This window comes from Embiotoca jacksoni, unplaced genomic scaffold, assembly GCF_022577435.1.
Source record: "Embiotoca jacksoni isolate LCO1_2020_lvr unplaced genomic scaffold, fEmbJac1.0.p SCAF_16, whole genome shotgun sequence".
In the NCBI taxonomy this organism is placed as follows: Eukaryota; Metazoa; Chordata; class Actinopteri; family Embiotocidae; genus Embiotoca; species Embiotoca jacksoni.
The window spans coordinates 14646488-14718576 of record NW_027185296.1 but is presented as its reverse complement, the minus strand read 5'-3'; the positions used below and the strand labels follow the sequence as shown (position 1 = coordinate 14718576).

Here is a 72089-nt window from a genome sequence, read left to right as displayed (position 1 = left end):
TGCGTCACATCTGTCTCTCATCATGTGACGTGATGCTTTGTAGCCAATGCTAACAGCAACTGCTAAACACTGTCGTGCTGTCAGAATGAAACCAAGGAGAACTTCATGGTTGTTGTGACAGACATTTGGTTTTATTTGTTCAGTATTATTTTTGTATTTGCTTCATGTGTGTTGATCAGTGCAGCATTGCTCCAATGGCTAAATCTATACAAAAGTATCGTCAGGGGTCATCAGGGGACATCAGGGCTCATCAGGGGACATGAGGGGACATCAGGGCTCATCAGGGGTCATCAGGGGACATCAGGGCTCATCAGGGGACATGAGGGGACATCAGGGCTCATCAGGGGACATCAGGGGACATCAGGGTGCTCATTTTCACAAAGCAGCCAAAAGTGTGACTTTCCATGCAGCACACACACATTGCAACTATATATTATTCTATTATTCAACCAGTAGTTCATCCTAGAGTTCTGATTGGTCAACTGAACATCTGGAACAAATCATCATGACATCACATCCTGCTCATCACTACAAATATCCCTCCACCTCCTCAATGGAATATATAAAATTAGAATAGAATTTCATATAATATGTAATATAATGTAGTTTCTACTTGTTATAGTTCTATTAAATGACCCATTTGGTGAAGTCGGGTCTCTTTTGGTCCTTTTTGGTCGCTCTGAGCACCCGTACCGTAACACCACGGATAGTCACGCACTTACAATCCTAGAGGAGGCTAGCTGGACCGGTTTGGTTTGAACACATGACACGGAGCTAAAATGTTAAAAACACATGAGAACATGGATATCTTTGTTCATCAGATATCTTTGTTCATCAGATATCTTTGTTCATCAGATGTCTTTGTTCACCAGATGTCTTTGTTCATCACATATCTTTGTTCACCAGATGTCTTTGTTCACCAGATGTCTTTGTTCATCAGATGTCTTTGTTCACCAGATGTCTTTGTTCATCACATATCTTTGTTCACCAGATGTCTTTGTTCACCAGATGTCTTTGTTCATCACATATCTTTGTTCATCAGATATCTTTGTTCACCAGATATCTTTGTTCACCAGATATCTTTGTTCACCAGATATCTTTGTTCATCACATATCTTTGTTCACCAGATGTCTTTGTTCACCAGATGTCTTTGTTCATCACATATCTTTGTTCATCAGATATCTTTGTTCACCAGATGTCTTTGTTCATCACATATCTTTGTTCATCAGATATCTTTGTTCACCAGATATCTTTGTTCACCAGATATCTTTGTTCACCAGATATCTTTGTTCATCACATATCTTTGTTCACCAGATGTCTTTGTTCACCAGATGTCTTTGTTCACCAGATATCTTTGTTCACCAGATATCTTTGTTCATCACATATCTTTGTTCACCAGATGTCTTTGTTCACCAGATGTCTTTGTTCATCACATATCTTTGTTCACCAGATGTCTTTGTTCACCAGATGTCTTTGTTCATCACATATCTTTGTTCATCAGATATCTTTGTTCACCAGATATCTTTGTTCACCAGATATCTTTGTTCACCAGATATCTTTGTTCATCACATATCTTTGTTCACCAGATGTCTTTGTTCACCAGATGTCTTTGTTCATCACATATCTTTGTTCATCAGATATCTTTGTTCACCAGATGTCTTTGTTCATCACATATCTTTGTTCATCAGATATCTTTGTTCACCAGATATCTTTGTTCACCAGATATCTTTGTTCACCAGATATCTTTGTTCATCACATATCTTTGTTCACCAGATGTCTTTGTTCACCAGATGTCTTTGTTCACCAGATATCTTTGTTCACCAGATATCTTTGTTCATCACATATCTTTGTTCACCAGATGTCTTTGTTCACCAGATGTCTTTGTTCATCACATATCTTTGTTCATCAGATATCTTTGTTCACCAGATATCTTTGTTCACCAGATATCTTTGTTCACCAGATATCTTTGTTCATCACATATCTTTGTTCACCAGATGTCTTTGTTCATCAGATATCTTTGTTCACCAGATATCTTTGTTCACCAGATATCTTTGTTCACCAGATATCTTTGTTCATCACATATCTTTGTTCACCAGATGTCTTTGTTCACCAGATGTCTTTGTTCATCACATATCTTTGTTCATCAGATATCTTTGTTCACCAGATATCTTTGTTCACCAGATATCTTTGTTCATCAGATGTCTTTGTTCATCTTATATCATTGTTCATCACATATCTTTGTTCACCAGATATCTTTGTTCATCAGATATCTTTGCTCATCAGATATCTTTGTTCACCAGATATCTTTGTTCATCAGATATCTTAGTTAAAACACACCCTCCAGTGTAATATTGATTAAATCTACACGTTGCAGAACTCAAACAGTACATTTATTTATTTATTTTCTATATACTAAAAGTTAATGATGGAACATGAACTGGCCAGCATCGCTTTAACTATAACTTTGCCAAAAGAAAGCAAAATTAATATTTTATGTAAATATTTAATACTTTAGTTTTCCAAGATCTCTCTTCACCTTCTTAATCATTTTCATTTATGCAGCTGAGTGGCTCCTCTTGTGAGTTTTACATCACACTTTGGGAAAGTACATCAAAAACTGTTTATTATGCGTTCTACTGAGAGCATGAAATCTCCAGATGATTTTTTTTCTCAAGATACAATTCATAAGTGTTAAGATCGATGTACTGTCTTGTGCATAAAATATATGATGTTTAGCATATTGACAACTATGAATGTACTATAGCAAATGCATTATACAGTTAATATCTGCACAGCATTAATATCAATTGTGGAATTCCAACACAGTTTTAGAGTCATTTTGTAGAAAAGCCTGAATGTCAATGTTGTCAAACAACATCGACCAAAACTTTACACTACAACTTTATAGATTTATACCAATTATTTGAGAAAAAGCTCATTTCATATTAAATTAAAAAACTTAATGTAAACAACAACTGAAAGACCAAATAACTATTTTTGTAGTGAAAACAGATTGTTTTTTTCTTCTCGCTTGACCTCTAAAAACATCCAGAGGTCTAAAAACTTTAGGAAATTGTGTTACAGCAATAACATAATGTTGCACTCACTTCCTGTTTATGTTTTACACAACAATAAGCTGTCCCACCGTTTTAATCCATCCAACTGTCTACACTGGCAGCGTAACAGCACATTACTTGTGCCCATAGATAATAATAATCATCATGATCATCATCATCATCATCATGATCATCATCATCATCATCATCATAATAGATTAGAGCCAGAGCATATTTTCAGCATCACATTTAGCTTCCTGAGTTTTTGTGTGTAATTCCAGTGATTGTGTTTGGCTCTGTGAGCTGCAGGTGACAGCAGCTCACACATTCTCAACTTTATCGCTGCAATTTAATTCAGTCAAATGTTTGTTTGTTACTAAGAACTTAGAGACAGACGTGATGGAAGACCAGGGAAACTTTCTTTTTTAATGTTCTCACACATTTGTCAGTAAATTCACTGAGTGATAATCATCAGCTACTACTGAGTGCACAGATCCTCTTTTGTTTATAGGAACTTTGTATTTAGTTACACAGACTTTAGTTTCACAGGTATTCTGTCATAAATCAGAGTACTGGATGAATTAATATACCGAGGAGTCAATGTTTGACAAATTATACACTAGTATCCATTCATGTCTGTTCCAAATGCCAAAACTTTTCATCACATTCACAAAGTTTCATATATTTATATTTATATACATATACTTTCAATCATATACATATACTTATATTCACATATTTAACACTATTTGAATCCAAACTGTCAACCTGCAGGTGATACAACAGGAAAAGTCCAGTGAACCTCCTGTGAACCATGAATGTACAAAATCCAGTTCATCAAGAGATATTTCATTTAATATGATGGATCATCAATAATTAACGTAACGCTTGAAACAAAGTCAGTTTTTTATTTGTGTCTTTTTCCTGACTGTTTTGACCTAAACATGAATAACCAAATAAATAGAAATAGCATCTATAGAAACATAATTACAGAATTAGATCAGTAAATATGGTGGAACATGTTCGGGGGGGTCGATATGGGAGGAATATGGATCCATGATGTCAGTGATTACTGTCTGATTATGGTTTCATGTTCTCAGGTCTGAACTGCTGAGAGTTCTCAGTCTCAGTGACTGATTCAGTAGTTTTCTGGTTCACTGAGTTAAAGCTGCTCATGTTCTGTCTGTCTGCTCACAGGTCAACGTGAGGAAAAGATCCAACATCTCCAGAGAATTATTTCCAACTCCTGCAAATGAGCACAAAGAGTCTCACCGTCACCTAAAAACTGAACCACTGCTGCTTCTAAGAACCACCAGCTGAGAGAAACAGCCAAGAAGAGCTCGTTCTCCTTGAAGAACATCCCTCCCTGCTGGTTCATCCATGATGATGTGTTTGAGGCTTTAAAGGGTGAAAATCCCTCATTCATCGTCTTCCATTACAGAACAGTAGAAATACAGGATGTGTGTATCCTTCAGGGGATTTATATTAAGATATATATCAGCAGTTAAATAACACAAAATTACTGGAAATAAATTCCTATGTGCAAATCATTTGTTTTGGATTCTTGATTTCTGATGTGCTCATAGAACTACATTGTAGTTTTTTTCAGGATCTGCCGGTTTCCCCTTTGTTTCTAATAACCTCCACCTCTCTGGACCAATGACCTCCACCTCTCTGGACCAATGACCTCCACCTCTCTGGACCAATGACCTCCACCTCTCTGGACCAATGACCTCCACCTCTCTGGACCTCCACCTCTCTGGACCAATGACCTCCACCTCTCTGGATCAATGACCTCCACCTCTCTGGACCAATGACCTCCACCTCTCTGGACCAATGACCTCCACCTCTCTGGACCAATGACCTCCACCTCTCTGGATCAATGACCTCCACCTCTCTGGACCAATGACCTCCACCTCTCTGGACCAATGACCTCCACCTCTCTGGATCAATGACCTCCACCTCTCTGGACCAATGACCTCCACCTCTCTGGACCAATGACCTCCACCTCTCTGGATCAATGACCTCCACCTCTCTGGACCAATGACCTCCACCTCTCTGGATCAATGACCTCCACCTCTCTGGACCAATGACCTCCACCTCTCTGGACCAATGACCTCCACCTCTCTGGACCAATGACCTCCACCTCTCTGGATCAATGACCTCCACCTCTCTGGACCAATGACCTCCACCTCTCTGGATCAATGACCTCCACCTCTCTGGATCAATGACCTCCACCTCTCTGGACCAATGACCTCCACCTCTCTGGACCAATGACCTCCACCTCTCTGGACCAATGACCTCCACCTCTCTGGACCAATGACCTCCACCTCTCTGGACCAATAACCTCCACCTCTCTGGACCAATAACCTCCACCTCTCTGGACCAATGACCTCCACCTCTCTGGACCAATGACATCCACCTCTCTGGACCAATGACCTCCACCTCTCTGGATCAATGACCTCCACCTCTCTGGACCAATGACCTCCACCTCTCTGGACCAATGACCTCCACCTCTCTGGACCAATAACCTCCACCTCTCTGGACCAATGACCTCCACCTCTCTGGACCAATAACCTCCACCTCTCTGGACCAATGACCTCCACCTCTCTGGACCAATGACCTCCACCTCTCTGGACCAATAACCTCCACCTCTCTGGACCAATGACATCCACCTCTCTGGACCAATAACCTCCACCTCTCTGGACCAATAACCTCCACCTCTCTGGATCAATAACCTCCACCTCTCTGGATCAATGACCTCCACCTGACCGCAGTGAGCCTGGAACACGCTGCCTGTGTGGCGTGTGCATTACCTGTTGCTGCGCCGCATCCTTCATTTCAGCCTCCATATTAATGGACGTCCATCTCACCTGCATGTCACGCCTCACGTATCTTGTGTTTCATTTAGAAAATAGAACTGACGTCTGAGAACTGGCGGTGTGGGCTCTAATTATATCATGGTGCGTTTCACCAGGTTAGGGGCGGGGCTATCCTCTGCTCTAGCTCTGTCTCCCTCCTCTGTCTCTGTGTCTCTGTGTCTCTGTGTGTCTCGCTATGAACGAGGGTAAACAAAAACCACCTGACTGCTTTTGAGTTACAACTCATCACTTGCTGGACCTCCAAGGTTCAACACTGATGGTGATTATGAAAGAGAAAGTGATTCAGCGGTCGGACCTGCAGCCGCAGCAGCGCGCTGACAGCAGGATGGACACACACACGCAACCTGCAGCTGAGACGCAGGTCAGAGGTAACGCACACGCCAGGCAGAGTGTTTCCGTCCTTACAGTTGACAATCATCCAAGCATAATAAAATGTAAAACCTTCATTTCAAAATAAAAGCCCTCGAGCATTTCATACACAGTCCAGCCATGAGGTTTGTGCGTCTTGTTTTTTTGTTTTTTTTTCATTATTTAGCATAAAGCAAACTCCTGGTGCCTGGTTAGATAGCCACTAGTGTTCAAATTATATATCATTGCATCTTGTAAGACACGTTGTTTGAGGCTCTCTTGTAGTAGATAATTACGAAATGTTGCCTCTTCATGATACGTGCTTGAGGTAGACTGAGCAGAAATACTGTGTACAAATACTTTGTACATGCAGTGTGACTTATTAATGTCAATGAGAAGCGTTATGAGGGCTTTTTTCAAGTGCTGTTGATATATAAAAAGGAAAACAACACTTGCTCAGCCAGATAGCTAGTCATTGTGTTAAATGACTTGTTCTTTTGTGGTGTGCTGTGCTTGAGCTGCATGTGGTTGAGCTGCATGTGGTTGAGCTGCATGTGCCAGACCAGCACTGTTCCTCTCCAGACAGTGAACGGCAGCACAGAAATAGAGTCACACCTCTCACAGCCTCATTCATCAACACAGGGCAGAAACAACAACCGGTTCCAGCTCGGTCTAAATGAGCTGCTACATAAGGAAGTTATAATTCTCACATTATTTGCTCCAAGTCTTCAGAGGTTGTTTCTCCAATGTTTTCTTCCCATAATTCTTTAATGTCTTCTACAGAGGGCAACATCGAGCCCTATCATACAGCATTTAAATACATTCTCTGTCAGGGGGCTGGATTCTTGCTTGTCTGCGCCACATTTCCAAAATGTAGTTAGTGTTGTCGAATAAATCCCTTCTCTGTAAATCTCCAAGTGTGGGAGGCCAGAAGAATACATCTTTCCTGCAGCTGTTGAAGACTAAAAAACAGAAATAGTCCTGAATATGATAATATGATGAGGTCATAATGGTTAGTGGATTTAGTCACAGGCATTGGAGACAGAGGTTATCTTCTAACTCCAGCCCACAATTGGTAACTGATGGTAAAACTCATCAACCCAGTAACACACGGCAACACTGGGTAAAAACGTTGTCTTTAACATCAGACACAGATCTATAATAAACATATATATTCTGCAACTTATTGTGTAACCTGCTCATTGAAATAAACACATGGAGTGGCAGCATACTTGTGCTCCAGTCGTCAGCAGCCTTGTACTGGTCATTGACAGATAGTCAGCAGCATCCACTGTGATTCCCCAACCACACCCTTTTTGTATTCTTCCATAAGTGTTAGAAGTGTCTCAGGCTGGTAAGAAGAGAGAATTTAAATCAATCACACTTCAACCAGTTCATTTGACACAATAAAAGGTGGTAATCACAACATCAGTCGTGTGAAGCAGGAAGTGGTGGTCATGCAGTCTGGGCACCACTCATGTAGAGAGGAAGACACTTTAGTACCAACCAGTCTCAGATGATCCTCAGCTGGCTGAACACTCTGATACACACACACACACACACACACACACACACACACACACACACACACACACACACACACACACACACACACACACACACACACACACACAACAAAACACACACACACACACACACACACACACACACACACACACACACACACACACACACAACAAAACACACACACATACACAAAAGTTTAACATTGATGTCACTCAAACAATGACATTAAATGTGCGTATTGGCAGCAAAGCTCAACTTTAAACTTTCCATGGCTTCAGATTTTTAAATGTCTTTATTGAAAAGTTAAAATGAGTTTTTTTCCAGCATGACTTGATATGAAAGGAATAAAAACTAAGTCAACTTCCATCATATTGGAGTCTCAAATGTGATTGTAACCTAATGAATGAGATATTTTTTTTACTAATTCTCCCTTTGTTTTCACTTCTTCTATTTGCCTATTCAAACCATCTGTCGACTGGTGTCTCTTTCACTGCAGTAGAAAAGTAGTTAAACACCTGATTCACCACAGAGTGGAAGAAGCTTAATAACAAGACGTCACATCTAATTCATATATATATATATAAATATCATATTTTATATATATTAATATAAAATCAAAAAGACAAAAATTATATAAGTTTAATATAAACTAATTAGGACCCAACAGACACCCAGAAGCGACTTCTGGATTCCAGGTAATCAGGAGATAAGAGCTCGTAACTCTCTGCTGAAATACTTCATCTATCTCTTCATTATGTGACCACAATACAGAGACTGTACATGTTATAATTCAATATACACTTAGTATACTTGAAGATTCTTGTTTAATCCCATTAATGTATTCATTGTGTTAGAGAACCATGTGTTCTCTTTTCTGTTGATCATTTGTGTACTAAATGTTTAAATGATGCCTTGTGATGACTTGTTTTGTTTTTATCAGCAGAGGAAATGTTAAACTGAATCAGGAGAACACATGTGCCTTAATATTAGGGACCGTCTGCAATTTTCTATTTCTTTTGTGCATTGCTCCCCATGAAGAGCTTTTGAAGGTCTTGTGTCATCTGACCGGCACCAGTTCCTTCACAGTAATCTGATGATGTAATTTGTGGACTTATAGAGGGTTATTTGTGGTAAAATTACGTAAATTAGAAGAAATTGCGTCAAGTAAAAAAAAAGAAAAGAAAAGGTGATCGCTCACCAGTGAGACTTCCTTAAAACACTGCACTGATTTAGTGTGTGACAGGAGAGTCTTTTAAATCCCATTACCTGTCTATGAGGCACTAAATGGTCTCAGGTCTAAATACTTCTACGAAGCATTCTGACCCCTCAGGTGACCCGACGGCCCGCTCCTGGTAACAGATCAACACTACAGAGAAAACACGCGTGTGCGTGATATTCTAAATATAATAAGAGTGCAGCCTGACATGGAAAATCTACTGCTTTAGTAAATATGGTTTCCATCATTATTCTACTGGCAGCAGTTAAACCAGTGTTTGTTGAAGCATCTCAACATCATCCATCGATGCTGTACAAAGTGTTCTCCTGTTAGGTAGAGGACAGAGAGGCTGTCTGGGGGGTTGATTCCACCACCAGACTACAGCAGCGCTTGTTTCCCACAGACTGAAACCCTCAGTGGACTCCAGACACACATCAAACACTACCGATCCTCCTCTTCATGTGTGTGTGTGTGTGTGTGTGTGTGTGTGTGTGTGTGTGTGTGTGTGTGTTTGCAGCGATCAATGGGAATAATCAGTGGGAGGAGCCTCTGCATGTGGGCATAAGGTGTAACTCAGATAGTAGATTGGCTACTGGACACGGTGTCATCAACACATGCTGCTGTCCTCTGCTCTGGATCTATCTGTCTGTGTTGCTGGATGAACACATGGAACTGATGTGTTACTGACAATCTTGTTCATAGTATGAGTAGGACAATACATAATACAAAATGCAGTTCATTTTTAGTGTCTTGTTACACCAAATTTTTAGCCTGTTTGGCAGAAAGTTATGCAGTACTGCTACATATCACAGGCCAAAAGTATAACTTTTTTTATAATACAAGGGAAAAAATACATATACATTCAGAAGGACTTCATTTGAAACACCTGTGGACCCACTTACTCATGCAGCTGTCCAATCAGACATCATGCTGAAGAAGTGCAAGACAAGGTTTGGTCAAAAAGCTCCGAGTCTCCCTGTGGTGGGCGAACAGAGTGCAGCAGTGATGTGCATGAAGCAGGAGGAAGCAATAACGTTCATCAGCTAATATTCCAACCGTTTTTGTGATCACTGGTACATTTGTGAAACCTGAAACTGGAGCAGAGAGCGCAGAGAACAGTGAGAATGCAATTATTACCAGCTGCTTTGCAAAGCACTGGTTAGAAGTAGTTGTTACCACATTGGCAAACATTTTACTTTTTACTCCACTCTATTTTCAGATGATTATATTTCACCGCTTTACATACTACAACTGAAACATGTCATCATTTTATATTATAAATTCCCATGAAATGTGCAGGATTTCTGCTGATTGTATTTTGTGGATTAAATTGTCACGTACGATGCTGGCTTCACCTCAAACCAAATACAGTTATAAATGCCAAAAGGCTTTGGAGTTAATGTGTAAATAATTATTTAATATCATAATTGCATCTTATTATCAGTTGTCTGCATAATGAATACTTCAACTTCAGGTAATTTAAGTACACTTTGCTGGTGACAGAGTTGACATCAAAAGTAAATGTTCCTCTTGGTTGTTACTTGGATGGAGAGAAATACCAACAATGGAAACAGCTGCAACATTTATCATCTCAACAATACATATTATTTTTGTCCCGAGATATGTGTTACATTCCCTCTAAGTAGAGTGAAGTTTAATGGCATAACTATTCATAGAAATGTCTATAATGTTTTACAGTGGAGACATCAGACAGCGTTGGTCTTATAGGAGCAGCACTGCTCCCTCTGTTGGTTCCTCTCCTCTAATTTATCATTAGAAAGTCAAGAAACGCAAAGCAACCACAAAGAGGCACAAAATGATTTTAAAAGATGCAAAACAACCCAGAGACATGCAAACTACTTCAAAAATTGAAGAACAGCTACAAAGAGATGTTAATGTGAGCAAAGAGACAATAAACAACAAAGAGATGCAAATCTAAGTCTACAAAGAGACTAAACAGCTACGGATACAAAACTACTTCAAAGAGATGCAATAAGACAATCAGCGCAAAAACAAAGGTTAACAGACACAACAAGATGCAAAATGACCCTAAAACACAAAATGGCTGCTATTACTGTCGTCGTTTTGCATGCAGGAGGTGTGGTGTGGTTTTACATGCGTGTGCCCAGGAGCCCTATCCCATAATAATCTCATGTCCACGCTCCTCTACTCCCCCCTCCCTCTCACTGTCAGATGGCAGTGATACACAACGAGGCACTCAGCGATATGAGCATGCATTCATTTCACAGCGGAATAAATTAGAGGCGTTTTATTGAGTGGAGAGACGTAGTGAGGAGACGGTGTTGGGTTTGTTACTGTATTGGCATCTTAAAAAGATTAATTGTACCCAAGGTGATTTCCAATTGGGAAACAATTATTATAATTCTGCAAACTTCATGTATAATAAATGAGCGGATTAAACGGCTGATGCAAGGCCTCCGTTTCCTTCAGGAAGAGCCTGTGCAGGTCGGTGCAGGAGAACCCACTCGCATTTCACGTTTCAAGGTGGAGGAGTTGTAAGAAAGGTTAACACAACATATACAATCCTACACAAAGACAGCAAACAACTGTAAAACAATTCAACCATAAAACACAGCTTTTAACAGCGGGGAGGTCGGTGCTCTGAGCATTAAGAGAGAACACTGTGATGTACTGTAAACCTGTAGGAGAACAACATATATAGATAATATACTTCAACATTTTATATGTCACACCCACCGTGAGGGAACTACACGTGTTTATTGTTGTTGTTGTTGTTGTTGTTGTTGTTGTTGTTTCAACAGGAACAAACCTGACATAGTAAACACAACAACCAACACCAGTAGAGTTGATTAGCATTTAGCATTTCCTTCATGTAATAAGTGTTTTATATCTGTGTAACATCAGAAAGAATGAACACACATGAAAAATCAACAGATTTAGATTATTTAAGATAAAACCAAAAGGATGAAAATAAAGACAGACAATACATCACAAATATTCCAAGTTGTAGTAAAAAAAACCTGAATGGTAACATCATGCTAGTAGAAATAAATATGGGGGGTTAACAGTTGGTAGATGAGTGGGGTGGGGTCAGAGGAGGAGGAAGAGAGGAGGTGGAGGAGGTGGAAGAGGAGGTGGAGATGATGAAGATGATTCACAGACTGATTCTGAGACTTGTGGTGTCGAAAAGACGTGAAGAAGAAAAACGTGTAGTTTTCGGTGTGACGACTCTGCAGTCAGCTCGGTTTCCCCTCCTGGTGAAGTCGTGATTACAATAATAACATAATTAATAATAATAATCATATAATGATTTGATTACCTGCAGTGCAGCAACCTGAGTGACATATGAACCACGATTAAATCTCTAGGATATTTATTTCTTCTTGACGGACAGCTCACTCTCTTTTCAGTTCTCTCTTCTGTTGTTTTGAAGAGAGAACTGAAAAGAATCTTTTGACAAATTTTCATCCTGATTTTATATTGTTTTTTTTTCCTTTTTCTTGTGAGATTTAAGATAAAAAAAAAAAAAAAACATCATTAAAAATATTCCTTTGTGTGCAGCAGTCAAAGATGTGTCATTATGTCGACATGTTAACAGAACTGTTGTAAAATGCAGAAAGTCGTATCAGGGCGGCCGACATTGTTCACACTCTGACGGGAGGCTGTGGCTCAGACGGTAGAGTGGGTTGCACACTAATCTCCGTAATGTCCAACGGATATGTAGCTATGACGTGTTGGGTCTGTAAATATGACCCTTTATTCTTTATTCACAAATCCATCCATCTGTCTACGTGCATGGTCAGCTGCTGCTGCGACGCCACTGAAGCAGAGCGGAGGAGATGGACGGACACAACATGTCATCGTAGTGACCCACAGACAGAAACAGAGATGGGAGCCGTTAGATCTGCTGTTTCTCTGCGTCTGTGTGATTATTGTGATTTCTCTGGTTATTTAATGTCATGATTGAACAATGAATAATGTTTGGTTTGGTTTTAACAGTCAGCTGGAGGACGCGTCGGCCTCTCTCTCCTCCTGACCTGCAGAACAGCGCCCTCTGTGTTCAGGGTCTCCTGATTTATAAATGAAGCAGGAGGTGACATCAACTAGTGGTGGAGATATGAGAGGAACTGAGAAGTCTCTCTTTCTTTGCATCAGTCCATCAGTAGTGTTGCAGTTGGTATGAGAGATGAGAGCCTGGTGAGCCTGCCGCTGTCCACCTGATCCAACTCTCCGGACCTTTGTAGACCGCCTCTGTCCTTAATGTTCATCTGTAATCACAGCCACTCACTTATTTACTCTGAAACTTTAAATCCCTTTTTATTCCAAGTAACATTCATTCGCTGTGGGTCAAAGGTCACAGTTTTCATAAAGTTGCTGGATTCTTCACTCAGATTATTTTATAGACATTAAACTTGAAAGAGCTTCTTTGACAAAAACCCAGCTCCAGATTTCTATTCATCTGCTCTTCTTAAAATTAACCGATCGACCTGACGGCATTAAACAGAAGTCACAGACACACACACACATTTATCTGACTGAGCTCTGCAGACATTAATTGGTGCTGCTGGGAGAGTCGGCCTTGATTATTCCTCTTTCTGAAAGTAAGCACTTCTCCACTGTAGCACATCCCTCCTCACTCCTCTCCTCCCTGTATCTCCCTCCTCTCCCTCCCTCTCTCCCTCCTATCACCTCCTGTCCTCCGGCCTCGGGCAGCACCTCCTTATCACCTCCTCCTGAATGAATGTGCTGCCAACTCATTTGTGAACAATGAGTGTTGTCGGAACACAAAGGAGCGCACAAAGCTCCTCCACTCCTCTCCACAGTGTTTCAGGATGAGGCAATTACTGGAGAGAAGATTGGAGCCGGGCCAAGATGTAGCACTACAGCGTGGAGGGGGGGGGGCAGGTGAAGTGAAGTTTCATGAATATCGTTCCTGAACAATAGAGGGAATCAAATATTCATGTTGATACCCCCCCCCCCCACACACACACATGTCATTTCTTATTATTTTGGAGGCCTGTTCCAGAGATAGTCACGGCCCTGCAGACCTCTTCTGTGGTGTCACGTGTTTGTTGCTGATGAGTTCCTCTGTGATCACAAGCTTTTAAAGTTTTCTAAGGTGTAAATCATTTTCTCTCTTGATTATGGTGCATCGTTCTCTAAAGGACGTCTCAATACAACAACAGTCCATAACAGTCTCATATCTGCTGTTTCCCAATTTCATACTCTGTTATACATCAGAATCAAACCTTTCTCAAAGTTATCAACATACCTGTTCATTAATCGGTGATATGAGCTGCAGAAGATGAAATAAATGTACATTCAACCTTTTCTTAACAGATGAAACTCACTTCTGTGTGTAATGTTTCAACATTTACAAATGCATTTACAATTAATGCAAAGAAACTCTTTTCAGAATATAAACATGATAGATTTGAGTTCCTGCAGCCTTTTCTGGGTCATACGTGATGGTGGGGCCTCCTTCAGGTTCTGTATCTTCACAGGAACATGAACAAGTGTTCTGGTTGGGGTAGATCAATAAATCATCTCAGATCCTGCCTGAGAAAACAAACACTCTGCAATGTGACAAATAAATGACACAACGCGTGTGATGGCAGCAAATAAAGCATCGTGCTAAATACCAGCAGCCATCAGAGCTGAACTGAAAACATGCTGGAATATCTGTAAGGTCATATGATGGTACCGAGCAGGAGACGTGGTCTCAGTGTGTCCTTTCACCCAGACTCATTAACACTTCAAGGTCTCTCACTTTCTGTCTGTCTTTGTTCGTCCCCTTGTGGTGGTGAGACGTGCAATCTTCAATAGGCCCCTGTAGGATTACATCATCAATAAGGTATTAGCATCCTTATGTTTCATCTCTCACACACACACACACACACACACACACACACACACACACACACACACACACACACACACACACACACACACACACACGCGCGCACAGACACACGCACACGCACATACACACACACACGCACACACACAGATACACACACACAAAGATTGCTGCTTGAAAAGCTTTTGATGAAGACATGATGAGTAAATGAGAGGAAACCATTAGAGTTAATACTTTCCGTATTCCCACATCACCTGACATTTAAAACTGAAGGAGAAACGCAGCTCGGTTTCTCTCCTCCAGCTGCATAAACCAGGAAACACCTCTAATGATGCATCTCTTCCCTGATTGGCTCAGGGCTTCACGGACACACGTTGTCCCTTCAGATCTGCTATGTCTTGTGGTTACCTCTCGTGGAGGGAATGTCCTTTATTTGGTCTCCTCCTTCTGGCTGTAAAAACAGACATTATACAATCTATTTATACATATAGATCACATTCTTTATGCTTTAGATGTTGTACTGTGCATATAACCCAACATTTTGCATGACACTACACTCCTCCAGCCCAGCAGTCAGCGGCTGCTCTCACTAACACTGAGGTCAGCGATCATTGGTCGGCTTCATTTCCAGGATGTTATGTCATCAAATCCTGCCATGGATTTTTCCAATGTCTGGGATTCTTTGAGATTGTACCAAAGACTGAGTCTGTTGTTCTAAGAATTTTGCAGGATGTGTCAGGTGTATCCTCTGGGTCCTTAAATTACCCACAATCCTATGAAAATGCATGACCTTTTTAACCACTTTCATTGACGATGATGTTGTGTGGTTGCAATTCACCATTAAAACAAAACAAGATAAAAAAGAAGGATGTAAACCTGCAGTCTCACGGTTTCCTTCCTTTATATATCCTCCGAATGCCAGGAAGGAGTCCTGCCTGGCCGCTGAAGGATGAAACGTGCTTAATTAAAATGGAGAAAAGTCCCTGTGCTTGCCAAGGAGGATTGTCTGTCTGTACTGAAGGGAAAATGTGAAACAATAATGATTTTGTGTGTTTATAGTCAGGTAGAACATGAAAATAAAACTGAGTGAAGAGGCTGAACCAGGAGATGTGTGTGTGTGTGTGTGTGTGTGTGTGTGTGTGTGTGTGTGTGTGTGTGTGTGTGTGTGTGTGTGTGTGTGTCACCTTGCACTGAATGACTCATCACAGAAGCAAACACAGACAAAGACCAGAGATCACAGAACTCCTGGGTTGATGGCACAAAGTGCCTCACACGTACACACACACATACACACGTACACACACACACACACACACACACACACACACACACACACACACACACACACACACACACGTACACACACACACACACACACACGTACACACACACACACACACACACACACACACACACGTACACACACACACACACACACACACACACACACACACACACACACACACACACACACACACACACACGTACACACACACACACACACACACACACACACACACACACACACACACACACACACACACACACACACACACACATACAAAAAGACACGCAGCGATCTGTCAGTCGAGTCCTTCCTGAACCTCGTCTCCAGTCTTCGTGGACTCGATCAGGTTGACGCTCATTTTTAGAGGCTGCAGTCTGACTTTGCATCATCTCAGTGCTTCTAACAAGACAATATGTAACCTTGAATGTTTGGGAACGGAAGACATCCATGCGATCTTTCATATCACTGTTTATCACAAACTGAAAGGAGGGCAGTCAGATTCATCGTGTGGGACTCTCACATATTGAAAGTGTCTGCTTGTAAAGTTTGCATTTCTTAAGTATGGAGCGCTGCCTCTTGATTATAAGACAGAATTATATTGCAGTAGATGACAGTCACCAAATAATCAGTCAAATAACAGAAGCCGTCGCTTATTATTTAAATTGACCTTCTACTTCAAAGGAATATACAGGACAAATTCTGCTAATCTGCTGACAGGATAAATACACTAAATCATGGATGTATTGATTGCGGTAAAATACTGAGAGGAAACATGCAAATAGAACAATTTATCACCTGCAACGATATTTACTGAACCAGGAAGTAGAAACAGGAGAAGTGATTGTTGTGTATTTTAGTACGACTGAAAGGAACATATTAATCAGGTGCACAAATCTGGAGAGACGGCTGCTCTTATTGTGAAGGAGATGCAGGAAACCAAAGAATACGTAGAGAACGAGGTTTTACACCCGTGGAACCATTTTGGGGGAAAATGACTCAGACATATCGTTTGTCCAGCAATGATACTTCTGAGTTATTGAATGAACTGAATGATGATTGACAGCCAATAACAAGGAGGAGCCACGAAATACCAGCAATTAAAAACTCAGCATTTTGCTGCCTCTGGGTGGTTCCAGCGTATCTCTGCTTGGATCTCCCTCCAGTCCTGTTGTTCAGGTGAGCTGTCACATCCTGAATGAGTCCTGCAGAATTCACAGGTAGCTTCATCAGACACTGAATGAAAAGTCAGCTGCTCATCACAGAAAGATCTGGACCTGCTGATCGGTGTCTGTTAGAGGATCTCATCACCGTCCTCCTCTTTTATTTGACCATGTTTTATTATTAAGCATTTTTCCGCCTTTTTGTTTTTCCTACAGTATTGACTTTCTTGCTGATAATCTCCTATAAAGCGTTTTGTTCTTGTTATATTTATATTTCTTAACTTGGGATGATCAGATTTCCTTTTGCGGTCGCTCTGTTTTCCATTGTTGGAATCACTTTAACATGCAAACCTTCATTTAAATACAGAGATTTGCACCTGATTCCAATGACGCAATTAGTTTTAGTAAATCACCCGCAAAATGAGTGCAAATAAATTAGCAAATTTTTGGAAGGAACACGCAATTTAGTACCTTTACTGAGATCTTAGTAAATCAGGCTCTAAGACTCCTAACATGTACAGTAAGAGTACTATTTGTTACTGTACTGAGAGAAGTATGTCATCTGGAACACATCATTGGTCTGTATTCAAAAATGGGGTGCACTCAGTTTGATCTGGTCCTCTGCTGAAATAAAAGTCATTGAAACTTATAGTAAATAATATTTTGGTCCTGACTTGGAAAACCCTGTGTTTACCATTGTATCAATAAATGACGAATACATAATACAACAAACAGTCCTTAAGTAGCTACTTACAGTGCAAACTGTGAGAGTCCAGACAGCTGTCAATAATAACTGCAACTACAATCAGGTTTCCTGCTGCAGAAGGAGTGAGCAGTTTTCTGCATCGATGAGTTGATGACATACATCTTTTCTTTTACCGTGCTGCTCCTTCCTATTCGATTACTGCCAGATTTTAAATTGATCCACAAAAGAGTCAAAATGTGGCGGTTGTTCTGTAGAGATATTTATGATGAGTAGTCACAGTTCGAACAAACCTCCGACAAAAACATCGTGTTTCTTTCAATGTGATGCAGCAGTAGGAATCATGTGGGGTTAGCACGAGCTGCAACCGATTACAGTTCTGATTATATATTGTTTTTGAAAAGCGAATAAAGACCTCCACATGTTGCCCTGATCAACATCACTCTTGCTGGAGTCCATGTTTGTCAAATCTCCACACTGAAGAGGTATATATATGATATAGATATATATATATATATATCTATATCATATATATGTGTGTGTGTATGTACTGTATATGTTTTTAAATGGCGTTCCAAGCACAGCTCTCTGGTGGATTTAAGTCATTTTTCACGACTTTTATTGAAATCACACAGTGAGCAGCTCCAGGTCCTTGAACCTGCAGTAAATAGCCAGCAGCCTCTAAGCCTGCACAGCATGAGCTGTACTCACTGAGTACCGGCAGCTTATGTAAACAGAGATCTGGTTTGCTCTGCATTGACAATGTCACCTCAAGGGGAAACGTCCTTTTCTGCATTCTTCATGCCCTCCTTCCTACTTATTGTTCTCAACCAACGTCTTTGTTCCGAAATGTTCACATACATGAAGCTCAGGCTCCATAAACAGCACCCCTTCAAACAGAGCTATATGCATATTGCAGAGCAAGAAAAAAATAAAAAGTGAATCACCATTTTGTTGGTAATTAATTTTGGTCCATTTGCATTGAAGTTGAAAGAAGGATCTGTTGATGAATGGAAAGGGATATGTGGTGTTTTGCAATTCCCCCTGAGCAACAAGCTTATCATGAAGAACATGCCAGAACAACAAAGTTTATATATGCACACACAGTTGCAGTTGTTGGCCGTCATTACTATGGTAAAACATGTAAATAAAATTACCTTCCCTTCGCCTTTGATGTCCTCTGCAGTGAGTAAACAGCTTAGTGAGACAGAGTGCTTCTCACCTGTTCTAGTAGCTGGAGGCCACCAGGGCCATGCAGACATGTTTCTTTATGAGACACTGATCAGCACCCATTCGTTAGCATGTCTCTCCTCTCTGTCTCTGTCCTCCTGTGACAGTCCAGTAGCTGGTCCACTGTCATCTCGGTCAGTTCATCACTTCATCCAGAGGATCCATTCAAAGCAGTCATTAATAAGTAAAAGAACAAAAATCCACACATGGAGAATAAGAAAAAAATGAAGCGCTGTGAGTGTCAGAGGCCGAGATTAATAGAAGTTAGTTATTAATTAAGTTCCAAATTAAGGATCCAAAAAGACAAAACCCGCCTCAGTCCTGCGTGGAAGTTGGGACATCATCAAATCCATGGATTGATTCAGGAGCTCTGTTTTTAAGGGATTCTTCAATTGAGGAGAATTTGCAGTGCAACGGATGGACACTGTTGGAGGAATAGTGGATTCCCCGAATTAAACCAAACACAAGAATCAACACAGCCTGTAAATGGAAGCTGTTCCAGTATGAGAAGGTGTGTAGGGCTGAAAATAACATCCACTCAGGTACAATACAAATGAACAGTAACCAAGTGGATCCAATGTTTTTCACCATGTGTCAGGTTAAGTCAGAGAAATATCAGTCAATCGACATGAACAATCTGACATGAAGAACATTTCTTATCGGGTCAAAGTTTGTGTCCAACACAACGATTTTTGACCAAATACCTACAAACGTCCCACTGATCCCGTATCCAGCCTTCTTCACAACCATTTTGCAACAAATAACACAATAAAACAAACAAACACACGCACGCAAATCATCATGGCCCAAAAAGCATATCCCCTAGTCAGGGTCATTATAAGAGAGGTCCGTGACTCCTCCAACTTCAGACAAGGTTGTTCCTTCATTTATTTGAATAATAACAGAATTATGAATGTTTGAGTCGGTGGAGGTTTCTTATATGGAAAACGTTCCGAGAGTCCTGAAAAGTGAGTTTTGTTTGCACGACACATCACAAGTTAAAGAGTCTGGGCTGAGTGGGGGTGAGAAGGTAGCAGTAAGAACAATATGCTGTAGGTTGTGTAACGCAAAAGCAACCTGAAGGCTTAGAAACATCTCGTTCTCCTCAATACATCCATGATTTAGTGCTGAAGAGAGAACACACCGTGTTCCAGATCACATTCTGTTTACTTTTAGTACCTCCTGCTGCTGCCTTCACAAAGTCTGTACTGTTGAATGTAGTATGTATACAAATGGGACGTACTCGCTGCATTCCAGTATCCATACTATCATCCTATTTAGTGTGCCAGAAAAATATTTAGAATCTGATTTACTAAAGGTTTGCATGTGTAAAATCACATGCAAACGCCACACCACCCACAAAGACATGTCCAGCTGATCTAGTAACGACGTGCAGTGAGGATTACATCTTTTAAATGTGTAATTTAACACACGTTGTTCATTCTGTGTTTGTCACTGAACAGATCTGTAATATTGGGCGTTTCTACCTGAACCTGTAAAATACTGGGAGGGGAAATGCATATCCCAGTCCTGTTCTTCAGGGGAGCTGTCCCACAAGCTGAATGTGTCCCACTCTGGTCACGAAGGAGGGAACGTGCAGGAAACATTCAGCTATCAGCATCTGAATCAGCAACGTCACGGTTCACTGAGGTCAGCAGGGGAGACGGATAATCAGGCCTCATTTCCTGTTGTCACAGAAGCATCAACCAACCAAATATTTTTGTGTGTTTTGCTGATTCATATTTGGAACAGATCAGAATTCAAAAGGTTTTTGTTACGTCTCACTTCAGATCACCTGCCGTCTTTATTCAGTGTCTGCACCTCACAGCACGGTGAAATTAAACATGGAGGAGAGTGGCAATGTTCAGTGGAGAGATCATTAACCATTACCTCATCTGGGAAAGTAGAAGTAGCTTCTGCACCACACTAATTTATTATTTACCACACGAGGCAGTCGTACGGAGAAGTTACCAAGAAATACCGTTTGCATTTCCTTTGAAGCGCAGAGAAAGGCTGAGCTGGATTACAGAGCAGTAGACTGTTGCTGCTTGTGACTGCAATGGGAGTCCAGAAACCTTCAGCTGTGGCTGTCAGGCACAAATCTGTACCATTTACTTTAGAAATTAAACTAGAACTCTCCAGCCAGGCGCAACTACTGTACTCACGACATGTGGCTGTATAAAGAGAGTGGGTTTTATATATTTGTATATATTCAACTAGAATATATACAAATATTTCAAAGTGTGGCGCATCACTGGGAATAATCACTTTGGATCACAAAGCCTCAGCAGAGAATAAATTGAGCCACACTGGAGTAAACTGTGCCACTCATTATGTAAAACTGAACATTTTCACCTCAAATAATTCCGTGTGAAAGCCAAATAGATTCAGTGGAGGTGGCTTCATTTGTACAAACTGAAATATCTGTAAGGCACAGGTGAGAAAGGAGCTGATGGTTTCGCCATGTCTGTCCTTCAATAGAAGTCCAAATGTAAAAATGAAATGTAAAATGAATACTTTAATAATACTTTGATTTGAATAATAATAGGGGGAACTGGCTCAATTTCCTTGGTTACTGGCTGAAATGACCCCACTGCTGCCATTTTAACAGACATGTATCATCCAGTAGTTTAGAGTTAACACCATGATACATGACTAACATGAGGGAGATTGTATGTAAACTTGTCTGTTATTGGTTTTTTTTTGTGATTAAACCTTTTTTTGTATTATTATTTTTCAATTTATACAGTTGATTTACCAATAAAATACCAACATAAACCAAAGACAGCATAAAAAACAAAAATACACAAAAAAACCATCAAAAAGAAAAAGTAAATCAATAAATAATAATGAAAAATAATAATAATAATAACAGCACATTCCACATTTTTATCTTTGGGTATCCCGCAGCAACATTACAGTTCATGTTCAGTCACTTGGAAGTACGATAATAGAATATAATGTACAGGAAGTATGGATGAAACACAGGAATAGTAAAATGATCACTTACTTCTACCATTGTTTCTGAATATGGACTTTTCTAAAAGTATTTACATTATTATTAACTTTGTGAATGAGCTGCTCAAAAGAAGTTATCGCCGACAGCTTGTCTGTTATTGTTCAGAAAAGAGAATCATGAACATTCAAAACTTCACTTTGAACAGCAAAAAACAGTTTTTTGAACATCAATGTCGTTGCCACTGATTCCACGTGTCCATCACACGGTGAGAAAAATAGATGACTCTTTAAAGATGAGGTCACATGACCAGTTTTGTCAATAGCTGCTCAGAAACAAGGAGTGGCTCGACATGGCCCGTTCTCCCCTGATGTCAGTTGGCCTTTTAATAATGACCACTACATGCATTATTTCTCCTGGACTGGACCAACACACCAACTGTTGATAGGAATCAGACACCATGATACATTTATTGTGACACAAAATTAAAAAAACAGACTTTAAAATGATAACAACTTGATGAACAATGAACTGATGTCCTCCGCTGGTGTGCTGGAGGAACTCACAGCTCTGAAGTGTTTCACTCCACCTGCCTGGACGACTCCCAGATGTTCTTCAAGTTAGGCAAAGTTTTGGGTCATGGTTAAATAAGAGAAACTTTCAGTGGAAATGAAAACTTTTCTCACAGTATAGAAGTCCTTTATGTGAGATGGGTCCAATCTCAACACCGTCTCTTCCCACGGAGGGATTTCAATGTCAAACGACGGTCTCTTTCTAGTCCTGTCTCCTCTGTGTAATCCATTTGTGGAGGGAAATGTATTTCTTTCATATCCATGCACGGCACTGAATATTTGCATAAAGACATCTTTCTCTATTACATCATTTAGACAGCTTGTTCTGTACAGCCATTGTCTTTCCTTGGGTTGAATGTTTGGTGATTGATGATGGTAGCTTGGAGTCAGCGGACCCCAACAACCACAGCGTCGGTCCTCCGTCCTCCTTCCAGCCTCCCTTTTTGTTTCATCCTTAAACAGCCAGTCAGAAGCACTTTGAAGTGAAGGCAAAGGCAGATACAAAGAGAGAGAGTCCTCTGTGAAGAGGTGCCTTTTGGTTGTGGCTATTCCCCCGTGTCACCTCGCCTCAGGCCTGCATGGCTCTCCACCTCCAGCTGCATCGTATTATAGGAGACCCAGATTATCTTCTAATGCTTTGAAGAGCTTCATGTGAAGAGGACAAAACAGAAGCAGCTCTCTTCTCAGGCCGCCGCCATGACATGAAATACTAATGTGGCTCAAATGAAAGGCTCACCATTCAAAACACACCTTGACTCAGAGTGGGGAGCTGGCTGAGTCTGGGCAGCTAATGTGATTAGAGTGAAGCTGGGGGCGAGAGGACATGCAGCCGAGTCTGTCTGTAGACTCACTGCAGAAAATCTAGCAGCTGTTTAATATAACTTTTACTGGTGTCGAAGTTCACAAAGACAAGACTGTTACACTTTTATAAACATTAACAACTAACAAGACAGCAGTGATTACAGTCAAACTTTAACACATTTATATCAGAAACATGAGGCCCGGAGAAAAATAATGAAGCAATAGATTTACAGTATAAAGAAAAGCAACCCGAGGCGTTTAGTTTACCAAAGTATTTCAACCAATCAGCAACCATCAGTGACGTCACCTGTCGGTTTGTGAACGTTATGAATCCTCCAGTTCAGATTCTGTCCGTCACCATCTTGCAAGTTCGGAGCGGTTTGGAGCAGGAAGTGACCATATTTGGATGAGCTGGGGGCGGAGCCAGCCATGGATCTGATTGGAAACCTGACCATACTACGTCCCGCCCACCGATAGCTGTAACTTGACCGCACCACAGGCCTGTCAATCAAACGGACATGTCCCCAAAATACGTGTTTTTGAATGAATCTTCTTTTCTAATGAATGAGGGATTATTTTCAGATGAACCTTCATAAAACTAATAAGAAGGAGTGACTTTAGCTAACAACACCGAGATAACTGTTGGACACATTTTAGTGATTTTGCATTTGATGAGAGAAATTGAATGGAAGTCTATGGAGCTGACCTCTAGTGGCACTTGGTGGTAATGTAGCTTAAGGCACTTGGTGAAAGTCAAATCAGTCTCTTTTAAAAACAGTTCAGGTCTGTAAATGATTGTGACCTCTGAAGGAGGAGAGATACATTTGTGACTGCAGTGATCAATAAGAGGTCACAGCATTAAAGTGACGTCTCCCCTGTGTAGCTGTCTGTCTCCAGTGATTCAACATTAGACTTTATAGCTCTTTCATCTGAACACATCAGAATCTCACCTTCAGTAAAATACCTGCCAGTTAGCGGGTTTCACCCAATTATCAGTTTTTCTGACTGGATTTGCTTTCTTGAAAGAATCATCTGATTCTGTTGGTTCAGAAGTGAATTTAAAATAGCTTCAAGTCTGGGGGGATTGTGGAAGTTATAAACCAAGTCAACATGAAATGAGTAGGATGTACAGAAAAGAACTAAGGACTACTCATGAACTCCTTTCAAAGAGGAATGTAGATCAAAAACAGGCTTCAAACTCCGCCACCAAGACCTTCCAAGACCTTCCAAGACGCTCCAAGACGTTCCAAGACGCTCCAAGACGTTCCAAGACGCTCCAAGACGCTCCAAGACGCTCCCCAGGGCCTGCAAGACGCTCCAAGAGCCTCCAAGACGCTCCCAGAGTGTCCAAGACACTTCAATTGAATTGAATTGAATTGAATTGTATTTGATTTATATAGCACCAAATCACAACACCGGTTATTTCATGGCACTTAACACATTAAAGTCCTTACAGCAAGACTTTACAATATTATACAGAGAAACCAACAATTCAACAATTCCCACATAAGCTAGGAGGGAAAAACTCCTCTTTAAGGGAGAAAAACCTCCAACAGAGGGAAGAAAAACTCCTTTTAACAGGAAGAAACCTCCGACAGAACCAGGATCAGAGGTGGAGAACATCTGTTAACAGAACCAGACTCAGGGGTGGGCGGAGCATCTGTTAATAGAACCAGGATCAGAGGTGGGCGGAGCATCTGTTAACAGAACCAGGATCAGAGGTGGGCGGAGCATCTGTTAATAGAACCAGGATCAGAGGTGGGCGGAGCATCTGTTAATAGAACCAGGAGCAGAGGTGGGCGGAGCATCTGTTAACAGAACCAGGATCAGAGGTGGGCGGAGCATCTGTTAACAGAACCAGGATCAGAGGTGGGCGGCCATCTGCCTCGACCAGTTGGGGTGAGAGGAGAGCAGAGAGAGAAAAGGACAGCATAGAGATACAAGAGAAGAACTGTTGGTGGAGACGACAAGCGCAGAGCAGAGACATGCAGCTCCATGACGGGACATCTGGAAAAGAAAGAACAGAAACTACACGAGTGAAGGAACTGAATGGAGACAACAGATAATAAGAAGAAACTATGGGAGAGAAAAAGATGGTGAGGTATGAGTCAGTTAAAGAGTAGGAGGAAAGAAAAGAAGATCAGCATGTAACGAGGTCCTCCAGCAGCCTCGGCCTATAACAGCATAACTAAGGGTTGTTCAGGTCTACCTGAGCCAGCTCTAACTATAGGCTTTATCAAGAAGGAACGTTTTGAGTCTAATCTTAAAGCTAGAGAGGGTTTCTGCCCCTCGAACACAAACTGGTAGCTGGTTCCACAGGGGAGGAGCCTGAACACTGAAGCTCCGCCTCCCATTCTACTTCTGGAAACTCTAGGAACCACAAGTAGACCAGCGTACTGAGAGAGAAGTGCTCTGCTAGGATTATATGGTTCTATAAGATCTCTAAGATATGATGGAGCCTGGTCATGTAGAGCTTTGTAAGTCATCAAGAGAATTTTAAATTATATTCTTGATTTAACAGGAAGCCAGTGAAGAGAAGCTAAAACTGGAGAAATATGATCTCTCTTGCTAAATCCCATCAGTACTCTTGCTGCAGCATTTTGGATCAGCTGCAGGTTTTTAATGAGTAATTTGGACATCCTAACAACAAGGAATTACAATAATCTAGTCGAGAAGTAACAAACACATGAATGAGTTTTTCTGCGTCACACTGAGGAAGGATTTTCCTGATTTTATTAATATTACGTAGATGAAAGAAGGCAGTTCTGGAGATTTGCTTTATACGGTGTCTAAAGGACAAATCCTCATCAAAGATGACTCCAAGGTTCCTCCCAGTTTTGCTGGAGGCCAAGACAACGTCATCTAGAGTAACTAAGTGATTACAGAAAGAGTTTCTGAGGTGTTTAGGACCAAGTACAAGAACTTCTGTTTTGTCTGAATTTAGAAGCAGGAAGTTTTTGGTCATCCAGGCCTTTATGTCTTTTAGACAGGCTTCAAGTTTTACTAACTGATTAGTTTCATCTGGTTTTATAGAAAGATATAGCTGAGTGTCATCTTCATAACAATGGAAGTTGATGCAGTGCTTCCTGATGACATCTAATGGAAGCATGTACAAAGTAAAAAGTATTGGACCTAACACTGAGCCTTGTGGAACTCCATAACTAACTCTTGTTTGTCTGGAAGACTCATTGTTGACATGGACAAACTGGAATCTATCTGATAAGTAGGATTTGAACCAGTCTAATGCAGTTCCTTTAATCCTCGTAACATCTCCTAATCTCTGTAATAAGATCGTATGATCAATCGTATCAAAAGCAGCACTGAGGTCCAGAAGAACAAGTACAGAGACCAGTCCATTATCTGAGGCTAATAAAAGGTCGTTAGTAACTTTCACCAGAGCTGTTTCTGTGCTATGATGAACTCTAAAGACTGAACATCTTCAAATAGATCATTCCTTTCGAAATGATCACAAAGTTGATTTGAAACAACTTTTTCAAGGATTTTAGAAATAAACATCAGGTTGCAAATTGGTCTGTAGTTTCCTAAAACAGCTGATTAAGAGTCGGCTTTTGAAGTAAAGGTTTAATTACAGCCACTTTAAAAGCCTGCGGTACATAGCCGGTTACAATAGATAGGTTGATCTGATCTAATATGGAAGTATTAATTAAAGGGAAGACTTCCTTAACAAGTTTAGTTGGGATGAGATCTAACAGACAGCTAGAGGATCCAGATGAAGAAATAATTCTACTTAACTCAGAGAGCTCAACAGGAGAGAAATGTTCCAAGTTTACATCTGGTCCTACAGTTGCTTTCAGGGCTGCTGTTGCTTAGCAACACATCAGTGATGGTATCAGGAAGGGTCGGCCCGATTCTCTCCCTGATAGTAAGAATTTTATTAGTAAAGAAGTTAATGAAGTCATTACTGCTGAGAGCTGAAGGAATAGAGGACTCAACAGAACTGGGACTCTTTGTCAGCCTTCTACAGTGCTGAAAAGAAACCTGGGGTTGTTCTTGTTGTCCTCTATTAATGATGAATAATATAAAGTTCTGGCCTTACCAAGAGCTTTCTTATATAATATTAGACTCTCCTTCCAGGCAGGTGAAATTCTTCTAAATTAGTGGAACTCCATTTCCTTTCCATCTTTCTAGTCGCTGCCTAGCAGAGCGTAGTTCTGAGTTGTACCACGGAGACAACTTCCTCTGGTTCATGACTCTCTTCTTCAGAGGGGCGACATCATCTAGAGTTGTAGCAGAGATACTGCAGTGTTTTCTACCAGATGATCCACTTGTGTGGGACTAAGATCAACGTAGATGTCTTCCACTGCTTTAACACACGGCATCGAAGAGGATAAACATGTAACTGCTTCCTTAAACTTGGCCACGACATCATCTGACAGACATCTACTGTAGTGGGATTTATTCCCACATGCTGTGTAGTCCATTATTGGAACTTCAGATGTTAATAAGAAGTGGTCCGACAAAACAGGGTTTTAAGGAAATACAATAAAATTGTCAGTTTCCATGCCATACGACATAACCAGATGGAGGGTGTGGTTACCACGGCGACGGGGTTTATTTACATCCTGATAAAAGCCTATAGAATCTAATAATGAGCTGAAAGTAGAACTGAGGCTGTCGTTGTCCACGTCAACATGAATATTAAAGTCTCCCACTATCATCACTTTATCTGAACTCAGCACTAAATCTGATAAAAAAAAAGTCAGAATTCAGTTAGAAACTCTGAATAAGGACCAGGTGGGAGATAAACAACAACAATACAATCCGTTTCTCTGCTTTCCAGTTTGGGTGAGAGACAAAGAATCAGACTCTCAAATTAATTATAACTAAGTTTAGGCTTTGGATTAATTGATAAACTTGAGTGGAAGATTGCTGCCACTCCTCCTCCTCCTTCTCCTCCTGAATCTCTAGGAATATGATAATTAATATGACCGGGAGGAGTTGCTTCATTAATACTAACATATTCTTCCTGTTGCAGCCAGGTCTCTGTGAGACAGAGTAAATCAATCTGATGATCAGTTATCAAGTCATTTACTAACAGAGATTTAGACCAGAGAGATCTCATATTTAATAGTCCGCTTTTAATTGTCAGATTTTTTTGATCCATTAATTTGGTAGGATCCATTTTTATTACATTTTTATTGACAGATCTTTTCTTGAGTTGTTTAAATATCGGTGGTCTGGGTACAGACACAACCTCTACAGGAAGTTGAAGGTTTTGGGTGAGTGACAGCTCTAAAGAAGCTGCAGAGGAGCTGTAAGACTGCAGCTCTACGTCCTGACCTCAACCCTGGATGTCAGGTTTTAGGGCTGTTAAGAGACACAGCCATGTTTCTAGAAAGAAGAGCTGCACCATCCAAAGTAGGATGGATGCCGTCTCTCCGGATCAGACCAGGTTTCCCCCAGAAAGTATTCCAGTTGTTAATGAAGCCCACGTTGTTAGCGGGACATCACCTCGACAACCAGCGGTGAAGTGAAGACGTACGGCTGAACATATCATCACTGGTCCAGTTAGGAAGGGGTCCAGAGAAAACTACGCTCCAAGATCCTCCACGACGGTCCCGGAGCATCCAAGAAACTTCAAAACACTCCAAAAGCCTCAAAGACACTTCAAGACACTCCCAGAGGCTCCAGGACACTCCCAGAGGCTCCAAGACACTCCCAGAGGCTCCAGGACACTCCCAGAGGCTCCAAGACACTCCCAGAGGCTCCAAGACCATCCAAGAGCCTGCGAGACGTTCCAAGACACTCCCAGAGGCTCCAGGACACTCCCAGAGGCTCCAAGACACTCCCAGAGGCTCCAGGACACTCCCAGAGGCTCCAAGACCATCCAAGAGCCTGCGAGACGTTCCAAGACACTCCCAGAGCCTCCAATGTGCTTCCAGCGCCTCCAAGAGCCTCCACACATTTTCACACAAATGACCCACAAATAAATGAAGTTACTACGTTTCTATATCTTCTGTTGATAAAGACACATCAGAGTAAATAAAGATCTGAAATAGTCAGGTACATGTTTAAGTGCATTTAATATGGAGATAAAAGAGACAAATGACATAAAAGTGGAAAAAAACATAAATAAAGAAAAAACAAACAGGTATTGACGAAGAATAAATATGTAGAGCTGCAGCATCCCTTCTCAAACACACACACACACACACACACACACACACACACACACACACACACACGCACGCTCAGCATATGGCCTTTAAAACGTGGACGGGGAACAGGAGTTTTTATTCTTCACCAGCAAATCTCTAAGATGCTAAAATAGAAGCTTTATAAAAGCTGGAAACTATCAGAGGTTTTACATTGAGAAGGTCGGTTATTTAAAATAAGTCTTATAATTATATCAAGTCTATCCCACTTCAATAAATCTATATCAAATGTCAGTTAATATCGAGAATGCTCGCAAGTTAATTAAAAGAACCATAACAAGGGAACTTCTACTAGAACTTAAAACACAAAGAGCTGAACAACATTCATCTGGTAAACAGAAAAACCTGAAAATTAAATGTTCATTTACTTCAGAAAAGCACAGAAACCAAACCAGCTTCAAAGACAGGATCCAGTTCCATTCAAACTAGACGTCTACGAACATGTGGTGCACTTCGTTAGAGGCAGTGTCAGTACTTCACTGAATGATGGCAGCCAATCAATGTTTAGGGATGTTACTGGTAAGAACATAAAGGTATGATCAGCTGATTTAAGACAAACATAAACAAAAACAGAGCGTCCTTCATTTTTTCAAAGGTATAAACATTGACAGAACCAGAGGAAGTCACACGGTACCGTACCGATCCAGTCAGCCCGGGTCAGACAGCAGTCAGCCCAGTGCATGTAGTTAAAGACACTGAATGATCTGGAAGATTAACAATGTTCTCAGCAAGTTTCAGCTGAACGTCGGAGTTTTGAAGATGAACAACAGTTGCTTTACTGTTCTCAAGCGTTTCTGTTGGGAAGCAGCTGGACCGATCAGGAACCTGCCACATGTCAGGATGTCCCGGACCCATCCGGAACCTGCCACATGTCAGGATGTCCCGGACCCATCCGGAACCTGCCACATGTCAGGATGTCCCGGACCCATCCGGAACATGCCACATGTCAGGATGTCCTGGTGGAAAGTCTCGAGTAATGACAGATACCAGTTCACCATGCTTCACCCACAGAGAGCCGTCCGGTCCTGGTGTTAGTGTCAGTCAAGGTAAAGGAGGGGAAAAGAGGAGATGCCCTCTCAGAAGAGGTGGGTGGTGGAGCGACTGAACGTGTGGTACTTCCTCTCAAACATGGAGGGCAGGTGGACCATGGAGGGGGAGTTACGAGCCTGTACACAGAAGAACAAATAAGAACATGATAAATATGTACGGACAGTTGGAAATAAAAATCTAATGTCAATACAAATTGTGCTGTTAAAGGATTAATGAGTTTATTAAAAGTATTAATGTATATTGTATATTGCATATTGGTTTTAGTAACATTATTTCCTGAGATATATGAACACTGGCTCATAAGAGCAAAGTTGAATTTGGCATGTTACTTTTTGACTTTGGACTAAAACACCAGTAATGTTTTACGTTAATGTTTTTGTCTGTGCTGCACAAGCTGGAGAACAGACAGGAGCATTTCTTGTTTGAACCAATCATCAACCATCAATGATGTCATCGTTGGTTTTACTGCGCCACAGGCCTGTCAATCAAACAGACACGCCCCCAAAACCAGGTCTTCTTGAATCTTCTTTTCTAATGAATGAGGGATTATTTTCAGATGGACCTCCAGAAAACTAATAAGAAGGAGTGACTTTAGCTAACAACACCGAGATAACTGATGGACACATTTTATTCACTTTGGATTTGATGAGAGAAGTTGAATGGGAGTCTATGGAGCCGGAGGCTTTTTGGAGACGACCTCTAGTGGCACTCGCTGGTATTGCAGCTGAAGACACTTCTGGATCAGAACCATTTTACAGACCCTGAAGTTATGAACACGTTTATTTGCAGTCTGTGGAATAAACGTACTGAAGGACAGAGTACCAAGTGCAAAATGCCGAAGTGTGGTTCATTGTGAAATGGTTTCATAATTTCCAAACAAACAACACTTCCGTCATGTCAGACTTGTTGATCATGAACACCTGTCAGTCAGGTAGAACAGTGGTCATACAGCTGGCAACTGTTTGATGGAGGTCAATATGGGAAATAATGAGTCCAGTAAGCATTACAGGTGTTTAAAATGGAGGACAGGAACAGGTGACAGTCAACCTGACCTATGTTGACATTAATTTTAGCGAGCAGTTTTTGTGTAAACGAGCCAAAACACACAATCAGCACTGCTTCAAAATTAAAGGCATATGCCTTGATATTATGATTTGTATTCTTAATATTTTTTTCTTCTGCATTGAAGTTCTTTCTAAAAAAAAAACCACCTGCTTGATCAAAGCAGATATAGCTAAAAGCTAACTTTACTCACTGAACAGCTGTTCATTTGAATGGTCAGGGATTAAACTATTATCTCAAATGAACCCTTGATAATGTTCAGGATCTACCTGTACTCAACAGTGATGTCATTAACACCTGAAATAAGTCAAATCTACAGTTTGTGGCAGCGTGACTTTAATGGGACTACTTTCAGGATGATGTCACTACCTTCAGTTTTAAACTCGTATCCTGGTCATTAGAGGGGCTAAACATTCACTCTATATACGCTTTTTTCAGGACAGTCGGGACTATCCAGACTTTTCATCATTTGATTTGATAACACTTGGAGATTTTTTTAAATTAGCCTTTATATCAATTATGAAATTGTTGGTTTCACATGTATCACACCAGAAAATATTTATATTTTTTTATAGTTGTGTAGAGATTATATACAATCTGATAATATCAGAACACAACGTTAACTTTCATTATCTTCGGAGCGCTTCGGCGCGCGCGCGCACACACACACACACACACACACACACACACACACACACACACACACACACACACACACACACACACACACACACACACACACACACACACACGAGGCACCAACACCTTTGGAAAGCTGGAGTCGTGTTTCAGAGAATATGAATTTGATGAAGACTCATCACATGAGGAGGGAGTTTAACACCGTCGAAGAGTTCATGTTCTCCCTTTAGGGAATGCAGGCCTCCACCTAAAGGGACTCTTTCATTTCATCTCTGTCCAGCTTCATCACACACACTTCTGTAAACAGAGATCCCCACATTACAGCCCAGTGACCCCCCCTCCCCCACCACCACCACCAGTCAGTAACCATGGTTATTCTGAGGAAGTCCCAATCAAGCCTTCAAATCTCTGCCCATCACACATCTGCCAATCTGGAAGCTTATGTTCCCCCTGTGGACCTGGAGCTGGGGAGCTGGTCCTGGCTCTGGTTCTGATCCATCAGTGTTGTAGGGTCAGAGTTTCTGAGGAGTTGATTGGGGACTAGAAATGCACCGGTGCTATTTGGATGTTAGAAGGCAGATGTAGAGCACACAGCAGGCGGTGAGGATGAATCTGAATTAAAAAGATGATCGGTGCACCCCGAGTGTAAAACGAGACAGTAACGTTTGCTCACATCAGACTCCGGACCGAGCTCAGCGCTGCTCTACAGCAGAGTCTCTCTGCGAGGACTGGTCAGAGCAGCCTTGCGTGGGTCCGAGGCACCTCGGGGGTCCCCGCACGCCCCAGAAAAGGTCGAGCCTTTGGCATTAACGGGCTGAGCAGCTGAAGACTTCGGCTTGAATCCTACCGAGGGCAGAGGTCTGGCCACATGCTGGCCCGCTTTGTGCTGGGGTTTTCTGTAGCTGAGCTGAGTGGAGCGGCCAGCTGGGATGGAGGGGCGGAGGGTTAAAGAGGTGGGCTGCTGGGACACGGGGAGGTTTAAATGAGGCTGTGCTGGGTGGCTCCATAACGGAGCGTGGAGCATGGACTTTGATTCTCGGGTGCCGGAGCAATAGTTGAGGTTTTGTCTGAACTCGGGGGTGGGGGCGGGGCTCTGGCCAGGGGTGTGGGGGGGGAGTGCAGGGGCCACGCGTACAGACGGGGACCCTGGTTCTGACAGGAGGTTGGTCCAGAGAGTTAGAGCGCTGCACCACTGCACTGCTTTTAGCAGAATCAGTGAAACTGAAGGTCGAGGCAGAGCGAGACATCTGGAGCACATGACAGAGGGGAGACACACGGAGCAGCCATTTACATGTGATGAAGATGATGAAGAAAATAAACATGCTGACAACAATACAGGAAGAGAGGAAACCACCAGAAGATAGATAGACCAGTAATAGAGTTCATAGTATAGTGCATATTACAGTAAATATACTTTTACCTCTGTTGAGGCCTGCTGTAGGTCATTTATTCATCAGCAGATGACCCCTCACCCTCTCATGTAAACTCTACTGCATCACTGACTCTGACTTTCCACTCCAACACTAACCAACCCAGATCAACTTCTAAACCTCTTCATCAGGGTTCTCCAACCTTTGACCTCTGTGAAATTCAAAGTGTCCAACAGCTCCTCATGTTTAGAAACACACAGCGCTCCTCCAAACCAGCAGAGAAAGATGAGAGAGTCAAATAAAGTGTTCTAATATAAGATTTATCCATTAAAATCCAGTATTTGTCCTTCGATCTGGACTCCCTGCCCCTCCTGAAAGAATCATTTTAGGTCTAAACCTTGTATATGGCTGAACCATGTGTGAAACTGGAGGGCTTTTAATCTGTGTAATTTTGACCTTTCACGCTCTCTGTGACAGACACTCTTTATAGCGCCGCCCCCTCTGTTACAGTCCAGCTGAAAATATTGTATTTATGTTACTGACCTAATTTCTGAGCACCATTTTTTTAATGGCAACTGTGTGTCTCACTGTGGGCGGAGCTCCACATCTGCTGTGTTTCTGTCCTCTGATCTCTGTGTGTCTCACTGTGGGCGGAGCTCCACCTCTGCTGTGTTTCTGTCCTGATATCTGTGTCTCACTGTGGGCGGAGCTCCACCTCTGCTGTGTTTCTGTCCTCTGATCTCTGTGTGTCTCACTGTGGGCGGAGCTCCACCTCTGCTGTGTTTCTGTCCTCTGATCTCTGTGTGTCTCACTGTGGGCGGAGCTCCACCTCTGCTGCACTGACACAGAGCAGACACAGGTGGAGGGAGGAGGGAGATTGTCTAAACGTTAATCCCTCACATTGATAATGTCGTTCTCTCAAACAGGTTAAATAATAAATGAGTAAAAATGGTGAAATGGAAACATACCTGGCTGCATATACCGATACCTATCAATATATTTAGGCTGCCTGCTAAGGTAAGTCTGTGTGTTGAAAGCACTGCATACAGTGGGGCAAAAAAGTATTTAGTCAGCCACCAATTGTGCAAGTTCTCCCACTTAAAAAGATGAGAGACGCCTGTAATTTTCATCATAGGTACACTTCAACTATGAGAGACAGAATGGGGGGAAAGAATCCAGGAAATCACATTGTAGGATTTTTAATGAATTAATTGGTAAATTCCTCGGTAAAATAAGTATTTGGTCACCTACAAACAAGCAAGATTTCTGGCTCTCAGACCTGTAACTTCTTCTTTAAGAGGCTCCTCTGTCCTCCACTCGTTACCTGTATTAATGGCACCTGTTTGAACTTATCAGTATAAAAGACACCTGTCCACAACCTCAAACAGTCACACTCCAAACTCCACTATGGCCAAGACCAAAGAGCTGTCAAAGGACACCAGAAACAAAATTGTAGACCTGCACCAGGCTGGGAAGACTGAATCTGCAATAGGTAAGCAGCTTGGTGTGAAGAAATCAACTGTGGGAGCAATTATTAGAAAATGGAAGACATACAAGACCACTGATAATCTCCCTCGATCTGGGGCTCCACGCAAGATCTCACCCCGTGGGGCCAAAATGATCACAAGAACGGTGAACAAAAATCCCAGAACCACACGGGGGGACCTAGTGAATAACCTGCAGAGAGCTGGGACCAAAGTAACAAAGGCTACCATCAGTAACACACTACGCCGCCAGGGACTCAAATCCTGCAGTGCCAGACGTGTCCCCCTGCTTAAGCCAGTACATGTCCAGGCCCGCCTGAAGTTTGCTAGAGAGCATTTGGATGATCCAGAAGAGGATTGGGGGAATGTCATATGGTCAGATGAAACCAAAATAGAACTTTTTGGTAAAAACTCAACTCGTCGTGTTTGGAGGAGAAAGAATGCCGAGTTGCATCCAAAGAACACCGTACCTACTGTGAAGCATGGGGGTGGAAACATCATGCTTTGGGGCTGTTTTTCTGCAAGGGGACCAGGACGACTCATCCGTGTAAAGGAAAGAATGAATGGGGCCATGTATCGTGAGATTTTGAGTGAAAACCTCCTTCCATCAGCAAGGGCATTGAAGATGAAACGTGGCTGGGTCTTTCAGCATGACAATGATCCCAAACACACCGCCGGGCAACGAAGGAGTGGCTTCGTAAGAAGCATTTCAAGGTCCTGGAGTGGCCGAGCCAGTCTCCAGATCTCAACCCCATAGAAAATCTGTGGAGGGAGCTGAAAGTCCGTGTTGCCCAGCGACAGCCCCAAAACATCACTGCTCTAGAGGAGGTCTGCATGGAGGAATGGGCCAAAATACCAGCAACAGGGTATGAAAAGCTTGTGAAGACTTACAGAAAACATTTGACCTCTGTCATTGCCAACAAAGGGTATATAACAAAGTATTGAGATGAACTTTTGTTATTGACCAAATACTTATTTTCCACCATAATTTGCAAATATATTCTTTAAAAATCAGACAATGTGATTTTCAGGACATTTTTTTTCTCATTTTGTCTCATAGTTTAGGTATACCTATGATGAAAATTACAGGCGTCTCTCATCTTTTTAAGTGGGAGAACTTGCACAATTGGTGGCTGACTAAATACTTTTTTGCCCCAGTTTGAACCTTCTGTGAGACTCAAACCAGGTGTTGAGCTACAGGTTGGAGACCCCTGGTCTACACAATCATATTTAGCTTCATATGTCTGTATCCATCCAAAGCCTCCATTAGATCCAACTGGTGGGTTCTCACTTTAAAACAAATCAGCATGTAGCTGACTTCATCCGAGTTACCTTTCTGGAAAACAAACAAACTTCAGACAGTCGTCACCATAGCCAGAAAAAGAAAATGAGAAGGCTGCTTGTCTCTGCCCGAATTCAATCTGTACATCGTTTTACAAAACAATCAGAAAGGACAGAAAATCAAGAGAGACAGAAATAAAGAGTCCATCCCTCTTTGTACAGCTCCTTCTGTTGAAATGACTTGTCTGTATTAAAGGAACAAAAGGATCCTCTACAATAAAAAAAAAAAAAAAAATACTTCAAACTGCTTCTACTGTCAAGAAGAAATGGTTCCAAACCTTTAACGTACACATTAAAGGACACTTTAGTTCATTATAAATGATTTCATCTTAGAGACTTTGTTTAATATCAGCATGTGAACTAAACTATTCATGGATTCTGACACCTGATAATGATTAACAGTTAATATATCACTGCCAATTAGGCACATTTAGTGACTTAATCACATTCTAGTTAAATTAAAGGCCACGACGTGATGTGGATGTTCTTGGACAAAAACATTTGATTGTTCTCCGGTGATCAAATGATTACATGCATCTCAAAATGGACCGGTGTATGTGTGCAACTATATTCAACAGCTACTTGTACACACAGTTGTGTCTATGTGGATGCACAGTATGAACTGTTCTTAGCAGTGAGCCAACACTACATTAAATTTGGAATGGACATCAATCTAATGCGTGTCCTCTTTTACAATCATATTTGTATGTGTATGCATGTTTTATAAATATCATAGAATAATAGAATAAAACCAAGAACGTTAAGGTTGTATAATATGAAGATATCTCACGTTTGCTTTTTCATTTTACTAAATCTGTAATTCTTTATCAAATGAGTGAAAATGGTGTGAATAATGTGAGTTTGGTTTTTCATCAATGTTTAATGACAAAACATTGTTATAAAATGAACCATTGAAACACTGGCTAGGACACAAAAAGTGGAGGAAAGTTATTAAGTAAAGAGGCTCTTTTCCTGCTTTTTAATCAAGTCAGAATAAAAGAAACGGACAGACTGAACACTGGATTGTGGATAGAGATGAACTGAGGAAGACAGAGATGGACAGAATAGGAACAGGTGGACAGATGGACGGTCAGAGGGACAGACAGGATCGTAGCTCTGCTTGTACACACATATACACAAACCCAGAGAGAGGATTCATTATTATGACAATAATTCATGCTCAAAGAAAATACCATAAAACACCAACTACTATATTTGTTGGTTCCTGAGAAATATTAAATAAAAGGAATGAATGATACTTAAAGTTAATCTCGGCTGGTTTATCCTCTCAGTAACTGACCAACAGACAGACAGACACGACAACAGAAAGACTCACAGCCAACGTGGAGCTGCTGCCGATGCGCTGCTCAGAGCTCAGCTTCTTCTCCTCTGGAGTCCCGGAGGCCATGAAGGCCCTCTGGATCACACGCTTCGGAGTCTTGGTGAAAGAAAACGCCCTCGTCACCTGGCACGCACGCGCACACACACACACACACACACACACACACACACACACACACACACACACACACAACGGACAACATGCACAACATCCACAACACACAAAATACACACACACACACACCCAGGAAATAGTAGTTATTGATTGACATAGCAAATGGTGTGTTTTACATCGTACATGATGGATTTCCAGCAGCTTCTTTATGACGAGACCTTTCAGTAGAGTTCTGCTTGTCTGTGAACACTTCACAATGTTTTAATCATATATATCATAAATATGACATATAATAAAACTAGGATGCTTGGTCCTGTGTTTATAAAGGAAATGATCCAACATAGCATATCTGTGAATGTGGGATATAAGTAAACCTCTGCTTTCAATATCTGGTATGAATCATGTGCAGCAATATGTGGATCTGCACGTTTCCAGTTACTGTGGATGTTCCTGCACAGAATGAAGAATGAAGAACAGCTGTTCACTGCAGGTCTTCCACAACATTTGTGTTGGATGAAGTCAGAGCCGGGACGAGGCCATCTGAGACCAGAGCGTTTGACTCTTTGAGCCCTTTTTGTTTAGATGACGTGTGATTTAAATGTGGTCGTCTTGCTGTGCCCAACATTCTCTGACATTCACAATTTATTGTTCCATCACTGAACAAGCTGTCCCATATGCAGCAAAGCAGGCCAGAACCATGATACTACCACCTCCATGCTCTGCAGATGAGATGAGGTTTTTATCTCTCGTTACCTTTACGTTTCTCATTAACGTCATGCTTCTCGTTACCTTTACGTTTCTCGTTAACGTCATGTTTCTCGTTAACGTCGCGTTTCTCGTTAACTTTACGCTTCTCGTTACCTTTACGTTTCTCGTTAACGTCATGTTTCTCGTTACCTTTACGCTTCTCGTTAACGTCATGTTTCTCGTTACCTTTACGCTTCTCGTTAACGTCATGTTTCTCGTTACCTTTACGCTTCTCGTTAACGTCATGTTTCTCGTTACCTTTACGTTTCTCGTTAACGTCACGCTTCTCGTTAACGTCATGCTTCACGTTACCTTTACGCTTCTCGTTAACGTCATGTTTCTCGTTACCTTTACGCTTCTCGTTACCTTTACGCTTCTCGTTAACGTCATGTTTCTCGTTACCTTTACGCTTCTCGTTAACGTCATGTTTCTCGTTACCTTTACACTTCTCGTTAACGTCATGTTTCTCGTTACCTTTACGCTTCTCGTTAACGTCATGTTTCTCGTTACCTTTACGCTTCTCGTTAACGTCATGTTTCTCGTTACCTTTACGCTTCTCGTTAACGTCATGTTTCTCGTTACCTTTACGTTTCTCGTTAACGTCACGCTTCTCGTTAACGTCATGTTTCTCGTTACCTTTACGCTTCTCGTTAACGTCATGTTTCTCGTTACCTTTACGCTTCTCGTTAACGTCATGTTTCTCGTTACCTTTACGCTTCTCGTTAACGTCATGTTTCTCGTTACCTTTACGCTTCTCGTTAACGTCATGTTTCTCGTTACCTTTACGCTTCTCGTTAACGTCATGTTTCTCGTTACCTTTACGCTTCTCGTTAACGTCATGCTTCACGCTACCTTTACGCTTCTCGTTAACTTTACGTTTCTCGTTAACTTTACGTTTCTCGTTACATTTACGCTTCTTGTTAACGCCGCACATAAAAAATGTGAGAGAATCTTTAGTAGTTTAGAAGTTACCCGTTGTTCCTTTGTGACTTTTTGAACTGTTACATGCCTTGCTCTTCAAAGATGGTTATTGGTCCACCTCTACTGATGAGGGTCTCTTAAATATCCTTCCAGTTAATGACCATCAACAACCGTTTCCATGAGGACCTCAGAAATCGGCTGTTGGTACAATGATAGACTTCCATAGACGCCTGTTGTAGGAGTCAGTGTTCTTTAAATAAAACAGCTCAGGTTCACATACTCACAGCAGTAATACTTGATCATGTCCCCCAATAAATAAGTATTAGTTTATCGTATTCTTTAGTTCTCTTTGTCTGCCATTATGTCTGATCATGTTTATTCAGAAACATCAAATATTTGAAAGGGTTTACAAACTTTAAGCACTATTGTAGATGTTAGAATATTTTTCTGTTAAATCTAATAAATGCATAAGAAAAAAAACTGTTTTTGTGTAATTTCACTAGTAACAGTCAGACAGACAGTATTATTAACACAGGCCATTTATTTTGCTCAACTTGTCCCAAAGATACCCATCCCACTGGTTAATGACTGTACAACTAAATCAAAAGGAATACGATTTCTTTGTGTATAAATTCATTAATGTTTCGGGTATAATTCACAGAAATGTGAGGGTGCACAACACCTGGACTACAACTTCTAAAATACAGTCAGCCTGAACTGGTCATATAAATAAAACAGGACATCTTCTTCTGCATTTACCTTCTTGGAGGTCTTCTTGATGGCTCTGGAGGCCTTGCTTAGGGTGCTGTCCATGTCCTTAGTGCTGACCTGCAGTGAGTCTGGTTCTGTACACTGAATCAGGTCCTCCTGTTAATAGGTGAAACATATTACAGCTTCAAACCCAGTATAATCAGTGTGAACTTGAAGTGTGCCGCTCTGTAATGAGCACACATCCATACATGATTCTTTATGTTTGTGAGATGGATGTGCAGCAGGATTCACAGACACTCTTTATTTCTCCTCGGCATGCGATGGGGCGTTTTAACAAGCAGCGCTGTGTCTCGTTGGTATTCACACTGCAGCGCTAACCCAGTGAAAGCCATTAGGAATGCAGCTGTGAGGAGGCAGACACACCAGAAGGCAACATCGCCCTCTGCTGCTGACTCTGATAAATACAGGAGTGTCACCTCCACATCTTCCACCGAGATCAATAATCATTAACCTTAATCAGCCCATGACAATTCAGTTTGACATCATTTCCTTAAACAACTAAATGACAAGGTTGCTAATATTCTATTTTACAGTGTCTCAAAGTAATAACCAAACTTGCATGAACTGCTTGTATATGTTAGGGGCACATTTACATCCAGTGACTCTTATTCACAACATGTATGTCGTCCATTCCACTGGCGCAGCCTCACTACACTGACAGTGCAAAGGAGTACGTTGTGCTGTGTATGTCCACTCTACACTGGAGGTCATTAGTTAAACAGTTTGTTCTTCTGCCAACGTGATTCAGCAGATTCAATATGAAACAGAATAATGGAAAGTGTCAGTTTTAATGTCAGTGGGTTGACATGAGTATTAAATGAACTGTGCTGAACACAGGCCTGGTGCTAGCCGTCATATGATATGATTCCGCATACACCCCTCATGTACATACACCCCTTTATCACACAATAATTAATAACACACAACTAACTCTCTGAAACAGAGCAAAACACAACAACTTTGTCACACTAATAACTGTGAATTAACAAACGGACACTGACAGACGGCATGCTGGGTAAATCAATATGTTAATAGCTGTGAGAGGTTCCGATGCGACAGAACATTTAAGGAGAAAGATGGAGAATGAAGATGCACAACAACAACGTGTCCAAGAGATCTGCTCAGTCTTCTGTTTTTAAAAATCTGTCACAGACCAAAATATAGATATATTGTAAAGTTGGTGGAGCTGCTGTTGTTGCTGGTGGTGTAACACCATGACTTTACTCCATCACCACAGCAGGAAACATGTCATACCAACTGAATACTGAGTATGTTGGATCACGGTGATCGATTTGAGGGGGCCAAGTGACCGCATCAGTCAAACCAAAAAAATCACACATTGTATGAAGAAGCATCTTCTGGAGACACTACATATGACATAGAAAACAAGAAGTGGACTAACATTACAAATGCAATAACAATCCCCCTCTGCATGGACTAAGGAAGTCAAGGAAGACGTGTTCAGAGAAATGATGAAAACCCTGGATTTATGGTAAGTCATGTGTACAAAGGCACAGTACATAGTAACTGAAGACATAAGCTGTTTATGCCATGAGGGAAGTCAGCGCTTCAATCAGGTGTGGTGCAACGAGAAAGGCTGGACAGACACGTCTGACATGGTCCGAAATGTCTGCAATTTACAAGCCATTTTGTTGTTCGTGTAAAAAATGGATTTCTAGACATCCACAAGACGCGCTCTCCTCAGTGAACAAGGCTGTTCGATAATGTTTCCCTGGTAAATTAACAGCTGCCCGGGTCAATTGTCGGCCACCAGCACAAGTAAATCCTCAACCTATGGGAAACACTGCGTTAGAATAGAGCGAAACAACTACCTTTTATATCTCCGAGATACATTTGTGAGGCTCATTACTATTGTCTTCGTTTGATGGCCTCGTTTTTACTCCTCATACCGACAGACAACTCCACCTCTATTTATATGGCAGCTCTAAATGAGCTCTGATGTATCAGAACTTCCGTCTGGGCTCCTGAGGCCTCCAAAGCTGCCAGTAGTAGAGATCCTAATGAAGGTCATGGGAGCAACATTGGACCAACTACTGATTGGAGATGAAACAAGTTTTATCTTCTAGTAATAAAAGCTGTTGAGGACAATAAAGCTTTCAGAGCTTCCTTCAAACTAGCCATTTCTTGTCGTGTGTGAGTGTGTCTTCTTACCGCATCAGCCCTGCAGATGGTGTTGGCAACATGGCGGCAAAGTGTTCGCAGCCAGGCGCTTTTAACCGTTTCCTCTCCAGCCAGTTGGAAGCTGAACAACAAGTTCTCCTGTTCAGTCGGAGGGCGAACCACCAAGGCGAATGCATTCACACACTCTGAAAGGAGGAAGTGAAACACAGTGAGGAGAACAGACTGATGGAGGAGAAGGTAGATATCACAAAGAGACAAAAATAAAGGAGGAAATCAGACAGTGAAGAGATTTAAATGAGGAGAATAAGATAGAAAAGGATGATCAAGGAAAGATGGAAGAAACAGCAGAAAGAAGCGATGGCCTCTCTGAGTCCATCAGTACGTATGTTCTTCGAAACCCGTTTAGTCAGCCATGTTGGGTTTGGGATAAGACTTCTACTGTTACCCTGTCCTCCAAAAACAATTGTGAGTCTGCGCTCTAGTCCAATTACTAATATTTAATTCAGTTTAAATACAGGGGTCCCACTTTAATTCAAATGTTAAACTCTCTGACTGTCAGTGACTAAAGAGCTGAATCTCCATGAGATATAATGAACAGAAAAACATGCTGCTGTTGTACTGAACAGACAAGAAACAGGCTGACACATGTTCATCTGTTTGATATTAAAATAAATTAAATCCATGTCTAAATACTGGTTTCAGAGGGAAATAATTTATCTAACAACAATGGTAATTAAGCTCACAGCCTCATAAACTACATTTTAATTTATGTCAGTGAGCACTAATGCTACCAAACACACACTGACAATAACTAGCTAACTAATGTTACAGCTACAGACATGAAAAATATTACATTTTGATAAATGGAAACTAACATTTAAACATGCAAACTAAATTCCCTGATATTCCTGGACTTGGACCAACAAATTCCCTGCCTGGGAAGGAGCTTCTAAAATTCTCTGATATTCCCGTACCTGTGGGAACCGTGTAAATATTACAATCATTTTCAGGTTTTTTTTCCAAAGAAACAACGGAGGAATGAATTTTTTCGGCACTTCCTGCTGCATCCTCCTGAACACATTGGAAAACAACTTTGGCCATTACCTAAGGTTCGTCATGGAGCTGTATTACAGGGTGTTCAACCATTGTGTGGCCTCTTCCACTGAAGTGCAGCAGTAGAGGGGATAATAAAATACCCTAAAATGAGCTGCAGCTGAGGCGGTTAGCTGTAACTGTCCAGTGTGTGCATGTTGTCATGGTTACCCTCCGTGTCCTGCAGGTCCAGCACTCTTCGGATCTGAGACAGCGGCATCAGTGCGATATGTTTGAGCGGAGGCGGCGGCCTTGTCTGTCCCAGCGGACTCTTAAACGTATTGATCACCTTGTGTCGCTTTCTTGCAATCTGGAGACACACACACACAAAGTGAGACGGCAACATCGGCGCTCAGTGACCAAAGTTAACTTCCAAGTTACATCCCTTGAGGTTTGGTGCACTTGGCTGTTTGTCGGTGAAGCTGCTATTGGTTACTTGGCAATAAATCAATAAGGCTTTCATTGAGGTAAAGAATGAAACTCATTAATGTCACATTAATTAGGAGCAGTGAAGAAGAGAGGAGGGAGGGAGATGGCAGAGGATTAAATACAATATTGCATCATCAGTCCATACAGTACTTCAGAGAATCAGAGGTCAAAATGTTGTATTATTTTACGGTGGCTTATCTGAACAAATTAAATGAAATAGGATTGTTTGTGGTAAAACTACAGAAATTAGACAAAATTTAAGTTTGGGAAACCACTTAGTAAAAAACCTTATTACTTAATACAGTAATAATCATGTCCTCTGGACTCCACAGGAGGACGGTGAGACGATTACAAAGCTGTTGTCTATGTTGAACTACACCTTTCCTACCCTACAGACTGGGGGAGGGGGGGAGGCTTTAAGCAGCTCCTTCAGCATCATCAGACGATAACAGATTCTCACCCTGTATAACTCTGATTAAATCTTTTAATTTATGTATTTCTTCTTGTATCTAAATGCACAATTTAATAATTTTACAATAGTGAGACCACTTCATGAGAATAAGGAGTGAACTGCTAACATGCTAACCAAGCAGAAAGTTTCTCTCCGTTCTCTTAGAGCTATGGTTTTTACTTTGTTCCAGTTTGTCTTCAGGATTGAAGCTGCTTCTATCAGTTCAAATGATTTAAAAACCTCCAGCTCTCTGTTCCCTTTCTGTTGGTATGTTGCAGCTCAAAGTCCCTTAAGCTAAAAGCAGATTATACGTTGGCAAATTTAATAAACGTGCCAGTTCTGCTTTAATTAGTTGATGTTGCTGCACATTTTCTCAGATTTGTACCAACATTTAGGAAGAAACCTAGAAAACAAACAGGTTTTTCAAGTGGAGTTTTAAGGAAAGGCTGAAGATGATCTGAGGTGAGGCTGAAATAAACCGTCAGACTAGACTGTGGGGACACGTAGAGGACGTGTACGTGGTTATTAGTGTTCATGCAGGTTCACCTCGAGGCAGTCGTTGAAGAGGAAGAGGGTGACGTGTTCTCCACGGTCACACGGCTGGTCTCCCAGAGAGATCGTTTCTACCCGGTGGACCAGGCTGCGGTGAGAGGACAGCAGGTTGGCCTGCAGAGAGACAAAGACGGTGATAGGACAGCAGGTTAGTCTGCAGAGACGAAGAGAGGACAGCAGGTCGGTCTGCAGAGAGACAGACGGGGAGACGAACAGAGGGCAGGTTAGAAGAGAGAAGAGGAGACAGTTCATGAGATAAACCATCTGGTCCTTTAGACGGTGTGGACCCTGGACAGACAGGCTGACAGACAACCTTTCACATTCACCTAGCTGTCTTTTCTATGTCTTGAGCTATCGTTGTCTTTCCTAAACACCAAAATCATTTCTATTCACCGTCTACTAACTAACTACTAAATAATGAATACAATAGGATCAAACACAGAACCGATTACTTACTGTACAATAGAAATATTGTCTGACAGCTAGCAGGTGTTTTAATGTAACATTGACGTACTTTCTAATAAATAAGAGACAAGAAGAGTTTAAGTTCTCACATCAGTGAAACAGACTGTGGGACAGTTTATCAATGCCTATCTAACATCTGTAGGAAACATCTGCATCACTGTCAGACATGGGTTGGTAAAATAAACATTGTACACATATGAAACTAATGATCTGTGGAACATTAGATTATTTACAGAAACAACCAGAGGAGCCTGAACATGTCAGAACTGGTTTTGTCCTGTGGAAGAACATGGATGTAAAGATCATAACTAATGTATGATCAAACTACAGACATGCAGGCATAGAGAGGCTCCAACTCACAGGACAACCGTCCACTTCATAGACAACATCGAAGATTTGCTTCTGGCCTTCAGTCTTCCTCTTGTCCTCGTTGATGTGACTGGAAGGTCGAGAACGGAAGAAGACCATGAAATTGTGGAACCATTAGTCAATCAATCAATTAGTCAATCAATCAATTAGTCAGCCAACCGAGAATAACCAACAATGATCGGAATAATCCATCAGCTCTATATTTTTCTCCATCTGTCAATCAATCAATCAGATCTGTTTGACCAAACCGTGTCCTCGTTTCATCTGATGGAACCGTTCATCACAAACATTTGTTTTTTGGACAAAAGCAATTTAAGCACATCTGTTTGGATAAAGTTCTAATGAACATTTTACATTATCTTCCAACATTGTATCTAACCGTATGGTACATCCATTACTGATGATGTCACCAAACGGGATTACTGCTATACAGTGGTGTGAAAAAGTGGTTGCCCCCTTCCTGATTTCCAAATTCTTTTTTTTTTTCCAAAAAAAATTGGAAATCAGGAGGGGGGGCAAACACTTTTTCACACCACTGTATCTTCTCCACTGTTATTAAAGGTATGGATTTGACTACACTTACAAGATGCGTTCTAAAGTTCAACAAATTCTGGCTTCAATCCATTGCAAATCTTTATTTGCTAAATATTTTTACTCAACAATGGTCAATTATTACAAGTTGAATATATATAATTGTCAAGACTCGTTAAGAATGATGAATAGAGCTCAGACAAGCTGTTAATTAGTCACACAAAGGATCAAACAGCGAGATATTCCCAATAGAAAGGTGAAGGTGGAGCACACTCACGTCATGACTTCTTTCAATGACTCGATTGCTTTCTCCAGCGTTATCTTATCTGGGTTGTCCTCTGACGTGTGTTTCTTTATGTCTGTCATGGTGAAAGAAAAGAAAAGTTAAGAAGTGGAGAGGCAGGAAAGGCGTAGAGGTGTGTGTGTGTGTGTGTGTGTGTGTGTGTGTGTGTGTGTGTGTGTGTGTGTGTGTGTGTGTGTGTGTGTCACCATTAAGAAGCAGGGCCACACTGGGCAGCCTCTGTACTGGTCTGATGAGCAGCTCCACCAACGTCTGCCTGCCGCACTCCGGCTTGGACTGGTTGATCTGTACAGTAAATGTGTTGGTGAGACATCATGTGACACACTGACTCAGAGATTAATCTTTGTACTGAATACTAACCACCATCTGAATGAAGGTCAATTCAATCTGTTCTACGAGTCATTGTTAACTCTACTTTAAACAGTCTACAGTGAATGGAGACGTCCTGGGTATATAATATAATATATAATGGACACGTCCTGCATATATAATATAATATATATTGGACACGTCATGGATATATAATATAATGGAAATGCAAATTAGTGGAGATTCGTGTCTTTGCATGCAATCGCTTCACCTTTGGGCTGAATACACCATAATACTTCTGAACATAAACACAAAGTAGATGAAATACCTTGAGAAAAGCATGGAAGCGAGGTTTCTGTTTCTCACAGCGAACAATCGTCTCTTTGCTCATTTCAAAAAAATTGACGAAAGGGGGGTAGGCCTTGACCAGCTCTCTAGACTGTAGACAGAGAAGAGGAAGTCAAATCAAAGGAATGAGGACGATGATCCACACATATAACACATACAGGGAGTAAACAGGACCAGCCATAGACTCGCTCTGACCTAAACATAGTGTTTGTTTCAGGGTAGGTAAGAGGTCCCAACAGCTGCTTAGTCTAGTCTTATATATTATTATAATATATTATACATGTTATTTTACTCTTTTCAAACCATAAGGGGCCCCACACGTATTACATACACTGCAGTAACTGAGCTAGCTAGCGTCTATGTGAGGTGAGGTGTATGTGAGGTGTTTAGGGAACATGGTAACTTCTAGCTCGGCATGCACATCGTTACCACCACCATAAATAAAGAGATTGTCAACACTGACTTCATCTGACACTAATTCATATGTTCTTGTTTCATAATGATTTTACTCCAAGTTTGAACACAGATGTTCAACAAAGTAGCACCAAATCTAAAGTACACAGTGAACACCTGTGTTGGACTCCAGGTAAGTGACAGGTAGCCATGTGTACAGGATGCACACTGTAGAGTATGTAAACATTAAACTCACATATTTGAGAATGACGTTTCCAACACTCCTGCTCTCGGACCAGTCTGTGAGGAGCTCCTCCAAGTCACTCTGATGAGAAACCAACAGGTGAACAACAATGACACCATCACATTCACTATGTCACAATGATTATGACACAGTTGAGGACATACTACCTTTATTCTGGTGTGAACGTCATGTATTTCTGGGATGCTGCCAAATATTGTCTTCATCTCCTCCTGGGCCAGGATGGGTCCTCCAACCTGACCCTCCTTTTCCAAGGGGACCTTGAAAAGCTTAAAAAAAATATGAAGAATATTACACACAAAAAGGTGTTAAAAGGTTTATTCAGCTAAACTCAGTGCACATCTCCCCACTGTCCACTAGATGTATGTGCATGAAAAAAACAAAAGCAGCCCTGTCTCTGAAAATGGGAAACAAACGCACAAAGCAGCTCAAACCAACACACACAACATTACTGCAGTCAATCAGCCTCAATAACATTGATTTCTAACAATGGAGAGATATCAGAGAGTCGAAGAGCACATGCAGCCAACAACTGGCAAACATAGCAACATCTGCATGGCTACTCAGCGCTAAGTGGACCACCAGGAGTCATTAGCAAATAAATAAAGAAGAAAGAGACAGACTGGAAGTTGTTGCTAAAAGTCACATCTATGTGCTTAAATTAAATCTGTAACAAAGTGTGAAGAAAGAGAAGGATTTTAAGTTATTTTATAGTTAAGAGGTACTACAGCAGGTGTTCCTGCTGTAGTACCTGGGCTGTATGGTAATATGAGTAATACCCAAGTGGACACGCTACACACATTGACACTAGTACCCTATATCATGCTAGGACCACTCCCACACTGAATTCACCAGGGTCTTCTTCAAGAACTATAAAGAATAGCATTTATTATAGTGGTAATATAAAATAAAACCAGCATAAAACCTGAAAATGAATGGTCTCTTATAAGTTTTTGTTCCAGTTGACTCATTTGGGGGAGAAGATAACATATTTTAATTTAAACCAAACATCTTGCATTTAAATTTTTACTGTTGGATCCCGTTAAAAATGAAATCCAATCAGTAGCCTATTGTCTACTGCCCATCTGAACATGGACTTATACAATCAGATACCCGAGTAATTTGTTGTAAGATGAAAAGTGGAACTGCTGCACTCAGAAAAACAGTTTAAGGATATTTTCCCTTGTTAATATGAAATGAAAAACAACCTCAGATTGACAATAAAAAGCAGTCATGAACATCAATCCGACTCATTCCCAGCAAGCAGGAAACACTGAACGTCTTTTATATTCATAGAATCATTTACAACTGTGTGCTCCTTGGATAAATGTCATGGAGCTACAGAAGCAGCCTGAAAGGAAGCTTCATCAACATGACGGACACACGCACACACGCCTACCTGTAGGATGGTACTCAAAATGTCCACATAGTTGCTCTCCGTCTGGTAGAGCTCCTTGGAGACCTGCCACCTGGCTGACTGCTTGCAAACAACCGGAGTCGAACTCTTGGGCGGCTTCGAACTCTCTGGAGGAACAAGAGAAGCAGGGAGGAGGAAGGAAAGTTCTTAATAGATCACTGGCAAACACCGCCAAGTGTCCATCCAACGTTGTTCAGCAATTATAATACATTTAAGAATTAAACAAATTGTACTAAGTAAAATCTATATTTATTGGAATAAAACTGTTCTGACACCTTTTACTTGCTTTACCTCAGCAGATGGAAACACAATTTTTCACTTTACTTCCTTTCTTTTTTTTTATTAAACCTTTAAGAAAAAGTGTGTACACACTCAACATGGTTTGTAGGATGAAGAATCTGTTTTCTCTGTTTTTAACAACAGTGCAGCACCACGGCTACATGATGACAGACACTGCAGACATGTCACATTTTACATTATCATTAGTCACCATGAGCACTTCATCTGTTCTTATATCATAAACAACTAGATCTGAAGGGAAGTGATGCTCATATTCTGTATGATAAATCACCAAAATTATGGAAAAGAGTTTGAGAGTAAGTACAGTTATCAGTCCCTCCACAAAACAATAAATAATATAAGAAATAAAAATGAAAGCTCTACCAATCTTTTTGCAGTTACATTTTTCCTCAACAGGACCTCTGCTGATGCTGCTTTATCAACAAAAATATCTCTACATGTATGGTTCCTAACTTCTCCTTATCAAAAGAAACCATGTGCAGGTTGACCAGACCAAACAGCACGAGAATGATTGAAGGGGTTTATGGGAAATGTGGTCTAATCATACAGTACATGTTAAACTACATGGTTTTCATACAACCTTCCAGCTGGAGGAGATTGCACTTTGTTGTCATACATGATGTGTTGAGTTGAAATAGTTTAACAGTTAAAGCATTTATTCTTACATAAAATGCAGCCTTTGTTTTCTACATGGTTTTGTAAAAATACATCACTTTTATAAAAAAAGATTAGAAAAGATTTTTCTCATTTTTTTGTAGAGTATGCTTTTTAAATCATAAGAAGTTAAAACATGACTCTTTATTAGGTAGTAACCTTAAAAAGAAACAACATTTTTCTTCATCTTCACTTTGCATTTTTTGCCCATATATGGCATTTTTACCAAAAAACTAAAATCCGAAATATAGAGATTAAATTTATCCACAAATTGCTTCTCGGTTTTGAGAAAAGTTGCATCAAACGTTTTGATTGCATTAAAAAAAAAAAAGAAGAAAAACCCTGTGTGAAATCTTAGAAGGATGGAGTTGTATGAAACTAATACATTGATCAATTTAGAATATCAATATGTTATGCCTCAGTGCCTAATTCCTCTAGACAACCCTGAGAGTGAGACCAGGTGAGGTTCAAACTTGTACTCCTCTACACTCAGATGGTCTGGGTGTGATCCGGTCCTTCAGTAGGAATTATTATTTTTTTGAACAGAACTGAAATGTGTTGTTTTTTTTTGTTTTTTTTTCCTGCTTGTCCTTCCAATATCTGCTTTAGATTAGCCTCAAACTTACCTGATATCTGCTAATAACATTATGAGGGTCCTACTTTTAATTCACCACCTGACCTGCAGACGCTCCTTCCTGCTGCTGCTCTTCCTCAGGCTGCTGACAGGTAATCAGGTGGGACACTTTCCTTCTCTCTTCCCTGTCTGTCCTAATCCTCCTGTCCCTGGTTCTCCTTCTTCTTATCCTATTCCTGGTCACAGTACTGTGTCCTACTCTGTCTTCTGGAACAGAGACATGGTCAGTGTGCATACAGTTCTCCAATGAGGAACAAACAATCAGCCATCACACAATCACTGAAGAGAGGGATGTTCTCTCACTGTCAGATGGTACCAGAGACGGTATCACAGACGGTACCAGAGACGGTATCACAGACGGTACCAGAGACGGTACCAGAGATGGTACCAGAGACAGTACCAGAGATGGTACTAGAGACAGTACCAGAGATGGTACCAGAGATGGTTTCAGGGAGGATAAAGCAGGTGTTATAGTTCAGTCCCCCGTCGTCCCCCTCTTACCTGCCAGGGCCTTGCATGTCTCCGGGGTGTTGGAGATGTCGAGCAGAGAGCCGATGGACAGGGAGTGCTCTGCTGACGGCCTCTTGCGAGGCGGGGGGAAGGGGGAGATCTCCGTCTCCTTGGTGAGTTGAGCCAGCGTGTCCCTGAGACGCCGACGCTTACGGTTACTGTTGGGGGTGGTGAGGGAGAGGAGGGACACGGCTTTCTTCATGGCCGGGCTGCCGTTCTGAAGTCAAAGGGACGAAAATAATCTTATGCAAACAAGATAAATTCAAGTCAAGTAAAAAAAAGAAAGAAAACAAGAAAAGAAGCTGCACTTCTTTTAAAATATGACACGGGAACTTTTGTAATTAATGTCACAGTCTGTTGAACAGGAAGATGATCTGTTGATCAGAATTATCATTTGATCCCTTTTCCTTTCTTTGTTCTTCATCTCTGGTCATAATAATAATATTAATAATAATGTCATGACTTTTGTCTGATAAAATGGTCACCGTGTCAGTGTGTGGGAGCGTGTTAGTGTGTGTGTGTGTGTGTGTGTGTGTGTGTGTGTGTGTGTGTGTGTGTGTGTGTGTGTGTGTGTGTGTGTGTGTGTGTGTGTGTGTGTGTGTGTGTGCACCCAACACCCATTAGTTGTTCACAACTGTTTTTCTGGGTTAAATTTGTCATAATATTTATGTGATTCTGTAATTGGAGTGGACCTTAATCTCAGCAGGACTGTGATGTCAAACTTTGGTATTCAGACTGTGGAAATTTGATGAAGATGTCCACTGAGAAACTCTCTAAGGGAGATAAGATCAGACTGACTGTGGAGAGATCCACTGGTACTTTACTGTACAGCTGGGACAACCTAGTTCAACCAGGTTTCAAATTATTTAGAATAAAAAGCAGCATAAAAACAGAACTGTAGCACTGAGACAGGAACAGGAGAAAAATAAATGAGATCATTTTTAAAAAGTTACTGAGAGAAAGAAAAAAAAAAAAAAGTAAGAACACGAGTAATCCAGTTTTATTTTTTGCCTATAAATCTTATACAAATACAAAAAAGTAATCCTCTTTATTTTGTCTGTACTTCATAAGCATATTGTGTCAGTTTATTAGTGCTGTTAATTTTGGCTTGTACTTATACAAACACATTAATACGTCCAATAACAGACTCACCTTCTCATACAGGTACATGGACTCTCCGGCCCGAGCGTCCATCTGAATGCTTCCCCAGAACCACTGCAACAGAGGACAGACGAGTCTTTTACTGAGCTCCGAGTCTCAACGAATGTGGAATAACAAACATTTTCCATGAAACCAATCAAACTGCAGAGTTCAGAACAAAGGCTGTATCAAATGTGGAGTTTTAACTACAGATAAACCACCATCTTCCCTCAGTTAACCCAACTCATCCACTGAAATAGAACATTATTATTGATCCTCTCTGTCAGCCCAGATGGAGAGTCAGAGGGCCTAGACGTGATCTACTGAGGTTCAACCTGAATCCTCATCAAACCTTGATTCTGTTTAACAGTCAGGATTATCTTCTGCTCCCTCTGGTGTCACTAACCTGCTGTCACCAAACCTCTCAGGATGCCGTGTTATTCTGTTATTCTACCGTGTTATTCTGCCGTGTTATTCTGTTATTCTACCGTGTTATTCTGTTATTCTGCCGTGTTATTCTGTTATTCTACCGTGTTATTCTGTTATTCTACCGTGTTATTCTGTTATTCTACCGTGTTATTCTACCGTGTTATTCTGTTATTCTGCCGTGTTATTCTGTTATTCTGCCGTGTTATTCTGTTATTCTACCGTGTTATTCTGTTATTCTACCGTGTTATTCTGTTATTCTACCGTGTTATTCTGTTATTCTACCGTGTTATTCTACCGTGTTATTCTACCGTGTTATTCTGTTATTCTGCCGTGTTATTCTGTTATTCTGCCGTGTTATTCTGTTATTCTGCCGTGTTATTCTGTTATTCTGCCGTGTTATTCTGTTATTCTACCGTGTTATTCTGTTATTCTACCGTGTTATTCTGTTATTCTACAGTGTTATTCTGTTATTCTGCCGTGTTATTCTGTTATTCTGCCGTGTTATTCTACCGTGTTATTCTGTTATTCTGCCGTGTTATTCTGTTATTCTACCGTGTTATTCTGTTATTCTGCCGTGTTATTCTGTTATTCTACCGTGTTATTCTGTTATTCTGCCGTGTTATTCTGTTATTCTACCGTGTTATTCTGTTATTCTGCCGTGTTATTCTGTTATTCTACCGTGTTATTCTGTTATTCTGTCGTGTTATTCTGTTATTCTACCGTGTTATTCTGTTATTCTACCGTGTTATTCTACCGTGTTATTCTGTTATTCTGCCGTGTTATTCTGTTATTCTACCGTGTTATTCTGTTATTCTACCGTGTTATTCTGTTATTCTACCGTGTTATTCTGTTATTCTACCGTGTTATTCTACCGTGTTATTCTGTTATTCTGTCGTGTTATTCTGTTATTCTGCCGTGTTATTCTGTTATTCTACCGTGTTATTCTGTTATTCTGCCGTGTTATTCTACCGTGTTATTCTGCCGTGTTATTCTGTTATTCTGCCGTGTTATTCTGTTATTCTACCGTGTTATTCTGTTATTCTGCCGTGTTATTCTGTTATTCTGCCGTGTTATTCTGTTATTCTACCGTGTTATTCTGTTATTCTGCCGTGTTATTCTGTTATTCTGCCGTGTTATTCTGTTATTCTACCGTGTTATTCTGTTATTCTACCGTGTTATTCTGTTATTCTGCCGTGTTATTCTGTTATTCTACCGTGTTATTCTGTTATTCTACCGTGTTATTCTGTTATTCTGCCGTGTTATTCTGTTATTCTACCGTGTTATTCTGTTATTCTGCCGTGTTATTCTGTTATTCTACCGTGTTATTCTGTTATTCTGTCGTGTTATTCTGTTATTCTACCGTGTTATTCTGTTATTCTACCGTGTTATTCTGTTATTCTACCGTGTTATTCTGTTATTCTACCGTGTTATTCTACCGTGTTATTCTGTTATTCTGCCGTGTTATTCTGCCGCGTTATTCTGTTATTCTGCCGCGTTATTCTGTTATTCTACTGTGTTATTCTGTTATTCTGCCGTGTTATTCTGTTATTCTGTCGCGTTATTCTGTTATTCTACCGTGTTATTCTGTTATTCTACCGTGTTATTCTGCCGTGTTATTCTGTTATTCTGTCGTGTTATTCTGTTATTCTGTCGTGTTATTCTGTTATTCTACCGTGTTATTCTGTTATTCTGCCGTGTTATTCTGTTATTCTACCGTGTTATTCTGTTATTCTGCCGTGTTATTCTGTTATTCTACCGTGTTATTCTGCCGTGTTATTCTGCCGCGTTATTCTGTTATTCTACCGTGTTATTCTGTTATTCTGCCGTGTTATTCTGTTATTCTGCCGTGTTATTCTGTTATTCTGCCGTGTTATTCTGTTGTGTTATTCTGTTATTCTACCGTGTTATTCTGTTATTCTACCGTGTTATTCTGTTGTGTTATTCTGTTATTCTACCGTGTTATTCTGTTATTCTGCCGTGTTATTCTGTTATTCTGCCGTGTTATTCTGTTGTGTTATTCTGTCGTGTTATTCTGTTATTCTACCGTGTTATTCTGTTATTCTGCCGTGTTATTGTTATTATGCCGTGTTATTCTGTTATTCTACCGTGTTATTCTGTTATTCTACCGTGTTATTCTGCCGTGTTATTCTGTTATTCTGCCGTGTTATTCTGTTATTCTGCCGTGTTATTGTTATTATGCCGTGTTATTCTGTTATTCTACCGTGTTATTCTGTTATTCTACCGTGTTATTCTACCGTGTTATTCTGCCGTGTTATTCTGTTATTCTACCGTGTTATTCTACCGTGTTATTCTGTTATTCTACCGTGTTATTCTGTTATTCTGCCGTGTTATTCTGTTATTCTACCGTGTTATTCTGTTATTCTACCGTGTTATTCTGTTACTCTACCGTGTTATTCTGTTATTCTACCGTGTTATTCTACCGTGTTATTCTACCGTGTTATTCTACCGTGTTATTCTGTTATTCTGCCGTGTTATTCTGTTATTCTGCCGTGTTATTCTGTTATTCTGCCGTGTTATTGTTATTCTGCCGTGTTATTCTGTTATTCTGCCGTGTTATTCTGTTATTCTGCCGTGTTATTCTGTTATTCTGCCGTGTTATTCTGTTATTCTGCCGTGTTATTGTTATTCTGCCGTGTTATTCTGTTATTCTGCCGTGTTATTCTGTTATTCTGCCGTGTTATTGTTATTCTGCCGTGTTATTCTGTTATTCTGCCGTGTTATTCTGTTATTCTGCTGTGTTATTCTGCCGTGTTATTGTTATTCTACCGTGTTATTCTGTTATTCTACCGTGTTATTCTGCCGTGTTATTGTTATTCTGCCGTGTTATTCTGTTATTCTGTCGTGTTATTCTGTTATTCTGCCGTGTTATTCTGTTATTCTGCTGTGTTATTCTGTTATTCTGCCGTGTTATTGTTATTCTACCGTGTTATTCTGTTATTCTACCGTGTTATTCTGCCGTGTTATTGTTATTCTGCCGTGTTATTCTGTTATTCTGCCGTGTTATTCTGTTATTCTACCGTGTTATTCTGTTATTCTGCCGTGTTATTCTGTTATTCTGCCGTGTTATTCTGTTATTCTGCCGTGTTATTCTGTTATTCTACCGTGTTATTCTACCGTATTATTCTGTTATTCTACCGTGTTATTCTGCTGTGTTATTCTGTTATTCTACCGTGTTATTCTGCCGTGTTATTGTTATTCTGCCGTGTTATTCTGTTATTCTGCCGTGTTATTCTGTTATTCTGCCGTGTTATTCTGTTATTCTGCCGTGTTATTCTGTTATTCTACCGTGTTATTCTACCGTATTATTCTGTTATTCTGCCGTGTTATTCTACCCTGTTGTGCTAACATGTACTATGTTATTCTGCCATATTAAGACTGTACCTGACCATTATCACTGTACTGAAACAAACTCTCCTCCTTCTATATTCTTTATGCTGTTTTATAGTTCTGTGTTTACACGTTTAAAGGCTTTCACATCTCAAAAATCAAACAGATTTTCCATTCTTTTTTTCTATTGACCCAAACAATCAATACTTCATTAATTTATAAAAGTATTTCTATTTTTTTTTTTTTACCAAACATCTTCTATGTCTGTGTCAACGTGAAACCACTTACCTCCTGTTTGACCACGAACACTATGTTGGAGGGACAAAATGGCAGCTCCTTTACCGAGTTCTCCTCCACCACCATGTGTGTACACCTTTCATCTCCAACCTCCAGGTAACCGCCACCTGTCACACAGAAAACAGGGAGATTATTTAAAAAAATTATACATATCCATAGACATAGGACCTGATTTACTAAGATCTCAAATAAAGAGTACTAAATTACGTGTTTTTTCCAAACGTTTGCACATTTATTTTGCACCCGTTTTGCAGGTGATTTTCTGAGTAATTGCGTCATTGGAATCAGGTGCAAATTGCTGTATTTAAATGAGGGTTTGCATGTTAAAGTGATTCCAACAATGGAAAACAGAGCGACCGCTAAAGGAAATCTGATCCCATTGAAGTTAAGAAATATAAATATAACAAGAACAAAACGCTTTATAGGAGATTATCAGCAAGAAAGTCAATACTGTAGGAAAAACAAAAAGGCGGAAAAATGCTTAATAATAAAACATGGTCAAATAAAAGAGGAGGACGGTGATGAGATCCTCTAACAGACACCGATCAGCAGGTCCAGATCTTTCTGTGATGAGCAGCTGACTTTTCATTCAGTGTCTGATGAAGCTACCTGTGAATTCTGCAGGACTCATTCAGGATGTGACAGCTCACCTGAACAACAGGACTGGAGGGAGATCCAAGCAGAGATACGCTGGAACCACCCAGAGGCAGCAAAATGCTGAGTTTTTAATTGCTGGTATTTCGTGGCTCCTTCTTGTTGTTGGCTGTCAATCATCATTCAGTTCATTCAATAACTCAGAAGTATCATCGCTGGACAAACGATATGTCTGAGTCATTTTCCCCCAAAATGGTTCCACGGGTGTAAAACCTCGTTCTCTACGTATTCTTTGGTTTCCTGCATCTCCTTCACAATAAGAGCAGCCGTCTCTCCAGATTTGCGCACCTGATTAATATGTTCCTTTCAGTCGTACTAAAATACACAACAATCACTTCTCCTGTTTCTACTTCCTGGTTCAGTAAATATCGTTGCAGGTGATAAATTGTTCTATTTGCATGTTTCTCAGTATTTTACACCTTCAAGCAGAAACGACCAATATTACATATTCATGCAGGCAAACACGCAAAATGGACGAAATGTGTTAAATTGCACATTTAAAAGACGCAATCCTCACTGCACGTCTTTAGTAGATCTGATTGGACATTTTTTTGCTGGTGGTTTGGAGTTTGCATGTGATTCAGTATGTAAAGAGTTTGGAGAGTGGGCTCATTTGTGGTCACTTTTCCAAAACCAAAATTGTAAATAAAGAAATGTGTGCGTGTGTTCTAATGTAAACTGCTGATGTTTGCATGTCTGGCTACCTAAATAAAACCAAATACATAAACCTGTGCTGCAGGTGGTTGTGTGTGCTGTGGTACCCACCGTGTTTCAGAGTCCTTTCCTCCATGTTGGCCTTCTCTTCCTCTGAGAAACCCAGAAAACTGAGGATGCAGTCCTGGAATGGAGGCACTTTGAACGCCGTTCGAAACTCCTCTTCACCTGCATGGAAACTTCTAAAAGAAACAAAGGAGAAAGAAATAAGGTGACTATCATTTCTACACTTGGGGTTCAAATTCTTCTCCATAATATCTTCATAAACAAAAAAATAGCCAGTGAATATGCTCTGTAGGTATTAAAACTATTACCGTATTTTTCGGACTATAAGGCGCACCGGATTATAAGGCGCACTGTGAATTAACGTGTCTATGTTCACACATAAGCCGCACCGGATTATAAGGCGCATTAAGCAAAACAACACAGTCCGGTAAATCAAACTCTGGGCGTGGGCTGCCCCACATGAATGCACTTTTAGTTCAGACATTACATTCCTGTTACGGGCCGATCAGGTCGTGACCCATCGTACCGTAATGCTCCGAATATCCACTGAGCGGAGCGGCTTCCTTGCTTACCAAAGTCATACTTACACATTTCAACAGATTTTTGAGCGCATTGTACCACATAAAATCGATCAATAAGCACAACAAGTAACCATACAGAAGGCGCGCTGGATTATAAGGCGCACTGTCAATTTTTTAGAAAATTTAAGGATTTTAAGTGCGCCTTATAGTCCGAAAAATACAGTAATTTCAAAGCCTCCTGAATATAAATTATTTTATATTAGTTCTTCATACAATATATTGTAATGAACTATTTCTTCATTTATTGCAACATGTCAACATAACAATAGTGAGTGATTTCACCAAATAATTTCAAACATCTATATACAGCAACATTAATAAAGTGATCAAATGGAATCTTATCAGAGACTGATATGAAAACTTTGTGAAGGATAACTGAGTACTCAGAGTTTATCAACCATTCCTTCTTGGCCCACATAACACATAGAAGTAATAATAATCATTAGAGCTGGATGCACTGACATGACCATAACAATCATCTCCCCATCTTCACTGCTGAGAGACTCTGCCTCTCTGAAATCATCTTTTATACCCAATCATGTTACTGATCTGTTGCTAGGTAACATAATTAGTTGTGCTCCACAACTTTTCCAGTCTTTTGTTGACCCTGTCCCAACTTTTTTGGGAACGTGTGACTTGCAACAAATAAAGAATTAGGATATTTTGTTAATAAAAACAATAAAATGTATTCTATGTTGTTTTTGATCTGTTTTCAATTAGAAATGGGTTGATAAGATTTGAAAATAATTGCATTTTGTTTTTATTTACATTTTACACAGCGTCCCAACTGTTCTGGAAACAAGGTTGTAAATGAACAAAACAAAAAATGTGTTAAAAATGATAAAAACACGTTTCAACATTACAATGGAACATAGACGTCCTTCAAGGATTTTCAACTTACACATCATCTCTTCTCTCCCAGGCCTTATGAATCCATGATGGAGTGAGGATGGGAGTCCCCATGCACACTGCCAGCTGAGAGACGAGGGCAGGACACGGGACACAAAACAAATGACTCAATGTGTAACCAAGAGGTGAAATAAAGGACAAAATACAAGGACATAGCACTACAAAGAAGGGCATGACATGGATGGAAGTAGTTTCTCTGTCAGTGCTCCCACTACAACTACCTCCCTAGTCTATTTTCATTACTCCTGATTAGGCTGTCACTCAGAATCACAATACAAAATACAAAAAGTACAAACTACTTCTACTACCTCAGGCACAGTTATAAAAAAAAAACATAATAATAATAAAAAATAAAATTAAAAAAAATAAAAAATAGTCTGTGCTTGAAACAATTCATTTGTGAGATTGTTTTTTTTAAATTCACCATCACACTCTGAAATAGAAAACAGTCTTGATTGCCGATCAAGCCAATAAGCTCTCACTGCATTTTGTTTTGTTCTGCTGGAAAGAAATTCATCCTGCACAAGAGGAAGAAAAGGGCAAAGAAGTGTATACATGAAACAACGGCAGGGAAGAGGAGAGAAATAGATCAAATAGAAAATAACTGCCAGGAAGGGTAGAAAGAAGTAAAGCATCAAACATCTGTTCACTCATACAGAGAAAAGCCAAGAGAATTAGAAGTTTCCATCTATTCATCAACTCATCCACCTCTCTCCATTCATCCCAATGGAGGGCGGCAGAAAACAGTCTTCTAAAATAGATCCAACAAAAATCTTTCTTTTTAAATGGAGTATGAAATAGATCCAATTAAAAATCATATTACAGTTTCAGACATTAGATCCCGACACTGGGATTCAAGCTAGCTGGTAGTACACGTCACGTAATGCTCATTCTGTGGACTCAGGAGGTGAAGGTGGGGGTGGAGCTACACAATCAGAAGAGGATATATATAAATATAAATCATCCAACTTTCAGAACATGAGTGCTGCTTCCCATCGTTGTCCTGCATGTTTATAAGGTTTCAGCTTTAATTTCTATTTCGGCTCATTCGTTTTGATTTCACACATATCATATTTCAGCTCTAGTACACGTTTCTGTGGCAGCACTGCTCATATCTTCATGGATTGTTGAGATTTTGGGCAAAGCAACCATTATTCTTTATGCATCAGCACACCACACCAGCGGGTGAATACAGCTGAAATACCATAAAACTGAAACCATGTTGAGGTGAATGAAAGATTCTGACAGAAGACAAAGAGACTGATGGATGGCTGCCATCAATTTATGGTGGTGGGCTGCCCAATTCAAGTTTCTTTTCTGTTAAATGTATATGTGGCGACACATTTCAGCCTTTTTAATTCATCTGTCCAAGAGGAAGACATGAGATCTGTGTAGGAACCTCTGAGTGAGCGGAGGGGGACAGCTGTCTGTCCACCGCTGTCTGTCCACCGCTGCAGCACCATGAAACTGACACTCACACAGACCTGCATGCTCTGACTGACAGCAGCACAGAGAACAAACATATAAAAGTGTGGTTACTCTTCACTGCAGTAGATGCTAACAATAGTTTGGATGTAAGAACTGAAACTCGATCAATCTGACGAGACATCTGGAAAGTTCATCACATACAGGCTGAGAGATGAAAAGTTTCAACAAGCTGGAAGTTCAGGTGTCGGTGCTGCAGGATAAAATCAGCCTGCAGCCACTCAGTCAACTAAATACTAACATGGGTTAACTATTAAAACTAACCATTAACCAGCTGATACTTATGGATGTGTTCATTAATTCAGTCTGAAACATCAGAGCGTCATCTGAGCTGTCATTTAGACATTCAAGAAGCAAATTAAATTATTTCTGCCAAACAAAGTAATTATAAAATATATCTGTTAATAACTGTAACTTGCCTAACGATTATTAAAAATAATGAGAGCAGAATGAGGGTAAAGAAAAAGGAAGCATGTACTAACCCTGTATTTCTCTCCACGAGTGGAGTAAGCTATGAGGTGAGTGACCTTGGTGCTGAAGTCTTTCCGGATGATTCCACCCATGTGATGAACCAGATTCACCAAGTTCTTCTACATGGAGATAATAAATACCAACACACATTCAGTACAAAGATGAATACCGAGGTGGAACATGCCTGACATTTATTCATCTGTCTGAAGATAATTAGTCACACTGAATAGCTCAGACTATTATGGCCCCGATTACATGACCACAACCAGCATGGTGTGAGCAGGATTTACACGTATGTGGTGTGGAAACGGGACATATGTGATGATGCCACATTGACTTGCTGGAATTAACACATAGACCGTTGTAATGGACCTAGATATGTTTAAATTTGTTCTTTGGGACCAAGATACATACTGAATGGGGCGGTGTAAACATCAACCAGTGATTGGTCTGTGTGTTAGGTAGAAGGACTACGAGCAGATAAAGAGACCTAACGTTGAGTTAATGAGCTCACCATCTCCTCTTTGTTCCTGAAGCCGGTGAAACACAGTGACAGGTTCATCATGGTGGTGGAGTAGAGAGGACGGCAGGAAAACTGGAGAGGCTGTGAGCAAGAGCAGTGGAAATCAGTAGCACAAAGGTTAAATGAACTGCAGGTTTAATACTTTATCAATCTGTATATTGTTTTTTTAAATGGATGATAACAAATTCATTCAGAGCAAAGATGAACACAAATTGTGATTCCAACAGATTATAGTTTTTAGGCCAGATAAAAGTCTGACATGGACCAACAACAGCCTTTCCCTTTCTATGACGAACATCTTCACGATGCTGTGTTCTGGTCCAACACGCAGAAAACATGTTTCCCTCAGCCAGAACGTCTGGAAACATCTGCTCAGCTCCAGGTTGAAAGGTTTAATAAGCCGTGCTTCAGACTGAGCTGAGATATAGAAATGAATTGAACTGTTGATTACACATTAATGTCTGTGACATATGTTATGCCCCGCGACCTTTGCATAGAATAAACATGTTGTCAATCAAAGACTCACTTCCTCCTTGGCAGCGCAGTGCAGCACAACAGGAGGGCCGACGATGCGGTTGTCTCGTTTGTACAGATATCTGTAGTCCGGAGAGTCAAAGTCTGGGAGCACAAACACCGTCTCAAACTCAGTGTTCTCCTCGTCTGGAAACTCCTGCACGGTGTCTGTCACTATGAACGGGGTGTTGATGTCCTGAAGAGGAAGAAGCAGAAGATGATGGATTAGTGCAGGACAGACTGGTGACGCAGAGGTAACAATGAGGCTTGTTGGCCTTGTTAGTGACGTTGTTAGTATTTTATTAGATGATTTTATTATCAAAAGATGTTCTTTTAAATGAGTAAAAACTAGAAAAAAGAAAGCTGAATTGATATATATATATATAAAATATAAACCTTTCTGTCAATAAATCCCATGAAAAGTTATAAACCACCGATGCTCGTTCAGCTCTCTGTTAGGATTTTATATTCAGAAAATATGCAGGACCAATTTAATGTGTTTTTTGGTGTTTTCAAAAGGATTTGTCTCACCAAGCTGTTTGGCCTTTGAAACTATTATAAGATCACATTTTTGCAGATATCAACCTTGTTCCTTATTGAAATGTAAGCCAGCGAGAACACTGCCACTTTAAGTCAAATGTCAAACTCACAGACTTTTCCGTGACTGAAGGCTGAAACTCCATCTCTAAATACTGGTTTCAGAGGGAAATAATAATAATAATAATACAACAATAACAGTAATTAGCTCACAGCTTAATATACTACATTTTAATTTATGTCAGTGAGCACTAATGCTACCAAACACACACAGATAATAACTAGCTAACTAACATTACAGCTACAGACATGGAAAATATTACATTTTGATAAATGGAAACTAATATTTAAACATGCAAACTAAATTCCCTGATATTCCTGGGCTTGGACCAAAAACATATAAAATTCCCTGTCTGGAAAAGAGTTTTAAAAATTCCCCGATATTCCCTGATATTACCTGATATCCCCTAAAATATTCTCTGATACTCCCAGATATTTCCTGATATTTCCTGATAATCCGAGTCGTGGGAACCCCGATTATACAACCTAATTGTTTTTATCATATCAACCTGTTTCTTCATTGAAATCTAAGACAGTAAGTACACTGCATACAGTGCTGTATTTAAAGAATTTCAATCTAAGTTTTATTCATTATGTGAGAATATTTTCTTCCCATCAGGTAGAAAGGACTACAGCACACAGTTATTCAGCCCTACACAAACAGCCCTGCATGACAACAATCAATATCTCCCCCTGAAATGAGAGAATCTGTTACTGAAGAGTAAAGTTGTTTAAATCAATGGCTTGAATACCAGTGAGTAAAGATTAAACCACAAACTCACTGCTGGTCTGCCTTTAAGCAGGGCTGGCAGTGCAGGATTATTTATGCTACTATCAAAACCATGAAATGTATTACCTCACAAAAAGATTGTTTAAATGGGTGACAAAGGAAGAACAAGAGAAGCACCGGTGGAGACACAAACACACAGTTACAGTGTTATGATGCATATTTCATTTCACACCTGTGTGTTAAAGTGACAGCAAAAAAACCTCCTGACTGTAGCTCTGTAGAGACCTGAGACCTATATTAACCCTGAGACCTATATTTATCCTGAGATCTATGTTAATACTGAGACCGATATTAACCCCGAGACCTATATTAACCGAGACCGATATTAATCATGAGGCCAACATTAATACGGGGACCGATATTAACACCGAGACTGATATAAATCCTATTTCACTCTCAGAAAGAAAGCACATTTACATATTTTAGAAATTCTTAAAATATTTCTTTAACAAGACATGACAATCAAAAATCAAAGTATTTTAGGTCAAATGTTCTGTATCTATTGTTTTTTTTATGTGTGGATTATTATTGGACTGTTTGAAACTATGACCTCTCCATTAACACCTGCCAAGGTCCCACTCCAAGTCAAATATCAAACTCTCTGACTGTCAGTGACTAAAGAGCTGAATCTCCATGAGATATAATGAACAGAAAAACATGCTGCTGTTGTACTGAACAGAGAAGAGAGAAATACTCTCCGATATTACTTGATACTCCCTGATATGCGCTCATATTCCCTGACCACTGAGAACCCTGACATGGAAACGTTTTGAATGCTATGGAGGTAAAAAGAAACGCCTTGAAAGTACTTTCACTACCCTGCAGCTGACATTTGAGTGTACATCTCTGTCCCAGTTCCTGATCCTGATCCAAATATCAACTGTTAAACCACGTGTTTAAATATTAAACCACAAATCAATTCAGCATCAGTGAGTTAGCCATGCACAACGATTGGAAGGAGCACCCAGTGTGATTTAGGACTCATGCAGCACTTCCACCAAAGTTTAGACAGACAGGCAGAAGCTGTACTGTACCATATTGACTATAGATTTTATCATCATTTTCTCCTCTGCTCCCGCCTCGCCTTCTCTTATCTTTACCACCGGTACCTCCATTACTCTGATGGCCTGAAAAAACCAACCAGCAGGAAGTGGATGTCAAACACTGGCATTTCAAAGAAGAAAGCAGAGGAAAGAAAAGAGGAGGGGGACAGAAGGTTGGGAGTGAATGAGATAATATAGAAAGGCAGAGACAAATATAAATGAACTGAGCCTACATGGGGACAGACGATAGGACAGTTGGGTTTTAAAAGCAGCAAGGAGCAAGTGAGGAAAAGAAGAGGCGGAGTCTGTGTCCTTGAAAAGTCAAAAAAACAGCAGCTTCAAACAAATATCGTCCTCTAGAGGGGCCGGCTGGGGAGGCCATTTCTGTTAAACATTAATACAAAGTTCAGAAGCCCTCCTGAAACAGAAGGAGGGAGAAAAAGGAGGTGCAGAAGGGAACATAAAGAAACTGTGGAAGCGAGGCCTCTTTCTCTACGGGCTGACTGAGGGCTGGCGGCGGGCAGTCAGGCAGGCCATCGGAGAGCTCTGATGGAGCTGTCGGCGGCTGTCTTTGGATGTGGCTGCTCTGCAGAATTGGCAGGGAAAAATAGATGATTTAAGCAAGAAGCCTTCAGAAGTGACAGGACTCAGGAGACCAGAGAGGAAGTCGTTGTAGCAGCACTTAGTCTGCAGCTGCCACGCCTTCACATCACCTTCATACGCTGCTGCTTCACCTACACTGTTTACTGGAGCACACAGAGAGGCAGTGGACACATGAACATCCTGACAGGAGCTCACGGTGTCAGACTGCAAAACCCATGAGGACTCGTTGGTCATAGTTCTATCTTGTGTTTTTCATTTGTGTGTTTTGTTCAAAATCTTTATGTTGCATGGACTGCAATGACAGTCTGCTTTTTCCTTTTTTTTTTACTGTCACTTGTGTATGTATGTATGTATGTGTGTGTATATACTGTATATCTATGGATAGATAGATAGATAGATAGATAGATAGATAGATAGATAGATAGATAGATAGATAGATAGATAGATAGATAGATAGATAGATAGATAGATAGATAGATAGATAGATATGTGCGTGTATCTATCTATCTATAGATATATAGATATAGATGTAGGGAGAGGGAAAAAAGAGACAGACAGACAGACAGACAGATAGACAGACAGACAGATCTACTATAAGAACTAGTCAGCAGCAGCCATCTTTGTTGTGTTCAACAATTTCACATCCATAAGAGCTTTTCATGTTCCATTATTTTTGTGCCGGGTCAAATTCTGGCAAACACAACAAACAATGAAGACAAAAAACCTGGAGGAATCTGTGTCTGTTCCCTCCTTATGAAACAGACAACAACAGTGATGCTGACCAGCTCTGGTCTGGACGACCTTTCACCTTCACACATCTCAGGGAACTTCAGGGTTAATTGAACAATGATGTACCTGCAGTGCTTTGACCAGCGCTCCATTCCTGCCTGCTTCTCCCACCACAACAACACGCGTCTCCACTTTGGGCAGCAAATCTGAGACACATGGACAGAGACACAGTGAAAAAGAGGAAAAAACAAACACACACGCACACATTTCTATTTTTTTTTTTTAATCCCATCATTTGTGTGTGAGGTGAGCAAACAGGAAGCCAGCTGGCTCAGACGCCTGTCCTCTCTACCAGCTCCACTTAGACGGCTGCGTCACGAGTCACAAAACGTGGAGGACATTTTTCATCGTAGTGACTCAACCGGGAATGAGTTGAACACAGGTTCATTTCTGTTTAACACATCAACAGTTTAAAACTGTGCAGTTAAGTAACTGTGGGTTAAAGTCACTTGATCACTTAAACCACATAGCTGTGTATCCAGAAGCTGCAGTTTAAACTCCAGTACTCGGTACTGTACTGATTACTGCCTCCTTCAGAGATCTCTGACTCGGAGGCTGAAATGAAACCTACTGCAGACGTGGTTCAGCTGAGGACTGACTTTATTATTTTAGTTTAGTATAAAGACAAACATAGTCAAACAAAGGCAAAACATAAAAGGATTTGTCTTTTAAAAGACAAATAGTAAAAACAAATTTTTAAATAAAAACTGATTCCAGTCCTGGGTTGTTGATTATGTGACCATTAAAGCAGTTGTATTCATTGCAATGCTATAAGTACATTGACTGCAAGAAAACCATGTAGTTTGTTTGCCAGAAGTCGCTGAAACTAATAACCATACGTACACTGTCAGATTTATTCTGTTCATATTATACTGTATATTTGATTCATACTGTAGTAAATTAAAAGGAAATAAAACAGCTGTGATGTGATGAGACTAAAACATTTAAAACATTATTAATTCATACGTGTTGGTGTTCTGTCTTCAGATATGAAAAACTTAACAGGGAGATGGTTTCACACTTCATGTCACTCACTGGAGGAATTAAATTCATTATTAGTATTGTATGGAAGTTTGATGATAGTATCATGAACACAGTGGGTTAATCATTTGTGAACAACGTGAGCAGCAGGTGAAACTGCAGAGCCCAAAAACAACAGGAATAAAATGTTGATAGAAATGATCATTCCTCTGCTCAGTGCATGCTGGGAAGTCCTCAGACACACCCACCGAACAATGTGGAGGTTGTCTGACATGTGTTGGCATGACAGACAACCACTTTACCAGCAGTGTGGTACAGTTGAACCTGTGCTTGTTTTAACACAGCAGTCAGGTGGAGTTCAGCACACGGCTGTGATGTACAATAGAGGCACATGTTGTCTCAGAGGAAAGTGTCTCCTGAAAGTGTCTCCTAAACTGCTCTCTCCTCACACGGAGGCATCGATGATGAGATTCAACTTTGGAAAGCAGAAGACACGCAAGACAAAAAAGAGGCCCCCTATGTACACATTCATTCTCACAACAGTGTGCACAAACCCACAACACAGACGCACCAAGATCTCCAGAGACCACGTTGAAGTCACAACACACCTGCGCTGCAACCACTCCCTTACATTCAACATTAGGTTCCTTTGAGTGGTTGTAGTTTGTGCTTGATTGCATTTAGTTTGTGTTATACATTACTTACAGGTGTTTACAATGTGTTGTCAATGCAATCAAAATCCATGAGGGTACACTTAATATAGGAAAAGCTTTAAGTATAATGTTTACAACTCAAAAGTAGCACAAAGTAGAGCGTCTGCAAACTGCAGTCAATGGGTTCATGTTGGAAACCTTTTTGAAATAAACTGATTATTGATAAAGGTTGAATGTGAACAGGGACATTGTGGTTTTTAGACAGAGGGGGAGACTGACCTTCCCCATCTTCAAATGTCATGCCCAGAAACACATGGTCCTTGGTGGTTTCAGCAATCCTGGAGTCATAGACCGAAGAATCCACCAACAGACTCCGGGCTGTCCCGAAAGTCAGTATGCTGCTGTCAGCCATGGCAGGAAGTGGAGGAGGAGGCCCCGAACTGTCCAAACTATCAGAAGTTACAGAGACACAGAGGGAGGACAAAGAGAGGGAGAGGACGGAGACACAGAGGGAGGACAAAGAGAGGGAGAGGACGGAGACACAGAGGGAGGACAAAGAGAGGGAGAGGACGGAGACAAGAAGCAACAGAGACAATCAGGAGGATGTCAACTGTCAAACTACAAGCAGACACCCAACTCTGCAGGACTTCAGACATCAGTCCAGCCAACGGAGTTAAGCTGGTGATAAACATCATCTCTGTAAAGATAAACAACTTTAACATGAAGTCAAATGTAATGGTGTGGCTGAAAACTAGACAAAACTGTCAAATAAGCGAAAACAAAACGCACATTAGATATCACAAAATACTCCTGGCTTCTCAACACATGCCTCTGATCGAAATGACAGAACAGCTGATAATATTGGAGAATGAACAGAAGAAGGTGAAGCACACCTCCGACATGACGTCAGACAGGTTAACGTTAGCTCCTTTCACCACTCAACTGTTAGCAAACGCTAAATATGTCCTCAACTATAATCGATAATAATAATAATTCAAACTTACTAGTACTTTTGATGTATGTTCACTTAGAAGAAATATTAAGAAAAGTAAAGGAAGTGGAGCTCAACCGGTCGCTGAACTAGTTATGTCCTGTAAACTCTTTAGCTTAGCTAGCTGCGGAGCTAGTAAGTCAACAATACAACGAATAATCCTCGAGAACTCCAAAACACTCTTTAAAATATCTGTAACATCTCTCCGTTAAGTCCCGCGTCCAGTATCAATGCATGTTGCTCTCAATGTGTAAAAATAGTCTAAATGGTGGACTTCGGTGTGTTGACAGCTAACCTAGCTCCTCCAGTCCGTCTGCTGTTAGAGCTCAATTCAAAAAGAAAGCGGACAACGGGGCCGCGCGCTGATTGGGCAAGAGTGACGGAGGCCGCTGATTGGTCCACTCATTCAAATCAGAATGCGTGCGCTGCCCTGCCGTGTGACGTTCAGGACTGTCGGACACATTTCGGTCATTTCCAAAAAATAAAAAGAATGAATTTTAAATAAACTTGATTTTACTTCATTTTAATTCTGGCAGCATTAACTCAATAATGTAGCAATATCAATGAGAATTTACATAAAAGGGAGTTTTAACTTAACCATTTCAGGTAGCCTACTCTATAATGAATTCAAAGGTTTATATTACTCTGTTTTATGAGTAGCCTATATGAAGCTATTCAGACCTACCTCGACCAATGGTGGAAGAAGTATTCAGACCCATGGCTGAAGTTAAAGTACCAATACAGCAATGTAAAATTACTCCATAACTAGAAAATGTCCTGCATGAAAAATCATTTTTCTTAAACTACAAAGGAAAATGTAGTCAAAGTATTAATGTCAGATTCGGATTAGTCCCCTTTGACTGAAATTCTTAGTCGCCCACATATTACGTTATTATATTATCAATACTGCAGCATGTTACTGCTGCAGCTGCTGGAGGTGGAGCGAGTTTGAACTACAGTCGCTGCAAAAAATGTTGTTTTTTGTTTTGTTTTTGTTTTTTTGTGACATGAAACAGTGAAAACTACATTTACCAAAATAGTTCTGGTTCTATTTTCATAATAAACACAAACGACATTAATATATTGGTAAGTGGTACAATATTAAAGTAAAATTCTATAGTTTACAAAGACTAAAGATATCGAAGATCACTCGACAGAGATTTACCCTCCTGCAAATGTTGTAGATATTTCAACTACGGTATTTCAGCAGGTATTGTTTTTCATAAGTAAATGTCAGATTTGTGATTGCACAACAACAATCCATGTGTGATGTTGCTGGCCCCAAAAATCAATAAGATATTAAAAGTTATTCCAGTACTGATGTATTCCTTGGCTACGACACTGATTTAACATTTGCTGCCGGCATCTATAATATTACCACAGGAAACTGTGATGTCTCACATGCATTATGTATTAAACTTTATTTCAACCATCATTATTGAAGCACATGCTTGAACATGTTTTCTGCCTTCAACATCTACATAAACACAAAACCTCACCATGGCAACAGATGACTGTTACCTTTCTCAGACCTTTCTCAGAGGTGTATTACAAGCTGCCCTATAAGTAATAGAAATGTGTGAAATACTTTCACGTGTCAGAGTTTTGGGTCCTCTGCACTTTAAAACAAAATTAGACAAAATTATACCAACCATCATCCATCAGTGATGTCATCAGTGATGTCATCAACCATCAGTGATGTCATCGTTGGTTTGTGAACGTTATGAAGCCTCCAGTTCAGATTCTGTCCGTCACCATCTTTGCTAGTTCGGAGCGGTTTGGAGCAGGAAGTGACCATATTTGGACGAGCTGGGGGAGGAGCCAGCGGTGGATCTGACCGATCTGATCGGAAACCTGACAATACTACGTCCCGCCCACCGATAGCTGTAACCTGACTGCACCACAGGCCTGTCAATCAAACAGACACGCCCCCAAAAACAGGTCTTCTTGAATCTTCTTTTCTAATGAATGAGGGATTATTTTCAGATGGACCTCCAGAACACTAATTTGGAAGAGTGACTTTCGTGAATGACATACAGGAAACTTGTATTTTAACCGAGGGACCACTGACAAAAATTGACACCAAGTGTGAGTGTCGGCGCCATATCTTTATTAATACATTCATCATGTGGACAACATGGAAATCATTACAAATTGTTCAATAATATTGTGTTAAATAAATGTACTGATGTGCTGTTTGTGCCTCTGAACCCATTCAGAGACCGTTAGTAGGGCATCTGTGGAAAGTTCATGTGTTGAATGAATGAACCACATTTCCCATAAACCCCACCACTTTAGCTTCTGCTGTTTCTCCTGGTCAACTAGTTTGGGGCTTGTTTTGAGTGTCTGAGAAGTTTAAGGAGCCTTGCTATCTATAAATTAAGTTTTTTTGTTTTTTTTAATGAAGCAAGTTTTGTTTTAAAGTCTAACTTTGTGCTTTAATTACTTCAGCAGTGCTATTGAGTATCAGTAATGCAGATAAATGGCAGTGCATTATAGAGTCATTGTGCAAATAATTCAGGGATTGATTGGATTTGCATTACCTATTGGAATTGCAGGACAACCCCTCGCCCCCAACGTAACCAGATCGTAACCTGTATTTCATCACATACTTAAATGTGTGGAAAAGCCATGTTTTCCCACTTCCTTTCCTATTTCTTTTTTTCTTTTAAAACCCAACTTGTTATAGTTACATTTCATTTTAATACATGCTTAAATCAAAATGAAACAAGCTGCAATGGGTTCCTCTCAGACAGCTCATGAATTCACCTCTTGCTGGCTCAGAGTTTAACAACATCTTGTTTGAACACCATCT

At 40.6% G+C, this 72089-nt stretch overlaps 1 protein-coding gene across 1 annotated transcript; it reads right to left on the bottom strand.

Annotated features, from left to right (window-relative positions):
- Window positions 1–29606: 29606 nt before the first annotated feature.
- ect2 (epithelial cell transforming 2) lies at window positions 29607–69575 on the bottom strand. Its single transcript, XM_069151071.1, has 25 exons — window positions 69288–69575; window positions 68563–68732; window positions 66716–66795; window positions 65249–65341; window positions 62841–63023; window positions 62306–62395; window positions 61803–61910; window positions 59828–59901; window positions 58391–58521; window positions 56963–57078; window positions 52910–52972; window positions 51749–51974; window positions 49642–49766; window positions 48392–48511; window positions 48237–48305; window positions 47568–47678; window positions 47119–47215; window positions 46907–46988; window positions 46090–46168; window positions 45259–45378; window positions 44004–44142; window positions 42771–42925; window positions 40587–40694; window positions 38040–38168; window positions 29607–30923 (listed from the first exon to the last, which is right to left on the bottom strand). The coding sequence occupies exons 2-25, from the start codon at window positions 68693–68695 to the stop codon at window positions 30834–30836; spliced, it is 2721 nt and encodes a 906-aa protein (XP_069007172.1). The 5' UTR covers window positions 68696–68732; window positions 69288–69575; the 3' UTR covers window positions 29607–30833.
- Between the last annotated feature and the right edge of the window lie 2514 nt (window positions 69576–72089).

Excerpts from the sequence above, each read along its gene's own strand:
- ect2 (XM_069151071.1), bottom strand. The coding sequence starts at position 68,695 with ATGGCTGACAGCAGCATACTGACTTTCGGGACAGCCCGGAGTCTGTTG. Across the intron at positions 65,342-66,715 it reads CGCTGGTCAAAGCACTGCAG|GCCATCAGAGTAATGGAGGT; the intron begins GTACATCATTGT and ends TGGTTTTTTCAG. Across the intron at positions 51,975-52,909 it reads CCATGTACCTGTATGAGAAG|AACGGCAGCCCGGCCATGAA; the intron begins GTGAGTCTGTTA and ends CTTTGACTTCAG.